We start from the raw sequence: 69,215 nt of genomic DNA on the forward strand, positions 1-69,215 counted from the left end.
ACTGGACTTCAGGAAGAATTTCTTCATGGAAGGGATGGTTAAGCCCAGGGAGGTGTTGGAGTCACCATCCCTGGAGGTGTTGGCTGAATGGCTGGATGTGGCACTCAGTGCTCTGGTTTAGTTGACAAGGTGGTAATTGGTCAAAGGTTGGACTTGATGATCTTGGAGGCCTCCTCCAACCTTAATGATTCTGTGATTCTACATGCCAGCATCAATCTAAATGGAATTGAGAGCTGCAAGGCTCAGCTCAACTCCTAACTTTGCTGTTGCTCCAGTGGCAGAAAATGTCAGCCCCATAGTTTGGTTAAAAATTGTAGTTTCAAAACTAAAATGTGAAAAGCAATAACATGAATGCTTTGTGTTTAGCAGAGACAACCAGATGATAATGAGTTCTTTGGACTTATCACAGCATTTGGACTCAGTTCACACAAACACTCCTAACGAGGACTGTGCATCAGTGGAACCTCATCAAACACTCAAGTTCATACATGTTTGTATGTGTGTGCTTAAAGGCCTTCCCCAGCAACGACCCCGACTGCTCCCTAAATCTGCTGCCAGACATAGTCCCTGCTTTGTGTGTAAACTGATTACGTGCTCCTTACATTCCCAGGCAATCATCTGGCCAGGGAAAAGCTGAGAGATCTCTGCCTTCACTGATGCCAACAGCCTGTTGAAGATGCTGGGCAAACATTTCAGGGTAAAACTGGAACTTGGAGCTTATTTCTGCAATCCAGAGAACTGCTTTCTTGTAACTCAACAGAGAGATATCTGTGCCCTGAGGGGGAGGAAAAGTTAGAAGAAAAATGTGGTTAGTGCTTTGATGATTTTGTTAAACCGTATCTCCAAAGGAAGACTCAAATCTTGTTAAGTGCTCTAATTAGCATTTTGGATGTCCGGAGGCTGGAAATGAAGGGAGTTGTCGGCTGTGTCTGCAGAGGGAGGGTGAGGGCACATTTCAGTGCTGTTTAAACCGCTGGTTTGTGTTGCTCACCCAGTCGTGCCCAGCTGGGTGACCCAGGCCTGGTACTGGGTTGTACTGAAGTACTGACTGGGGAAGCACCCAGCCCTCCCAAAACGAGCTCTTACAAACAAGGTGCTGAGCGTGCTTGTTATTCCCACCCTGGGAAAACTGAAGCCTCGATGCAGCACCTGTTCCACTCAGGCAGCCTCGACAGAGAAACTGGGCTCAGGAGCAGGTTTTGATTTACTCTGCAAGAGTTTTAGCAGCCCTTGAATTTGCTGAGCATTGGGACCACAGAGCCAGGTTTGTGACTCCCTCAAGGCACCTGGAAAAATATACTGGGTTTTTTCTTTCTTATATCTTATTTGAAGCTGCTTTGAGGTGAGAAGGCAGCCTCTGGCTGCCATGACAATGCACACAGGACCCAGCCTAAGCCAATATTTACAGGAAATAAACATCTCTGAATCATATCAGGTAAGAACCAAGCAATGAGAACATCTCAGCCTGAAACTATTTCAAGTGTTTATTCAAGACACTATTTTGGTGTCTCTTTAACATCAGAAAAAGTATGGTACTTGGTATAAAATTTCTGCTTTTCTTTCCAAAGAGTGGTGGATGTGGGCTTCCTCATCAGGGTATCCTGGGAACTCACACCATTGTCTCTGCAGCTCCATTAAAAACCCCAAGTTCCATGAACCCTCTGGGGACCACTGTAAGCTGGAACTCTGTACTGTTCCCCTGAAAGCAGGTACCACACATGACTTTGGCTTCGGCTGCATCCAAACCTGGCTGCCCAGGGAGAACTGGAAATGATTTATCTGAGCGGTTCGACGCACAGAGAACTTTAATCCTCTGCAGTTGGGAGGGGGAAACAAGAATTAGTCTCACCCTCTGGCTAATTTCAACTTCCCTGAGAAGGACAGCGAGCAGCTCCTGCAGTGCCTGGACAGCCCATCCGCCCCATGGGCCATCTCTCTGCAGGCACTGCTGGAAGCCTCGGCTGGGAGCTTCGATGCCCATCCTGGGAAAACGCAGCCCTGCATCACCAACCTCCGCTCTCCGGGTCCACACCGCGCTTCCCAGCCCAGGCAGGTCCGTCTCACCCGCACAGGGTCTCCCTGTTCTCTCCCCAGCCCCTTGGGTGTGAAACGACTCTCTCAGTCCGTGAGTCTCAGCGTTCAACACAGCTCTGGGCAGCACCGGGGCAGTGAATAAACTGCAAAGTGACTGTTTGAACACCTGGTCCTCGTACCTCCTGACTCACCTGGTGACACTCCCTGGGGTGAGGAAATGGCCCTGTCAGTCATTCCGGCCCTGTGACACACCGGTCAGTGTGGTGGAGGAGTTCTGGAAGCCCCAGATCAATCCTGTCCACATTCCTGCTCCCGCCTACGTCCCTCTGGCAAAAACACAGCACAGCTGACACACAGCCCTTGGTTTGTGCCTGTGCTTGGTGCTCCGTGCTGGGCATTCCTGGCCTTGCCCCAGGGTCCCAGGCCCTGGTTGTCCATAGCCAAGGCAGCGAGGGCAGGAGTGGGACTGGAACAAGGCCCTGTGACCTGCCAGCAGGATTTGGGTGTGCAGAAACACCTGGGGGGAGCAAGACAGGTAGGATTGAGGAGCCAGGGAAACTATTCATGGACCTTTCCTGTTGCACAAAATTTTGTCTTTGACTCTTAGTGACATATTATGAAAGGAAAAAGCCAGGTTGTCAGAATAACTTAGTCTCGTTCCTGTAAATGTATGGCACGTGCACAGTGGGATGTGGACATGCAGCGGGGTGAGTAGAACAGCAGGTGTGGAGGATCCCAGCACCATCCCGTGAGAATTTACACTAAATGGCAGATAACCTGGACACGGCCTCTTCTATGCACGGGGCTAATTGATTTCTGTGCCACTTAGTCTGTATTGTTTATATTTAAGGCACTCTGCATTCCTTCTATCTCAGGAGTAATTCAGAACGTTCCCGTCAGGAAAAGGAGGAGATGGATTTTCTGTGTGGAGAACAGGCTGGAGCTGCAGCCCCGTCAGAGCCCCAGAAACCCGTCAGAGCCCAGTCAGAGCCAGTGAACCCCAACCAGAGTGCTCAGAGCCCGGTCAGCCCCCCCGGACCCCGATCATCCCCCTCAGAGCCCGGTCAGCTCCCCCGGACCCCGATCATCCCCCTCAGAGCCCAGTCAGCCCCCCCGGACCCCGATCATCCCCCTCAGAGCCCGGTCAGCCCCCCCGGACCCCGATCATCCCCCTCAGAGCCCCTTCAGAGCCCGGGCGGTGTCCGGGCCCGCCCCCCCACCCCGCCGTTCCCATGGCGACAGGACGCTCCGCCCGCCCCCGCCGCTCCGGCCCCGTCATTGGCTGGGCCCGCTCCGGCCCCGCCTCCTCTGGCCGGCCATTGGCGGCGGGGCCCCCGCAGCGCGCGCGGATTGGGCGCGGGGCGGGGCGGCGCAGGCGCGGTGCCGTTATTGTTCCGCGGTGCCGCCGCCCGGGCGGTGCTGCCGCCGCCACCATCGCCATCATGCCGGTGAGCCGGGGGGGTGCGGGACACGGGAGATGGGATACGGGACACACACACGGCGGCCCCGCGGCTGCTGCGCACCTCGGCCCGCCGCGGGCAGGAGCCGCCGCGCCCGGCGTGGGCTGGCAGGGGCTCGCAGGCCCCGCCGCTCCCGTGCGGGCGCCTGTCAGGCCGAGCGGGCCGGGGGCGGTGGGGGGCTGCGGGCGGGCGAGGTCCCGTGGCAGCGGGGGCTGGAGGGTTCTGCCTCTCCGGAGGGTCTCGCCCCCATCCCCGCGGGCTCGTGGCGGCTCCCGAATCCCGCCCCTGGGTTTTGGCCGCACGTCGTGTGCGGTCCCTGCCCCGCCCGGGTGGGGCTGAGCCGCTCCCCGCGTTCGGCAGCAGCCTCTGCTGAGGCCTGAGGGGGAGCCGGGCAGGGGGGAGAGGCTTTTGTTTTCTGTTGACATCCAGCAGCGCTGCTCTAGCAGGAGGTGTCTGCTCAGCCGCAGCACCTCGCGCCGAGAGGAGTGTCTGAGGCTTAACTAGAGCAAATGGGCTTTAGGTTTATTTAATCAGGAGAGCATGTGACAGCAGATTCATCAGCCGCGCTTCAAGATTTGTTTTGGTAACTGCATTAAAAAAAAGGTTTGTGAGGTTTTATAATACAACATTCGGATTTTCTAAACGATTACATTTCAGCAAGTACACTGAGGGTTGTAAGTGAAATGAATTCCCTTCAGCAGTGCTCCCTGCTCAAACCTTTGTGAGGTTTGAGAGTGTGGTCAGTATTAATGTGAAAGAATGACATGGCTGCACACAGTTCCAGCAAACTGCTTGCAGGTTGCTTGCAAGCATGAAAGCATTTCCTGAAAAGACTCTTAGACCGAGTTGAATATGAAATGCTCAAGGATTACTCATTGAGTTTCCCTGTTGGCAAACGAGCAGGTTGCAGTGAGTGATTAAATGTGTGTTATTCTCTCAGCTTTAATTATAAACCAGTTCAGGTTTTAACTCCCTAAGTTCACAATCCTGTAGAGATGTGTGCAGCTGCTTGAGCTGATTTGACAGCATTTGTGCTTAAACACACAGTGATTTCATCCTGACAGGGGGCAGGGTTAGATGAGATACTGAGAAGAAATTGTTCCCTGTGAGAGTAGTGAGGCCCTGGCACAGGTTGCCCAGAGAAGCTGTGGCTGCCCCATCCCTGGAAGTGTCCAAGCCCAGGGAGCAACCTGGGCTAGTGGAAGGTGTCCCTGCCCATGGCAGGGGGTGCAATGGGTTATCTTTAAGGTCCCTTTCAACCCAAACTGTTCTATGATTCTGTGTTCACACTAGCATTACCCCCTGTGTGTTTTTTGGTTTTCAAACACTTGCAGATCAACAAGCCTGAGAAGCTGGACAGGCCTGAGAGCTGTGACAATGTCAAGGTGGTGGTTCGGTGCCGGCCCCTCAACGACCGCGAGAAAGCCACAGGCTACAAAATGGCTGTGAACGTGGATGAGATGAGAGGGACCATAACTGTGCATAAAACAGACTCCTCCAACGAGCCTCCCAAGACATTTACATTTGACACAGTGTTTGGACCAGAGAGTAAACAGCTGGATGTCTATAATTTAACTGCAAGACCTATCATTGACTCTGTCCTAGAGGGATACAATGGTAAGTCCTGTGTTTTAAGTGAAGGATCCCAACCCATCTCCTATTCTTTGCCTTGTTGGAGTTCCAGCTGATCTTGTTTAAGGGAGTTTCACCTTCTGAGGGCTGTGGCCCTGTGTTGTCTCTGTTGTGGCTGTGAACTTAAAATAGCCTGGAGGTACTTGCTGTTCTGAGTGCTCAGTGGTTGTACCCACTGTGATCATTAACACTGGGAGACTGGTGATGAACAAGATTCAGCTGAGGTCAGTTAGCTCTGTTTTTATCCCATATCTTCTCTTTGCAAAAGTCTGCGCTTTATCTTATTGTCAGAGTTCTCAGTGGCTCTTCCCTGTCCAGTGCCAGCACCCAGGCAGCTGCCACGGCTCTGCAGCGCTAGGTATGCACACAGACCTCTGCAGAGAACTGCTGCACTCTTAACTCTGAACTTGGCTGTTTTGAACTAAGATGACTACTTAAACACATCTAGCCTACCTCACAGACAGTCCATTGCTTCCTGCAGCTGGGAAGAGTATGGCCATGATTTGTGTGTGTGTCTGTTATGCATGGAAATGTATTATACAAAGGAAAGCAGATCACTGCCTTCTGTAACAGTGTGCTACAAACAACAGCAGTTTACAAAATTTTTCAGCGTTTGTAAAATGCCTCATAAGCTCTTGTGCTAACACACATGGGTTTCAGCTGATTAAAATTTGGGGTTCAAAAATGGATGGTTCAGAGCTGTGCTGGAGGAGGTTTAGACTGGACATTGGGAAGCATTTCTTTACTGAGACACTGGAACAGGCTTCCTAGAGAGGTGGTCAATGCCCCAAGCCTGTCAGTGTTTGAGACATTTCGACAGTGCCCTTAACAACAAGCTTAATTTTTGGTCAACCCTGAATTGGTTGGGCAGTTGGACTAGAGGATCATTGTAGGTCCCTTTCACCCAAAATATTCTTTTCAGTTTTCCAGTCTGTAATGGCTTGACAATGAAAGCTTGAGTTTTCAGCAGTGCTAGGCTAAAACTAAGAACTGTTATATTTCTGGAGTTCCAGAGTCAGGGGTCTCAGTGACATTTCTGGATGTCTTTCTGTGAAGGCTGATTCTCTAGTCCAAACTGTAGCTGCACCTGCAGGTTCAGAGCTGGGCTTGTGCTGTGGCTGTGCTGGAGAACCCTCACACCCTTTCTGCTGTGGCTTAGAGCAGTAGTTGGGTTTGCAGTTGGTGCATAATCGTCTTCTGCTAATTGACCACATTATTAATTGGGCTTGCCTGCATTCTTTGTATGTGGAACCTAAGTGTACTAGTACTCCAGACTTTAATCACTCTGCACAATTAAAAACAGCTGACTTTTTATTAGGCATCTTGCAGGCTGGATTGAACAGTGTCTCAGCCCCGTTTGCTGTGTTTGCCCAGCATTTCTGTTGCCCCAACCTTGTACAGTAGCTACTGGAGTGGGTGGAAGATTTCAGCTCCATAACAATAGAGGTGTTTAGTGCTATCAGGCTAAGAAGGGTTGAGATAAAACTTCAGTTACCAATTTCTTAGAGTTTGCTCATTTATCTTGTCCCCCAGGTACTATTTTTGCATATGGGCAGACTGGAACAGGCAAAACTTTCACCATGGAAGGGGTCCGAGCAGTTCCTGAGCTCAGAGGCATCATTCCCAATTCCTTTGCTCATATATTTGGTCACATTGCCAAGGCAGAGGGGGACACAAGGTAAACAGCTTCTCTTCGCTGCTTCTGTCTTTTCTGTGTGTGTCCATGTGTAGCAGGAGCCTGACCTTGACAATGGTAACTGAAATGGTACCTCTGGCCCGAGCTGAAAGGCTCCTACTGAGGTAGTTCTTGAGGGGGCAGCAAGATTGTGTTGATATTTCACTGCATTTTCACTCTGTGATTGTGTTTGTGGGACATGAGCAAATTCTCCCTAAACAAACTGTTCATGTTCAGGTTCTTGGTTCGTGTCTCTTACCTGGAGATTTACAATGAGGAAGTGCGGGACCTGCTGGGAAAGGACCAGACACAGAGGTTAGAGGTGAGCCTGCTCTTCTCAAAGTGGTGTTTGCTTGGACTCAGAGAGCAGTATTCTGCTTTTGAGGCCAGAGCAGCACTTGAAGGGAAGTGGGAGGTTGGGCTCCTCAGCAGTCCTCTTTCCTTGCAGACAGAGGTAGCTGGCTATCACTCCTGGCTTCTCTGAATCCCTTCCACCTGGCTGTTCCATCCAGTCACTTTTGTACCTGCAGTGCTACCCCACAGGCCCCTCAGCAGTTCTAGGAATTGGAGAGTGAGACTTGAAGTCATGTCTTGCCCCCAGGGGAAAACTGTGGAATGTTGTTATGCATGAGTGTTTATTCCTTATCTGCTCTGAGTGTTTTATGTGCAAACCAGAACCTGGAGGGGTGAATCACTGCACTGTTACAGTACCACTGAGAACTGCTGCTGGGGGTCTCTTAGGGATGCTCAGTCTGAACTGTTTCTCTCTTAGGTTAAAGAGAGACCTGATGTGGGAGTTTATATCAAAGACCTCTCAGCTTATGTCGTAAACAATGCAGATGATATGGACAGAATCATGACTCTGGGCCACAAGAACCGTACGTAGCCTTGCTGGGGGCAGGTTAAAGCTCAGACAGAGCAAAGGGCTGCTTACAGAGCACAGGGAGAGACCCTGGTCCTGTTGCTGGGAAGGTTGTTCAGCTGAGCAGAATAGAAAGGTTATCTTGTCCCAAACCCCTTTTGCGTAGGGGCAGGTGAAGAAGGCTGTGCCTCCCACATTGGGCAGTGCCAGCAGGGGATCAGCAAAGGCAGGATGCAGTGAGGGCAGTCAGTGTTGTCAGAACTGCTACTGTGTCTCTTGGTCCTTTTCCCTCTTCAGTTCTGATCAGGATAAGCATTAGCCCTGTGCTGTGAGTGGGAGGTGGTTTATGTGTTCTGCAAGACTTCTTTGTTAAGATCAGATTATTTAATGACTTAAAGTTCTGACTACTGTTGCTCTTGGCGTGGATTCCTGTGCTCTTATTTTTGAAAATACAGCTGTTTTCAGGGATCAGCTGTGGACACCTTAGGCTACTGGTATTTGTAACCTTAAAGAAACAGATGAGGATAACTGCTGCTCTTGGGAGCCTGTGGTTGGCTTAGAGCTGCAGCAGGCTGTAACACTTCTGCTAGTCCAGATTGGATGTGTACTGCAACTTCAGTGCCCAGGAATACACTTTGCTGCTGAGTCTGAGCATCCCTCTGCCCTCTTTGAAATACAGGGTGGGGTAAAGAGGTGGGGATGAGTTTCCTCTGAGAGCAGGAAGAGTTAGAGAAGCACATGATTAATTCCAAAGGCATCACTGCTCTTTCTCTGCGTGCACAGGCTCTGTTGGTGCCACAAACATGAACGAGCACAGCTCTCGCTCCCACGCCATCTTCACCATCACCATCGAGTGCAGCGAGAAGGGCGTGGATGGCAACATGCACGTGCGCATGGGCAAGCTGCACCTCGTGGATCTGGCTGTGAGTGTGCCCAGCAGGGGCTGGGGCAAGACAGCTGGGTTGGGTTGGTGAGGTTTTTCCAGGGGACTGTGACCATGCAGTTCATCACTTGCAGGTTCCCTCCCTGTCTCACTTTGAACCAATGTAATTGTGCTGGTAAAACAAGCCTTTAGCCCAAAATTTACACTGAGGTACTTTTTCTTGGAGAAGATGCAGGAAAAGCAAGACTAAAGGCGTTCAATGCCTGCATCTTAACTTATTTACATGGTGTGTGTAGAGGATGCTCTATGAAACTCTTCAAAATAATTGCAGTGTTGCTGCTCTCCCTTGATCTGCTGATAGGAAGAACTGTAGATGGTGGTTAGCAGCTCCAGCTAAGGTACCTTTTAACTGCGGACTGACTGCCCGTAACATTTTTGTTCATGGGGACAAAATCTCCATTTTCTCCAGCTGCATTACTTTGAGCAATCCAGAATTTGCTGTCACTGAACGCTTGACTTGTCTCTCTGACAATGTCTGAGGTACTCACCCAGGTTCTCTAATGATAGATGAGGTGGTTACTGACATGGCTCCTAGCGAGACTTCAGGTGTAGCTGATTCTGTTTGGAGGTAGGAGATGTATTAGGGGATTTGTTTTAACTCCTGCTTCTGGTTCCCTTTGCAGGGCTCTGAAAGACAGACAAAAACTGGAGCCACAGGGCAGCGACTGAAGGAAGCCACCAAGATCAACCTGTCCCTTTCCACCCTGGGGAATGTCATCTCTGCGCTGGTGGATGGCAAGAGCACCCACGTGCCGTACCGGAACTCCAAACTGACACGGCTCCTCCAGGACTCCCTGGGGGGCAACTCCAAAACCATGATGGTGAGCTGAGACAGCTTGGCATTTACCTCTATTTCTGAGCTGTTTGCAGCCTAGAGAGTCTTCTCTGTGCATCTCTTCCTTTTCCCTTGGCCTCTGTGCAGAGGTGTGTGCATGCACGTGTAAGATTGAACAGAAGCTGTGCTTGGGTAGCCAAGAGCAGCTTCAGTGTAGAAGCAGCAGGAAAGCTTGGGAGAGAGCAGCAGTGTGAGACTCAGGGCTGGGGGGTCCCTGCAGTGTTCTGGGCTCTGACATTTCCCCCAGTAACCCTGTCTCTGTCACAGTGTGCAAACATCGGCCCGGCAGACTACAACTACGACGAGACCATCAGCACTCTCAGGTATGCAAACAGAGCCAAGAACATCAAGAACAAAGCCAGGATTAATGAGGATCCCAAGGATGCTATGCTCCGCCAGTTCCAAAAAGAAATCGAAGAGCTTAAGAAAAAACTGGAGGAAGGTGAGCCTGTCCTTCCCCCTGGGGTCCCTCTGTGCACCAGTGCTTGTTCTGTGCTGCTCCAACGTGTGTCACAGGAGGGTGGCCACTGGGCAGCTCGGTGTCCTGGTTGGTTTGTTGTGCTGGGTGCCTGGAGGGGTGTCTGAGGGTGCTGGGGGGGGCTGGCTCTGCCCACTAGGTGGCACTTGGCACTAGGGTGAGTGGTGGCCTCGGGGCTGGGCTCGGTGTGCCCGGGGCTCCCTGGCACGGTGTAGGGAGTTGAAAGGGACTGTAACAGCAGGTCAGACGTTTTCCCTGATTGAGGAGGAAGGATGCACTTAGTGAGAGGAAAACTGAATTAAATTTGTGGAGCTAGAACTGGGACTGACTTTCAAACACTGTGTAGAGAAACAAGAAACTTCTTTAAGCCCTGTAAGTTCATAGTCTTGTGTCACTCTAAGTCTGTCAACATGGAGTGACCCTGCCAAAGGGATGCTTGCTAAACAGTGACCTTGGCACATCTCTCTGCAGAGCTACAGCACAGAACAGCTGTAGCAGTAACTCCAACATGACTTGCTGTTTGGCATCTGCCCTGTTCAGGAGAAGCAGGAAAGAGTAATGCTTCTTTCTCTTTCATCTGAGAGAGAAGTCTGAGATGGAAGAGAAGGTGTGGTGGGATGCTGCTAGGGAAACTTTGTAGCTTCAGCTGTGGAAAGTTGCTTTATTTTCCATGAAAAGCAGCCTCTTGAGCTCTAACACGTACACACTGACATCACAGCCTTCAATTGCTTATCTTGATTGTCCTTAAGTTTCCTGAGCCACTGCAAACTGTCTGTCTGCTCAGCAGTTGAGGACTTCTGCAGGAGCTCCTAAGCTGACGTCAGGCACTGCTGGGTTTGGACAAATGCTGCTGTCACAGTAACAAGCTGATAGGAGATGAAGGAAAGCACATCTCAAAGCATACTCTTCTGTTCCAGGGGAAGAGATATCTGGTTCTGAGACCAGTGATTCTGAAGAGGAGGATGAAGATGACGATGGGGAGATTGGAGAGGACGGGGAGAAGCGGAAGAAACGGCGGGGTAAGGCTGCAGAGATTCCTGCCAGTGCCCCCAGTCTGCTCTCCTGCAGGAGCTGGGGGAGGAACTGTAGGCAGAGGCAGGCAGGGACCAGTGCAGTTGTAGAGCTACCCTATGCCGCTGCAATTATCATGCCTGTCCTAGAAACCAAGCCCTTTGGTGCCCTCTCTGGAGATGGACAGCTCCAAACCTGTGTAGTACCTGCTTCCACTCGGGTCGCTGTGCTTGTGGTGACATCCTCCTTTGTGGTGGCTCCCTGGTGGCCGCAAGGTGGCTGTGGATGGCTTCTGACTGGTGGTGTGGAACTTCCCCTGCTCACAGACGTGGGAGGAAGGAGACACCAAAGATCATTTGTAGGCAGATGTGGTTTTTATAACCATGGGTATGGTTGGAGGGGAATTTTGGCTGTGGTTTAGGCAAAGGATTCATCTGTCTTATGGACAGTAACTTCAGTTAACTGACTCTTCTAGTGTCCTATTTTATGTTGGTAGAGGGAAAACTTAACCTTTGGGTATCTTCATGCTAGCTGAAAAGGGAGCTGCACATCCCTTGTTTGGGAGCACTCTGGAAATCCCGTGATGAAGTCTTCTTGGCCCTAGATCAGTGTTAAACTACTGTATAACATCTGAACCCCCAGGGGAGTAGCTGAACCTGGAACTGCAGGTCACTGTGTACCATGGCATGCTGTGGCTTCCTGGGAGCTTGCCATGCTCCTGGAACCTCTCCTCACAGGCAGAGAATTCAAGCCCAGTGCTATACCTCAAATTCCAGCTTCTCTAGTACACTCATTTTGGCAAACTGCCTTCCTGTCCGGAGGCACCCACATCTGTTGAAAAAATTCTTCTTAAAGCATTCCTGCTTTTAGATGCACTCTCTTCGTTTTGGTGCCTGTCCAAGCAATCGTAAATGACCTTTGTCATGCCTTTGGTGATAATTGTAACAAATTCTACTTCATTTTTCACCTTTTGGTTATTTCTAGAAGTGAACAGATTGACCGTTGTGTCCAAGAACCAAGTCACGCCCAAATCCCCTCCCAAGAGGAGACCACCTTCAAAAAGGAGTACAGGGCAAATAACTGACTGACTCAACTCCCAAACAAGCTGCTCTAGTTAAGTTTTCTAAGGGAGCTGCTTAGCAGGAGTGTGCAGTGACTGCCCCTGTGTGAGCTGAGTCTGCCTTCCAGAGGGAGAAGTGCACATTGCCGTGTACATAAGACTGGCAAGGATTCCTTGTCACAGAATCCTCAGCTATGGCAGATATCCACAGCCTTCTCCACTATGATCTGGTGTTCTGTGCTGTTGTTGCTTGAAATGGAAGCTGCCTTGGCATGTGGTTTTAAGCTGTAGTCTGGTTAAGATGGGTTTTAACTGAAGTGTCTTTCTGAGCATGCAGTTTTGTGCTGGGAAATGGTGGCTTTGCAAGCTGAGTCTGGGAGGGATCCTAGCAAATGCTTCCTAATGGGAACTTGTGCTTTTTTTGAACTAGGTTGCTGGCTCTTCTGGGTTTCTTTCCTTTAGAACTAACTTCCCATCTGCATGTTTCTTCCTCTCTGGGTGTTTCTGTGGGACGCATTTCTGTTTTCCAGGCAGTAGCAGCAGCAGTAGTTCAGACTCCACATGCTCTGTCATAGAGAAACCTCTGGATAAGTCCTTCACTAGTGAGTGGGAGCTCTTAAGTCCTTTAAGCTTTGACCTTTCCATAATCTGCACACTCCATTCTGCAATGTTGCACTCTTCCCTGCTTTGTCTGTTGGAAAGATAAACGTGAGGCTGTAACTCTGTTAAAGCATGCTTTTCCTTTGCTGCTTCCATGCTCGAAACAGTTGTTCAATGTGCACATTGTTAGCCAGTTATGTGAGAGAATGAGAAGCTGCTTGAGCAAGATTTAAAGACAATTGAGAAATAATAAGTAACCCAGTTTGCAACTTGTGTTAAATGTGCCTTCTAAAACATGGGGAAAAAATCTAAGCTAGTTTTTTAATGGGAATTGCTACAGTATGAGTTCATCAAAAGGACAGCTAGACATGTGAAATGGGCTATGTTATATTGGACTCTGCCTTCTCCAAATTAGTTTTGGAGAAAATGAATGGAGCAGTTAACAGTCAAACAGCACAAAGTTTATACTTGCAAAGAAAATGTGCCAACACTTGGTTGATTTGCAATATTTTTGCAGATACTCAAAAAAATATCCTTGGTGGTTGGGGGTTTAACTGCCCCACAATATCAAGTTCTTGATGTCTGTTCAGAGAGTTCAGAGGAACAAGAGATCCAAATTTTGATCTAGCGAGGAGGAAAACCTGGGCTGCTCCTGGTCAGAGAGGCCTCTGTGCCTGTAAAAACCCTACAGTCAGTGAAGACTGAAGAAACAAATCACATCTCAGGACTCGGCTCGTGGGGACTTCCCCCACTGTTGTGGTTATCCTGGATGGATCAGTCCCCTCTCTTCCTGTGTGGAGAGAGTGTGGAAGGTGTTGCTGTACGGTTCACTCACATTTGTCCTAGTGATGGTAGTGGAAAGCATCAGCTCAGAGAAGGGTGGCAGCAGGTTTAGAAGGAGCACAACTGCAGGGACAAGTGGGTCACATGATGGTAGCCTGGGAATCTGCTTGCTTCAGTCTTGCTTTCTCAAAGCTTGCTTGGAACCAGAGTGTTTTATTTGGATGAGGACAGTTAATAGCAAACTGCTGGTGTGTCAGCAGGTGGATGAGTCCATCTCCTGCAGGTTTGGAGGCTGCTCTGTCGGGGAAGCTGTGCTGGGCTTTTGGCAATTAGGATAAGTGTGGCTTTTTGTGGTTTTGGATATTAACTGTCCTCAAGTGTGACCCTTCTGCATGTGGTGTCTTTTGTTATCCCTCTCCTGCCCTGCCTTTTTTGCTGCACTTGCTTGAATAACAAGTGGCTCTATACCTCTATGGAAGCACCAGTTACTGCAAATTAACCTACTAATCCCCTGTGTAATTAAATGGAGAAATCTTGTGCTGAGACTCCCTGTGTGCAACTGTTCATGTACCTTGCAAAGAATTGGCTTGGAAACTTGGTTAAAACTTAGAACATGTGTTCTGTATGCTAACATTTTACAGGTAATATAACAGAATTGGCTCTCCTGAGTGGGGGGAAGCATTAAGTTTCTGATGGAAGGAGAATCTGCCCCCTCTGACTGTTTCTTAGGGCATGATCCTTGCGGCAGGCTCCCAGTGTTGTGTTTAGATCCAGCATTGCACTGAATGGGCAGAAGAATGCCAGAGTGAGCTGAACATTATCCTGGAGATGCAAAGCACTCTGAAGTACACAAACCTTCTCTGCTTTAGCATAAGAACATGATACATTAGTGTTTGCTCTAATGGAGGGGTTTTTAGTGATGATTATCCTGTGTTTTCTAGTGCAGAAATATGCATACAAAGTTAATGTTTGTTCTGCTGCTAATGATCTTTGTCCAAAATGATCAAAGCAATAACATATTTTCTTTCCTCCTCTTTTCATGTGTTTGCTGCCTCTCTGCGATTTGCTTTCTACTTCCTCTTAATGCAAGATCAAGCAGGTTGGTCTAATTGATTTTCACCTCCTTAGAGTACAATTGCAGAGCTTGTGAAAGGATCATACAGCTCGCTTCAGTTCACCTTTTTCTCCTGAACTGAGAATATATAGACCTATGTCCTAACAGTAAGAAGCCTTTATCTGGCTTATCTCTTATGATGAGCTCTGTACAGCACTTCCAGAAAGCTTCTTACTCAAAGACTAATTAGTGAGAGTTTTGCACCACAAACTCAGAAAGAAGTGCTTATTATCTGATTCTGAAGTTTAGCAGATGGAAATGAAGATGGTTTGCTGTAGTGCTAGAGTCCTTACCTTGCCTCAACAGTAATTAATGCTCTTGTGCACATGAACAAACACGTGTACAGGTGTGTACATGTGTGTGCATGTGCACTGCATTTTGTCTGCTGGAATATATGTGTATTTAATATAATGTAATTGTAAATAAGATGCATATCATGTATATGTACAAATGAAACTGGATGCCATGAAGACTGAAGGGAGAGAAGCCTTTTACTGCACAGCTTCCTTGGGCACGTTCTGACCATGTGCCCTGTGTGACTGAGAGAACCAGTGCTGTGGCAGTCAGGGGCCCCTGGGAGTGTCAGGGCAGCTGGGTTCTACAGGGTGGGCTTTTTCATGTCTGGAGAAGAGCAAAGCAACAAAATGAAGGATTTACCTGTGAATAAAGGGAGATTTAGGACTTGTGGATTTGAGGAAATGCATGTAGGCTGAGCATTCTCACTCCACATAACCCCCAAGGATCTCTATTCACCTGCCTTGAGTGCTCCTGGGATTACAGTGAAAGTTGGCTCAGGACTTAAAGAATGACCTCAAGAGCAGCAGCCTCACACTTTGTTTCAAACTTGGTGTGTTTGGGACAGACCCTTGAGGCCAGTGGGTTCAGGGAATTGCTGTGGCCACTGACTGTGTTACACTGTAGGAACTGGCCCATGTGTGCTGCTGTAGGACCATTGTAAACACACAGCTGACAAGGCACAGCAAACCTTGGTGCTTTCCAGTCTGTGGGTAGTCGCTGTGCCATAGACAAATACCATCAAAATTTTCTTTTAATTGCCTGGTTTTCATAGGATTGTTCTGAGTTTCTCTGGTCTCTCTATTTTCATAGTAGTGTGTTCTTAAAAATATCTCTGTGCCCACTTTGGCACAGGTAAGCCTGTAAGGAGGGCAGTGACCGAGGGGGGTGGTGGAGATGCTAATCTGAAATTTGAGTATGTGACTCTTGGTAGCTGAGCTCTTGTAGGTCAAGGCAGTCTTCTGTTTTCCTTCCTCTGGCCTAATCTGCATTGTTAGAACATCTGAGTTTCCAGCTCAGGCTTCTCTTTAGGCAGTGTTCCTTCTCCAGGTGTTCTTCACATTTTCTATTTTGGGGGCATTATGTTCCAGTGTCAGTTATGTAGCACTGCTTCTCTGTAGGAACTGGTGACAGCTGGTCAATGTTAAAATGGGGTTTGAAAGACTGAGTTGTGCCCATCATAATCTAATCTAATCAAATGTAATTAAATCTTTGTTAAATGCCGGTATTGAATCTGAACTTGGAAAAAATGCTCTTACACAGAGGCTGTCTTATTTTTCAGTGAACTCATTTATTTTCTTCATCTCTTCCAAAAGGCAAAAAAAAAGTTTCCCCTGATAAGATGGTAGAGATGCAAGCAAAGATTGAAGAGGAGAGAAAAGCTCTTGAAACTAAGCTTGATATGGAAGAAGAAGAAAGAAATAAAGCCAGAGCTGAACTGGAGAAGAGAGAAAAAGACTTGCTTAAAGCTCAGTGAGTACTGTGCTCTCAGCAGTTTGTGTGGTTGTGTGGATTTTTCCTTCCTTAATCATTTGAATATCTGGAGATGCACGGTGAGATGTCTGTCAAACTGTAGAAAGGGAACATCATCCCTTGCTGCTGTCAAGGTGAAAGTGGAGCTTAGTCTGCTTTCAGAGTTTGGGGCAGATGGAAAAGACAGACTTTTATCCTTTTGCCACTTCTTTCTTTTCTTAACTTTACCAAGTTGTGCAAGGTAGCCTAGAGACATAAATGAATGAGCCAAGAGCTGTGAGGAGCAGCAGTACTGCCGTGTAGCAGGCCAGGTTTCCTGCAGCACAGCCACAAGCATGTCACCTTGGGTGCAGGGCTTCTCCCCTCTGAGGCCAAAGAGCTGCTGAGGTCCCACTGCCCCAGCAGATAGGACAGTCCTGCTGCCAAGGGGCTGCTCCAGCATTCCTGGTTTGCATCTCAGCTGCTCTGCCTTGGTCTCTGTTCACTCCCCTCCATTTCATCATCTCCCTCTGGGCACTGCTGTGCTGGCAGGGCCCTTTTGGGCAGGGGTGCCTCGAGTAGCCTGGTGGTGTCCCTGGGGCCTTGCAGCCCCCTCAGAGGTGTTACACAGCAGGACACATTTCTCTGTTGACCTGGTTTTGCTTGAGAGAAAGCCATGGGAGCTGGGACTTGGGGAACTCCCTGTGCTCCTGTGCACTGCCTCACCCCCACTTAAACCCTAAACAGCAAGACAAGTTTTTCCAGCCCTGTGAGTGCTGTCTGGGCTATAAAACCAAGCTGGACCTGCTGCCTGGTGAGCGCTGGAGTGTAGGAAGTCTCACACCTACTTCTCTGTCTAGGCAAGAGCACCAGTCCCTGTTGGAGAAACTGTCTGCATTGGAGAAGAAGGTGATTGTGGGAGGAGTGGACTTGCTGGCAAAAGCAGAGGAGCAAGAAAAGCTTCTGGAAGAATCAAACATGGAACTGGAAGAACGAAGGAAGAGAGCAGAGCAGCTTCGCAAGGAGCTCGAGGAGAAGGAGGTGGGGCTCTGTGCTGTAGCTGTCTGCACACAGCATGGCAGGACAGCCCTGCTGTGTCCCTTGGCCTGGCTCTGCAAACACAACCCCTCCAGAGGCCACTGTGACCACTGTGGGGCTGAGCCAGCCTGGCTGAGCCAGGGCTCCGCTCCTGGCAAATGCTTTGTTTGTTCAGGTAGTTTCTCCTTTTGTTCATACTGTTGCAGAGAGTTTCTTTGGTTGTGTTAATGTGTGGGTGTCTGTGCTAAATGTTGCACACAGCAAGAGCGCTTGGACATTGAGGAGAAGTACACCAACCTCCAGGAGGAAGCACAGGGGAAAACCAAAAAGCTGAAGAAAGTCTGGACCATGCTCATGGCTGCAAAATCAGAGGTTAGTGTCTGAAGTTCTCTGCCAGTGATCCTTGAAGGACTGGAGCTGGGAAGGGTGAGCCATCAGCTTTGTAATGCTGGAAAAAGTGCCATATATTTAGAAATGTCTTTCTGTGCTGTTCATTTGGGTCACATAATTCAAAAATATCTAATGAAGTCTGGTACTGGAATTTCGCAGTGGCACATTGTAGAGCTTTTCCCCAGGCCAGGGTGAGAAGGGTTGTGTGAGACCCTGAGACATCCAGAACTTCAAAGAAAACGTTTGGTTATTTCTGAAATAAAATGCAGTTTTATTGTTTGAAATTTTTTGCTGGAGCCCCGTCTCCTGCTCTGCTGCAGCCTAAAGCCTCCTCTTCTCTGAGCTGTCTGTCCTTTCTGAGTGGTGCCCTCGTTACCCCTTCCTCAGTCACTGGATGAACGTGTCCTTTGGCTGGTGGCTGGAGTTCCTGTTCCATGAAAAATGCATTTGGTCTTGGAGATGAGAGATTTTCCTTGAAACCTTGCCAGGGATATAACTTGTCTGCATGCTTTTCATCTGCTCGTAGCTGGAGCTTGGATTGGCAGGAGGCCAGTTTTGGGTTTATGAAACTGAGAACTTAATGCTATTTTCAGCCCTCTCCGAGCTGGAATATTTCAGAGGGTTTATCCTTCAGAGATAAATATTCTAGTACTTATAACCAGAGTTTGCTTTTGTTTCCCCAGAACCTTGTACAGAGGACTGTTCTCTTTTAGGCTGTTACCATGTCTTAAGCTAAGTCTGATGCCTCTCAAACGCCTGGTTTGTTTTCAGATGGCAGATCTGCAACAAGAGCATCAGAGAGAGATTGAAGGGTTGCTGGAGAACATTCGGCAGCTGAGCAGGGAGCTCCGTCTGCAGATGCTCATCATAGACAACTTCATTCCTCAGGACTACCAGGTAAAGGCAAAGCACCTGAGCCTGGCACAAGGGCTGTGCTGATCTCTGTTCTCTTGCAGCCTATTTTCCTTGTCATTTAAAAAATAATAACATCATGTTCCCCATGTATTTAACTGGTGTATTCACTGTGTGCCCATGTCCTGGATCTGTTCAAAATCTTTTTTCACTGTGCTTGAAGTTTTGCTTGCTAATGTTTGGTACTATCACAAAGTAGTAAAACTGAATTTGGAACTCTTCACGTCTTGTTTTCTTAGACTCCAATATACAGAAAAATCATGAGCTTAAATATGATGCACAACTAATAGAAAATATAAAAACAATTCCTCTTAATTTTTTTCTCATGTTACAATGCGTGTTTATTGCTGTCCTGATGGTGTTGGCATAGTGGAGCCCACCAGGCTTTAGTGGGCTCTCCAATATATACAGTTTGGGAGTGGTATTTTATCTTCTGTAGTCTTCAGAGTCTAAATAGTGTTTTCTGCACATGGCGTAGCTGTCCTGATTAAAAACAACTCGGAATGGTTAAGACTGTTCCTAAGCAGCCTGTGCAGGCCTTAGAGATGCATGTTCTGGAAAGTGCACCTAGGGGGGTAAATTGTGCAAGTCTAACAACTACTGTCTGGATTTCTTTCTAGGAAATGATTGAAAACTACGTTCACTGGAACGAAGACATAGGAGAGTGGCAGCTGGTAAGAGTGGCTGTGTACCAGCTAATGTTACCATGAGCTTCTGAGGAGTTTAACTGAGCCCAGCAAGAAGCTGATAAAGCTGTAGACAGTTTACTGTGTACAGTAGACTTTACTAACAGACCTTTCTTTCATCTTACAGAAATGTGTGGCATATACAGGAAACAATATGAGGAAACAGACACCTGTCCTGGATAAAAAAGAGAAAGATGTGAGTTGCTCTTGCATTGATTGATGTATTGAACTGCACAGGTCCAAGTCCTGCTGCCTGTGCCTACCACTCACTATTTACAGCCAAACTGTTCAGTTTGCTTTGCTTTTGAAGAGATGAGTCTTTCTAGTGTTACAGAAGCACCACTGATCAGTATATGAAATGATTCTGATGGTTTTGTCTTGTGGGTTTCTTTGGTGTTTTTTTAGCCCTTTGAAGTGGACCTTTCCCATGTTTACTTAGCTTACACTGAAGAAAGCTTGAGGCAATCCCTGATGAAGCTGGAGAGGCCGAGGACTTCAAAAGGAAGATCCAGGCCCAAGACGGGTAGAAGGTGAAGAACTCTGGGGTATCTGAATGTAATGAGGGATTTACCCAGGGGAAGGCTGAAGTTTGTTTATGCAAACTTACCACAAGTCTTCAAACATTTGCTTAATGAGAAGGCAAAGTACTAAAATTTTGCATGATGTAATTTACTGGTGTGACAGAACCATGCTGAGATCTCTTTTACTGCAGTAAATCTTGTCCAGAAAGACTTGTCTGGGGATTTTTCTGATGCTCTGTTGTTGCATTCCCCTCTTGCAGCTTCTTGCTTTATGTGACTGTTCCAGTTTAGCACAGTCTGACAGTGCAGATGGGTGTTGCTGGAGAGGAGAGCACTGCCAGGGGAGATCTCAGCCTGGGCTTTCCTGGTGACTCGTGGTTGCTTTTGCTTGTGGAAGAGTAACACTGTAGTTCTTGACTTGAAATGTGGCTGGTCCCTGTCTTTCCTAGACAGCATAATGATGTGTGTGTGGTGTTGTTTTTCCCTTTCCTTTCTGCTCTCCAAACAGAAAACGTTCGGCCAAGCCAGGAGCTGTCATTGACTCCCTGCTGCAGTAGTGTGACCTGGTCAGAATTCCTGTAAAAATCAGTGAGTGTATATGATTTGGCCAGGACATGAAATTCAAGAGATGGCACAGTTTAACATGGCTATAATTTTTTATTTAAAAAAAAAAAAGTATTTTTCCTTAGTTGCCTGTATATTGTATGTTATATTAACATAATATTAAACTGGTATATATGATGGTTGTGAAATTCCATGTGTTAAACGTGTTGTGCAGGGAAACTTGTTGGCAATCCTTGTTGAAATGTATAGAAATAAGGGTTCTAGATGTGTGTTTAAGTGCTAGATATGTTAGTTCTAAACAGTTAATGAAATCCTAAAATTAAGGCTGGTAGATCTGATTTATGCCCTGCTTTGCACATAACTGGCAGCTTTCACTATTGTCCCCTGTTGCACTGATCTGTGTTTGAATGTGGTTGCTGCAAACCTTTAAGAGCATCAAATCTTTTTATTTAATATTCCTCACTGTGGCTGTTAACCTGATAGTATTGTGTATCAAATACACAGTCCTTTTTTGCTGTCTTGCTGTACAGAGGAAGTAACTGGATAGGAAAAACATGAACTACAAAAGTCTGAGACATCTGAGAAGGGACCATGCTCTGTTGAAGTGCAGCAGAAATCAAGTGTGTCTAGTAATGCTTGTATTTTTATCAGTTTGTGTGGGATCTGCTGGCACTGTGGAGAATGAGACCTTGGATATGAAGGCAAAAGAGAGCTTTTTTCCTTCTTTTAAGGCTGTGTTGCAGCATTGCTTTGACTGCTTTTTGTGCTTGGGGGCTGGAATTTTAAAATGTATGTGAGCAGTTTTGTAATCTGAGCAGCAGAACTGATTTCAGGGGTGCTGTAACCCCAGGACTGGGTGCCAGTTGTGGGACTGTGAGCACTGTGACTGCATTCTTTCATCCCTGGCTCTAGGCAGGATGAATTTGGCTCTTCTGCAGTCAAACAGGATGAATTGCCCAGTTTTCCCAGAGCAGTAACATCCCCTGAAATAGCTGCTGCTGTCTGTGCTCCTGTGTAGGCTGTGCTGGGTCTCTGGCTATGCTCTGATGAGAGGAGAAAAATTCTGGTCTCTGATAATAACCATTTATTTGTGATGGCTGCTCTTTTTCTTTGATATTTATGCTGCTAATAGACACATATCACTTTGATACATTGCTTTTGTGTCACAGAGAAAATGTATCTCCTTTTGACTGTGTGTGCTTTATAACTCATCACATCAGCTCGTGGGCACCTCAGCAGCTCCTGTGCCATGGAGGGGGGATGAGCTGTGACCTCCCTGGCATCTTGGGGTTACCTGGAGGATGAAAAGCTGTGATTGCTGACAGGAGAAGTGGAATCCTTCAGTGTGACAGAGCACAAGACAGCTCCTCAGGTGTCCTGAGTCCTTGCTCTGCAGTTACCAGTGTGTTCTTGTGAAGTACTGAGAGTAGTTAAAAGCCCTGATGCCTTGGGGCTCTGTAACAGTTCTGTGACAGGATCTGGAATAGTTAAAACTGGTCTTGAAAGGGCATATTTTACTCTGAATGGTATCTTCAGTGCTATTCTAAACGAGTTGTAAGTTTTTCCCTGTTTTTTAATGTGTTTCTTCGGGATCATGACCTAGAAGAACGTACTGCTCTCTTTTGGGGGAGGAGGTGTCACCTAAGTTCATAAAACATACAGACACTGGCATTTGTTTTCTCTAGCCTAGCCCTTAGAGGTAAATGCTCAGTCTTTCTTAATCTGAGCTGCAGTTGGTCTTGTTTGTGAAGAGCTGGCTGTATTTTGAACATCCTTGAGTAGAGTTGGGTTATCTTGTGTTTCATCCTTCTCATCAAACAAAACAGACTGAAATTGCTTCAGTGCTCTTTGAAGTCTCCTGTCAGTTCTGAGTCCAAGCAGATAAATGCACATCTGTGACCTGTACCAGTTCTCAGGACCAGGGACAACTTGTATTTCCTTTTTGTGTTGCCTCTTGTGCTAACATTTATTGAATGATCTGGTCTTAAGGGGAGTTTCTCCTGAACTGTACTTTCAAAAAGACCATTGAAATTCTTTTACCTGGCAGACATCAGTGGCTTCAAGATACCACTGTGGACCATGGCATTGCATTTAAAATATTTAAAACTTAACTATAAGGGCATATGCTTTACAATTAATGTTACAGTCCTGCTGCTAAAAACAATAGTATTCTGCATATTTAAGTGAGCCTTGAGACAGAAAAAACAATAAGTAATTGCTTGCATGCCTTTAATTGGCAGATTGGAGAAACTGGTTGTTATCTCCTGTTACAGAGTCTTGGAGAACAAATTAGCTGCTCTTTAAGAGGACTTTAAATAAAGTGGAACACTGTCATGGTCGCGTGCTCTATCAGCTTGGCTTCCCTTTTAACTGGTGTGTTTTGCTGAAGTTTTCTGTAAAACCAAGGGGTCTGGCTTGCAAGGTTTACCACTTGGGCCTCTACTGTAGCCCTGGGCCATCTGTGAATTTCTAATGGGCCCATAATATGTTTTAATGAGGAAGGGATTTGGTTTGTATGGGGTTTTTTTAAGAGCTTAATACCACCATTGCCATCCCAGGTCAGTACATGCTCTATAGTATTTATCAAAACTCACGTAATAAATACTGTGTGCTCATCTTTGCATCTTGCTACCAGAAGGTTTTCCTCATTCCAGAACATTGACTTTAACATTGAGGTTTCTGCTTTATGTTGTTTAATGTCATGTAAATGAATTATTTCATATTTAACTTGTTCCTGATCCTTTAAGAGGAGGGGAAATGGTCCTTAGTGCCTTTCACTGACTATACTGTCTGCACATGTCCAGCTTTCACCTTTCTCCGCAGTTCTGCTTAGCCAGGCCTGTATAGAGGGAAAACCTGCTAGTCTGTATAACTTGTCTTCCTATTTATTGGTTTTCTAACTGTTTATTTTTGAATATTCGTTTTATGTTTAAAGTTAATTCATTATACTGTAAATATCAGTATTGTGTCCCTGGAGCATGTTCATACCATGAAATAAAATTCTTGATTCCTAATTCCACCTCTCTGCATGTTTTTTATCCTAATAGCATTATACACACGACATCTTTCTAACTCGGTGGTGTCAGAAGCTGGGTGAGGAAGGGTCTGTGTAGCTCTGAGACACAGCACTCTGGGGAGGCCGGAGCTGTGAGTTTGGTGAGGCAGGAAAGGTGAGGCCAGAGAAGCTGGAGCCGTGAGTGTGGTGAGGCTGGAGAGGCTGGAGCAGTGAGGTGGGTGTGTGTCCTGGGGTGCAGCTGGGGGGAGAAGGCCTTGCAGGCTGTCCTGGCTGTGTCCTGTGCTGCACAACCCCCCCCAGCCCGTGCTGTGCCCAGGGTTAATTCACCTGTGGGAACGGGCCCTGTCCCACTGTGCTCCCCTTGCTGCGGGAGCTGTGCTGGGCTCAGTGCCTGGAGCAGCCGTGCTGTGCCTGCAAACACTGCAGCTCCTCAGCACAGACCAAACCCTGCACTTTGCCGAGTGCTCTCCCATGCTGTGCCAAAACTGGTTGCCAAGTGGTGGACACCTAAGTACCTGCATGGCTCCAGTCCCTGGTGCTGGAGGGACTTTAACCACCCCCAGGTCTGCCCCAGGCTGGAATCCTCCCCAAGCCAGAGGTTTGGTTCCCTACTGCGATTTCACTGCTGTTGCTACTGGAGCCTCTGTACTCCTGGGCCACAAAGGGCTGTGCCATCTATAAATATCATATATATATATAAATGTAGGGTTATAATACAGGCTACGAGTAAAGTGAAAGGAGAACTAAGGGCTTGCTTAGCTCCAGACCTGGCATCTTTCTGGGTTCACAGCTTTCAGAGCAGGTCCCACTTGTGCCCTGGCTTCTCCTGTCTGCCTTCTCTTGGTCTCCCTCTGCTTAGACCTGTGTTCCTCATGTTAGCATGAACCTTAATCCCATAGCAGGACAAATTCTTTGGCAACTCCTTACAGCATCACCCCAGTGCCTGTGAACTTGTGTAGCATCCTATGCATGTTGTCTTGTGTAGCATCCTATGCAGTGCCAGAAAATTTAGTCCAAAAATACATTTATTTAAAGAATTATTATAAATAATCTTTGAAGAATAGACTCATAGTTTAAAAACAAACAAATTGTGCTTTTTCACTTCTGATTCTTGTATTGTTTTTGAAGGACTTGGTGTAATTCCTTGAGGAAATTTTTCAGTGAGGTGGTGCTGCCTGCTGCCACAGGACACGGTGCCTGGAATGGGAAGAAGGGGCTGTTAGGAAGCTTGCTGGGGAGGGATTGGGTTCTGCAGCCTGAGCTGAGCCCTTAGTGGTGGTGGGAGAGTAAAACAAAAGCAGTGACCGAGGGAGAAGCTGGAGGGTGGGGGCAGTGCAGGGGAGCTGTGCCTCACCTTGTGCTCCATCCTGTTCCCCCGGAGCAGGCCCAGCAGGTTGTCATAAATGCCCTCGAGGGACCTGTGGCAGCTCCGGCCTTGCCGAGCCACTGTGGCAGCTTTGCACAAGATCTCCATGGTGTCACCTGGCTGGGGAGAAAGAAACTTTAGTACAGTCACAGCTTCACTAGTGGAAAAAAAACCCAACAAACCGCCACCCTGCAAATAATATATTTCTGTTCTACAGGTGCAAAGTGCAGTTTGAGATGCCAAAGCCTCCCTGAAGCTTCCCGGCCCCATCTGTGCACAGCAGGCTCTGCTCCCATCCCTGTCCTGCTGAGGGTGCCATCAGCCCCTGGCAGAAGCCGTGACAGAGGGTGGCACAGCAGTGACCCCCATGTGCTGGAGCATCCTGCTCCTGCTGCAGGTGTGGGATCCTGAGCTCGGGGAAGCTGCTCCCTGGGAATTCCCTGGAAGTGAAGCTGGTTTGAGCAGGCAGAGGTGCTACAGGAATAACAAAAGTGCCTGGGGAGAGGTTTCCTTCATTAGGGGCTTTGAGAAGTCCTGTAGCAGAGACACGCGGAAGATGAGGAGCTAAAAAGTGAGGTGCTGGTGGCAATAAGAAAAATACTTGACTTTCTTCCCTGGGGGATGATCCCCGTGCCCCCACATGGGCATGTCCCTGAGAGCTCTGCCTGCTCCATCTCCTCAGCTTTCACCCCCACAGCAGCTTCAGACCAGCGACAGGTCTGGGAACGTGGTGCTGTGCAGCATTTTGGGCACCTCTCCTTGCTCCCAGGGCCAGTCCCTGTGGCAGGAGGGGTGTGGGGACCCCCCGAGGGGTGCTCAGCCCCAGCCCCCAGGGAAGGAAGGCTGCTGCACCCCTCGGATCCCACCCGCCGGCGCAGCACGAGGTGAGGCTGTGGGCTTGCTGTGAAAACAGGAACTCTGGGGCTGGGAGCTGGGCTTAGGCAGCAGTTCTCAGAGCACAAAGAGGCTCTACTATCTGCTATTATATCTCATGCTGACTGAAGAGCTGTCCCCAGATAAAGGACTCAGGAGGGACAGTGTGTGTGACCAGCGCTCAGGGGTGCCTGGGCAGGGACAGCACTCCAAGGGGTGGGGGTGTCTGGGCAGGGACAGCACTCCAAGGCACAGGGACACTGCCCTCTCTTCCTTTTGCAAAAGCTGAAGCCCCCAAGCCTGCTCAAGCACAGGCCCATGCCTCCCCCTGGCCCAGACCAGAAGCCGCCGATGCTGCTTTGGGGAGGCAGAGGTGGGTTGGGAAGGTGAGGGCACCTGTGCAGGGCACCAGGAGCTGTGAGGACCAACTGGTCAGCCCAGCACTGATCCTGGGGGCCCACAGTGGGCTCCTTGCTCCTCTGCAGCACCACACGAGAACAGGGGCAATCCTGGGCTTCCCACCTGCCTCTGACTGCCCTGTGCTGTCCTCTGCCCCCAGCATCCTCTCCCAGTACCCAGCAGGGTTGTATGATTATTTTTGAACAAGGACAAGTTAGCTTTTCTTTCTTACCTTATAGTCTGCAAAAATATTTGTCACGTTCATCTCGTTACAGGAAACCTTTACCAAGACACAAAGGAGAGGAGCAGTCAGGCTGGAGGCAGCGCTGCCCCGGGCCCATCCTGACACGTGCACGCACAGACACGCTCCCAGCGCCGCCAGCCCCGTGCTCAGCACCTCCCTCGGAGTCCTCATCGCTCTCCCCGAGCCTGCTGAACCTCTCTGTCCTCCCCTCAGCAGGTAAAGCCCCAACCAGCCCTACCTCTGTCTGCTGGAGCTGGTGCAGCAGCCTGATGCTCTCCTTCAGCATGTTGGTCCGCAGTGTGTGTGTCCACGAAGTCACCACGTCACCCTGACAGGCCAACAGCGCCAGGAGGGGGAGCAGGACCCGGCCCAGGATGCTCATGGCCTGCACCGTCTCAGCTCACAGCCTCTGGATATTTTGGTGATCTGTACCTGTGTGTGTATTTTTGGAGGGAGCACCTCAATTTATGGCTGTAAAGATTGCTGAATCGGAGGGAAAAACTTATTTTCCCTTATCTGCACTTTCCAAAGTTGCTCCCAATTAGGACAACAGGTCTTTTTTGTGCAAGTCAAAATTTTCTTCTGATCTTGCATGATGTTTCAATGTAGGAAATTTCCACGGTGAGATAAGGGTGGTGGGAGTCAGGTCACACACAAGAGTGTGTAAAGCTGCCTGCTCTGGGGATTCTCCATTTCTCCATATCCCAAGGCTTTCTCTATATCACGAGTTGGAAGTGGCTGAACTGGGGAGCCCACTACACTCTAGTAATGGAGCTTTGCTTTTTGTTTTCCTCTAAGTATCCTGTATATATTCCATCACATTTCATTTGAATATCTCCAGAGCGTGCAAAGCATCCTTCATCTGCAGGATGATATCTGTCCCTGGGTTTCTTAATCTAGGGAGGAACAGAAAGTGTGGCAGAGCCATGGGGGGACAAAACCCACCTGGGCAGGAGCAGGGCATCACCCAGGGGGGTTGTGGGGAGCTGGGGACCCTCCTGAGCAGACAGGGCCCCTAAAACAGCGTGGCCCCCTGCGAGGACCTGGGCAAGGGACAGGGAGCTGATGAGGGTAGTCCTGGGGTGTCAGTGCTGGGGAAACGTTGTGTGGCTCTGCTCCAACATCTCGGGGAGCTGGAGGCTGCCCCATCCATCCTGTCCTGCTCAGGGAACAGCCTGAGCCTTTGGCTGATGGGCTCCACCAGCCCCCCAGTGCTACCCCAGAAATCACACTGAGAGACTCAGCTGGGAAACTCTGGAGTTTTGTAATAACTAATAGGGCTTTTTCTAACTCAAACAGCAACTCGCCATCAGATGCTTGATAAGCATCTTGTGAGCACTCGATGAATCCAGGAGCAGCCACACTGAGAGTGATGTTTGTTTAATTCTGACAGGCCCCAGATGAAGTGAGATGAAGCCACTGACTCAGAAAGACCTTTGTGAGGGATTTGCCCATGGAGCTGGGCCATTTCCTACCTGCCCTACTTGTGTTGGAGAGCAGATGAGGGAGCTCTGGCTGCAGCACTGCATCCCTGGCCTCCACGGATGGTGAGTCCTCACCAGGGTGCCCAGAGAGATCCCACTGCTCTGGGATGAGTGGTGGTGGGAGAATCCCTGCCTGACAGTGATGCTGGAGAAGGGGATGGAGGCAGTAACCCTATTCTGCAGACACAGTGATTTCCCCAGTGATCATGGTGGGGTGCTCTAAAGCTGGAGTAAGTGAACAGAAAATGCTCAAATCACAGAAAAATTTAACCTTTGAGCTACTCAGGCTGAATCATGGTGGAAAACTGCATCACTGTGTGATGAGAAAGTCACCAGCCCTGCAGGGTTTGTGTGGCAGGGTTTTGGAAGTGGGAGGCTACAGAGCTGGGTTCTGTGAGAAGCTGCTGGAAGCTTCCCTGTGCCTGATGGAGCCAATGCCAGTGGCTCCAAGAGGGACCCACTGCTGGACAAGGCTGAGCCCATGGGCAACACTGGCAGTGCTTCAGGGATAATGTTTTTTAGAATGGAAAAAACCTTGTAAAACACAGCTAGAGAAGCTGTGAGAGGAGGAGGGAGAGAAAATCAGGGGTGAAGTTAAGCCTGGGAAGAAGGAAGAAGTGTAATGAGGGTGTTTTAAGATTCAGTTTTTATTGCTCATTGTCCTACTCTGATTTGATTGGCAATAAATTTAATTAATTATTTTTTCCCCAGGTTGAATCTGTTTTGCCTGTGAGAGTAAGTGCTGAGTGTTCTCTCTGTGTCCTTATCTCAACCCACAAGCCTTTCATTGTATTCTCCCCACTGCCCAGCTGAGGGTGACACGGTGGCTTTGGTGGGACCCTGATGTCCATCCAGGGTCAATCCAACATAGGAGTGAAGGAAAAAATTCTCATGCCCTTTCCCTGGGGTGGGATGCAGCTGATGGCAGTGATGGCCCCATCACTCACTGCAGGGACAGCTCCAGCCCCAGGGGGGTCCCCACTGTTTCTGGAGCCCTGGCTGTGCCTCTGTCCCAGCCACCATCCAGGGATGAACGTGCCCATTTTCCCACCAAAGGAAGGTGCTTGATTCAGAAATGTGTCCTCAGCTTTCCTCCTTTGCCTTTCTCTCCCTTGGGCTCTGATTTGGAGCATCTCCCATCCCGTGAGGATCCTGCCCAGACCCCCAGCACCAGACCCCTGTGCTGGAGCCCAGGCCCAGCAAAAGCCACAGCCATGGGCTCAGCTTTGCCCTCGCTGGCCTGCACTGGAGTGAGTGTGGGGCAGCCCTGACACAGGGCTGGGGGGGTTTGCCAGGCTGTCAGGGGGGACTGGTGGCACCAGGGATGTTCTGCTCTGCCCATGCATTCCTGCTGCCCTGCCTGCTGCCCATAGTGCTGGGATTTACCCACAGCAAATCCCAAGGATGCTGTTGAGCCCCCATCACACACATTTAGAGCCGTTTCCTACATTTATAACGATTTCCAGCAGTTATTTTGCAGATTTATTTCTCACATGTGTTCCTGTGCTGCTAGCCCCAGGCAGGCTCTGGTCCCTGAGCCAGCCCCATCCCTTGCCTGACCCATCAGACAAACCTTTCCCTGCCTGCAGCTCCACTTTGCACCCCCTGGCTCCTCTTCCAGCCTCCAGTGCCCCCAGACCACAGCCTGCCCTCCAACACACCCCTCACCCCTTCCACCGTGGCCCTCTTCCCAAACAGGGGCTCCCATCCTTCCTCCTCCAGCCCTTCCCTTCCCTCTGGATTTCCTGTACCACAAGTCAGGTGTGTTCTTTGGTGCCTTTTGCTTTCTTGAAGCCTTTCTCTCCGTGGCAGACTGGGGAAATTTGCTGTACATTGCCCCAAGCAGGCCAGCATTCCCCACCCCATCCCCCTGTGCCGACTGACCGAGGAGGCAGCACCTCAGTGCTCATTATCTGCTGAAGGTAAGAGAGAACCAGCACATAAACCACGGACCCCAAGAGCTCCTTTTTCAGTCATTTATTGCTTAAGCCCTGAGACACTTTAAGAACATCAGTGCACAGTCGATACGAAAAAAATAATAAAATGAAGACATTCTAATACATGATAATTTGTATATATTAACTCTCATAATACAAATGTTTTAAATAGAGAGAACAATAAATTATGAATCAACACATGTTCATTTGTTGCTGTTCCCTAAAATGAGGTAGCAGTATTTTAAATATGACTATTCTCCAGAACTATAAATTACCTGAAAGCCTGAATATTGGCTTTTCCTTTTTATTTTGGGTTCCAAGCAAAGAAAAGCTTTAAACAGACAGGACTTTTTGGTCTTGAATCTTTAGATTACACATTATAAAAATAAGTTATTTAAATAACATATAATAATAAATAAAATCCCAAAGTATGATGCTGATGAGCACCCATTAGATCCAAAGTTCTGCTACAGACTCTCCTGTCTTCACTATTAATAACTTAAAAGCCACTGACAATAGAAGAGACACACTGAAGTTGCAGTAACAGTTCCAACCCCCCCCCCCGTTTCCCCTCCCAGCTTTTGCTCTCGAAAGCTGCACTTCCCCAGCTCTGCTCCCAGGAGTCATCCCCCCCTCAGCTGTTGTAGCAACACGTTGGCAAAAAATGCATCACTTCAGATTAGATTTTGATCTTTTTAGGAAGAGAAAGATGATTGTGAAGAAACCTCTCTTCACTGAGGGGAACAGGAAGCAGATAATCTGGTTTTGGTTTTGGTAGGTGCTGCAGGAGAAGATGAATGAGTTAAGAGCTCGGGCTCCCGGCAGCCGGTCCAGGATGCTCTCCAGGATGCTCTGCTCCTCCGCGCTGGGCAACGCTCCCACATCCCTCCCAGGTGATCACACCCCTCCCGGGGACCGAGGGTCCATCCCAGCGGGACGAGCCACAGGGCTGCAAGGGAGGGCAAAGGGCAGCCTCGTCCAAACGAGACCTCTCCTGCTGAGGCTGAGCAACATCGAACACGGGCACCGGGGTGGAAAGTTTGGGACGTGTCAGGTGCCTGCTGGGCAGGGCACATTTCCCGCGGCAGCCGGGTGCCCGGCGGACACTCCTGGAGGTGCTGTGCGGGTTGGGTTGGGTTTAGGAGGGCTGGGGCAGGGCTGAGGAAGTGCATGCAACGAGGAGCAAAATAACAAACCGCTCTGCAAACCCTATTTTGGAGCTCCCAGCAGTGGCAGCCCCGGGGTGACAGCACCGCCGTGTCACTGCGCAGCCGATGCTCTGGGACGCCGGTACATCCCCTGCGTGAAGTTCCCCAGCGCTGGCAAGAAGTGGCGCAGGTAGATCTCGGTGTCATTGCTCAGGCGGCAGTTCTGGGGAAGGAGAAGTGTAAATACATTAGAGCTGGCAGCGGGATTCGGCAGCAGGGACGGTGGGTAGCCAGGCTTCCAGCCCAGACAGGCGGTTTGCTTGCCTCCGTCGCCACATAAATCATACAGAGCGGTGAGGATGCTGCCCCGGGAGACTGGGGGGTTGTCCTTTGCTCAGAACACGTGCCCCGCAGTGTGACCCCCTTGACCACTGGTGTGACCCCCTTGGCCACCGGTGTGACCCCCACGGCCACTGCTCGGGGTGGCGGGGCTGGCGGGGACTGTCGCCCTCCTCCCGTGGAGACAGGTTATCCTGCAGTGCCCGCTCTGGCCCCACCCAGGAGAGGCAGTGCCGGTGTGATCAGCCCCCGGTACCCCCGGGAGCGGGCCCTGGGCCGGGGGCAGCCCCTCCTTACCGTCCTGCCCTGCAGCCTCCGCAGGTTGGTGACCAGCGGCTCGTAGTCCTTGCAGCGGGTGACCCTGGCGAGCGCCTCGGCAGCCTGGCACAGCAGCTCCCTCTCCGACAGCTGCGGGACACGGAGGGGAACGGGTCAAGCCACGAAACTGGTTTAAGTTGAAGCTACTTATCCAGGACTGGCAGGAGGTTTCAAAGTGATTTCCCAACCTGCTCCCATGTCACAGCTGCAGTGGCAGCCCCTGCAGTGCCCCGGGCCCTGGGCTGTGCCCCGGGGCGAGGGGACAGAGATGTGGGATGGAGGCACAGCCTCGCCCCAGTGCTGGCACCTGAGCAGCTCTTGGGTGACCAACAAAGCTGCCCCAGCTTCATGGGCTGTGCCCCGTGGGGGGGAGGGCACTGCCTGGTCTGGGTTTGTTATAACTGCCTTTTCTGCCTGTCTCTCCATGGGTGTTTTACCTCTGGGCTGGTGAAGGAGACCTGTGCCACTCGGGTGTCATTGCAGGGGACCTGGAGAGGTGACACAAGAGAGAATCATCATTACCAGACCATCATGATGAGACCATCCCCGAGGAGTCACCAGCTGTGCCCTCCACCAGGAAGGGCACCGTGTCTCCATCCCTCTCCAGCACCCTTGGTGGTGCCACCACTGAGATCCATCTTTCAGCAAATAGTTCCAAACAGGCTCCTGCACACAGGACCTGGGCTGGCACAGCACTTGCAAGCAGCTGTTTGGGAAGGAGCAGGAGGGTCCCTGGGTGCTCAGTGGGAGCAGAGCAGGGACTTCCTGGCAGCTCACACTGCCCCAGGCCACCGTGCCCACATCCCAGGCTGCCTCGATCACCCTGCCACAGCAGCTTTCTTGTTCCTCAACATTTTTTCCTGCAATGTGCCAAATGTCAGGTGGAAAACTTCAGCTGACCTGACCCCAGCAGCTGCTTGTGCCACCAAGTGCTGATCACACCAAGTCTTGGCTGAGATGGGCCAGGGTGCCCCAGGCTGGAGGTGGGATGGAGTGGACTGAGGGAATGGGAAGGGCTCCTGCAGGCCCAGGCAAGAGTGCCTGCCCTTGGACACCATGGGACATCGAGGACCATCATCATCATCGCTGGGGAAGCTCCCATGGTGGGTGAGCAGAGCAAGGGCAGCAGGGGCAGCACATTTACCTTCACTGCTGAGTTGAGCTGTCGCACTTGGAGGATGATCTCCAGCAGCATCTGCTTGTGCAGGTGAGTCACGGACGTGGAAGAGATGAGCTGGAGCAGGGACAGGAGAGCAACAGCTGCCTTCAGCGAGGGGAGCATCCTGTCACCGCTGTCCGAGCGCTGCCTGGGCTGGCTGGCCACGGCCTCTGCCTCCTGCTCGGCACAGACCCATTTTTATAGTGTGGAGAAGGACCCGTGTCTCCATTGACTGCCAAATATAGGTGTCTTCCTGTGCTGCTGGCAGTGGAAAGTGACACCCCAAAGAAGGACATTACGTAATGATGGGACACTTCTCTATCCGTTGAATAATGTTATCTGTTATTCAGCTACATGCAGATTTTAATCACCTCACTGATGGATGAGGAGATACTGGGATGAGAAGTTGAGAATTTCTCTTTGATGTCAGAGGATCTATTTACTATTGAGTGTGTTTGTAACGTGCTGCTTGTGGGAAACCATGAACATGGGCAGGACTGAACCAGGCACATTGCAAGCTGTGGGTAAAGTCAAGGCATGATCTTATGTGCAGAGAAATACCCAGGGGTGCTTTCCTGGTCTCCATGATGATCAAGACAAACAGTTATGCTGAGGGCTGGCTCTGGGATGTGCATGGTTGGATGCCTGCCAGGCTCCTGCCCTGGGTGTTGGTGTCTCAAGGGAGTTGATGTGAACCCAGCAAGTACCTGGATCTCTCCTCCTGCAAGGCCCCTTCTTCCCTGAGCTGGCACATGGCTGCTCTTGGAGAGGAAGAGCTGAACTGTTTGTCAGAAGAATTTGTGTCCTTTGGCCACCAGGGCAGGAGCCCCAGCAAGCTCACACAGCCAAAGATTGGAAAGAAAAGAAAACCTCAAAATTTTTATCAAGATGTTAAACATCTGCAAAGATAAAAAAAAAAAGCGCTCTTGCATGTAAAGGAAGAAGTAGCTGGGGGGGTTTTCTGGCATGTGGGTGTTTGGTTTCAACCAGGACTTCCTTGGCTCTGTCGCACAAATCCCAGTGTGCAAGGACGGCTCCTGCAGTGCCCAGCTTGGGGTCCCACACCACCCCATGCCATCCCACACCACCCCATGCCATCCCACACCACCCCATGCCATCCCAGGGGACATCAGAAAACCAACAGTAGCTCAGGAATTCAAACCACCGCGTTCTTGGGCAGAAGAACAGACACAAACCTGTAATTATTTCCCACCATGGCTGAACTGTGTGGTCAGTGGGAACTTGACAAATGACAATTGTCAGATTGTCCTTTTGCCATGTGCTCCTGCACACACAGGTGAAGCAGCCCCTGGTCCTGCAAACCCCTTGCAGGGGAGCCTGACTTCACCTGGTACCTGCTTAGGGGCTTATAAATAGTGTAAATTGTTGAATTTAAATGTTTCTACATTTTATAAATTAATATTTTTTTTCCAAATTTTCAGTGAAGTCAACGTGTCACAGAGCCTGAGGAAGCCTGAACTTCATATTTCAAACAACCCCCTTCCTACTTCCCTGCATTCTTTCCATATGGGATGACCATTGACCTAAGGTACAGTGACAGGACTGCAGCACTCGTCGTTCATGGCTTGTATTAGCCTGAAAAAATTGGTTTTCCTGGAAAAAAAAGATGGTGATTGTTCCCAGTCACTGAATTCCAAAGGCTGGGTCAGAGCCAGGCAGGAGCCTGGAGGATTCCCATGGCATCAGGAGGGAGGTGGAGGGGCTGGTGTGTGCCTGGGGCAGCTCAGCACAGTGTGTGTGTGTCTGCCTGTCCCAAAGCCCGTGTCCCCTGAGCCAAACTGCTGGAGCAGGAGGCACCATGACCCCAAGAAAGATTCCACTGCTGTGCTTTGGGGTCTGGCAATGGCACCGTGGTCCCAGGGGGGTCACGGGGCTGTGGGGAGTGGGGACCCCATGGCTGGGAACACCCCACCTGCAAACTGTGCGTGGAGAGCCTGTGTCACCTCCCCCAGGGAGATCCCATCATTCCCCAAACTGTTGATGGGGGGTCAGGAGCCTGCTGGGGGGAAAAGCTGACCTGTGTCACTGGGGTTGTGGGGTGGGAAATGGTGGCTGGAAAATGGAGACCAGTTCTGAGAAACAGTGCTGAGAGGGGGCTGGGGAGAGGGGACAGAGCCATCAGTGTCATCCCTGCAGGAACCAGAGGAACTCCTGCTGAGGCTCCTGGTCGGCCAAGCTGTCCTTCCCAAAGGGAATGGGGCACACAGAGCTGGGACACCACATCCCTGAGCCCAGTGCTGCTGGCCAGGGTGGGCACAGAGCCCTGGTGTGTGAGCCCAGCCTGAACTGGGTCTCCTTGTCGTGGAAGGGCTGGTTTTGCTTCCAGCTGCAGCCAGAGGTGTGTGCCTACAGTGCTTTGTTACCCCATGCTCTTCATGACTGATTTAAGCCACCCCACGTTGGTCCCAACCAATTCAGAAAAATGATCCAAGTGGTTAATTCAGGTGTCTCACACTCCTCTTGCCTCCACGAGTGGGAGAGCCTGGAGGGTGATGGTGCACACCGGGCTGGTGTTGGCTGGGACTTTCCATTCCTCCATCTGTGGATGATGACACCAGAAAATGGAGAAGCCAGCTGAAAAGACCCTCAGTGCAATCAAACCAAGAAATTGTGCTTTGTTCTGTGTCCACAGTCATGGCTTTCTTCCTTCTTTTTTTTTCCTTTTTTTTTTTTTTTTTTCTTTTTTCTTTTTTTTTTCCCCAGCAGCAGAGCCAAGGTTGGATGCCACAATCATCACACATGAATGGAGAGCAGTGGGGTTGACTGGAGCCCTGACCACCACCAGCATGGGATGGCCTTGGTGGACATGGATGGAATTGATGAAATCAGTGGAAAGAAACAGGTATGACCAATTGCTATCAGATTTGAGGGGTACAGCTCCCTGTGGCAGCCTCCCCTTCTCTTCCCTGGCTCTGTAGGAAATAGGGAAATGCCAGTCCATAACTTTAGCTGGGCTGAATCTGTGACTCCCCAGTCAAACAGGCAGTAGCTTTGTCTTGGTGCTGGGCCATCACTGTGGCACTTCCCCCCTGGCTGCTTTGGCCACCCCAGCTCAGGGTGGGGACAGGACCTGGCACCGCTGGCAGGAAGGGCATCTGCTCCTCCCGGGTGCCTTTCCTTCCCCCACAACCTCCTCGTGCTCAGCTGCCCCTCCCTGCCAGTCTGAGCAAAGGGAGGCAACTGAGTCACCTCCCCACCTTTGCTTTGGCAGCCAAATTCATCCCTGTGGCAGGTGGAGGGTTTGTGGAGGGATAGGATAGGATCATGGCATTAGAAACAATGTCAGAACTCAGGAGGTCCAGTGGATGCTTTAATTGAGGTGATATAAATAACTTCAGGTTCTTCGTGAGGGCCTGATTTTAGATGACCCTTCTAACCATTTTCTCATTTCCAGCACTATTTCAGCTGCTTCTTTTACCAAATGCTCATGGAGAAGCCACCACATGTTTTCCAGGCCATTTGTGCTGTTCCTTACTTTCAGAAGGTGGCAGAGAAATTAAATAAGACATCTTATAGCATGAAAAAAAGCCCAAATGTGGGTCACAGTGCAATGTGTAGCATCAGCACATGCAGTATCTCTTGAATCAGTGGTTGGGTTTACAAATAGTGGATGCTGCCCTGTGCTGGAGCCATCCCCCTTCCTTCAGCCACTGCAGCTGGAGGGAAAGGCACACTCCAGCAATTCACTTTTCCTGCAAAAATCAGACTACACAGGTAGGATGGAGCCAGGGGAAGGAGAATTCACAAGTTGCATCACATTTCCCAAAGGTGGGATGGTGCAGTGAGTGCAGTGAGTGCTGGCTCCTGGCAGCTCGCCCGGGGGGCAGCCAACCCTGTCATACTGAGATAGATGAGATGATACTTGGTGTGACATTTAAATGCAAAGTTGCAGGGAGACAGCAAATGATTAAGCTTTTGGAAGCATCATCTATATACTTATTGCTTTGGTTTGTGGTGTTTATTTGTAGATCATCATATCTGTTTGGGCTCCTTAATGTAATTTTTAGGGCATGCAAAAGCTTTTGGCTTAAAACATGCCATGTAGGAGGAAACTGTGGGGAGAAGTGAGTTACATGTTCTGTAAGTCAGTTTTTTACTTCGGGGAGATCAGAGAGCAGTTTTGGTTTAAAGACATTTAAAAATTAAAAAAAAAACCACCTTAAAAATTCTCTGTTGATTGAGAAGTCTTCTCGGAAGTTTTTAAACTCAAAGTGCTCTGGGGCAGGTGTTGCAGCAGCCTGCAAGAAGAGCTGTACTGTAGAATTAACACTGAAGGAAGCATCAGAAAATCAAAGTATTGGGTTTCTACTGCTAGTCTAAATTCCACTTAGAAACAAGGTGTTCAGACAGAAATGTCTTGGAGGCCTCTGGGTTTTTTTCCTAGTGAAAGTTGTTGGCAGATAAACTGAAAATAAGCCGTGACACTGAAGCAGTGGGTGCTGGGGCACAGGGGGGGAGGAAGGTCTCTTGCACGAGCAGTTCATGCCAGAGCCCTCCATCTCCTGCAGATCCCAACTCCAAAAGCATTTGCCAGGGCTGAGGCTGCAGCCAGACCCATTGGATTTACACCCAATCTGCCCTTCCAGGGCAAGATGTAGGGGCATGGGAAGCATTTGGTGCTCTCAGGGAGGTGCTGGGTGCCTGCCTGCTTTGCAAACACCATCCCAGGCAACGGCCTGATTCTCAACTCCTGATCCTGTGGCAATTCCACTCGGTACTGTTGTTAGTTTTGTAGTTGTTACTTTTGGCTCTTAGTCACGGTGTAGCTGGGTGGGTGCTGTTCCTGTGGAGTTGTGTGCACGGGTTGCTGTGCAGAGCATCCTATGCTGGGATCTCTCTGCTGGAAACCCACCCTCACTCCAACCACCATGGCAAGTGGACACTCAGGTTCTTCACCACTTAATCACCTGCCCTCTGAGTCACCACAGTAAATCTGTGCCTTGTTTGCCCTAAGATATCTCTGCTTGGCTCTGTACTTTGTGTAGCATCTTGTAGAGGCAACAACCCCTCTCCTGGGACATCCTCCTCCTCTTGCTGCCCTCACCTCCACCTGTGTGCCAGGGCAGGGGTCCCCGAGGTGGCACTGGGGTCCCCGAGGTGGCACTGGGGTCCCTGAGGTGGCACAGGGGTGGCTGAGGCCCCTCAGCACAGCCCAGCTCCCCATGGCCCCGGGGAGGTGTGGCACAGCCAGACCTCTCTGTCCCCACGAGCAGATCACGAGAAGTGTTTAAAGTTTCTCCTACACTTCATTCACATAAGCACTTTTTTTTTCTTGTTTTCCAGTCCACATGAAAACCATGGGGCTGGTGGTCTCTTTTCCATGCTCTTAGCTACCTACACTATTCTAATCATTAAGGGGATTATTTTTTGTCATTTTAATGGACAGGTTGGTTTCCCACCACGTTTTCTGTATTTTTTTCCAAGTTCTGGCAAAATGTTTAATACATGTGTGAGGATAAACTTTGCAGCTGGGGAGCAGAGAAAGGCTGGTTTAGGCAAAAATGTGCCTGAAGGACTTCATAGAGAAACTGCAAGTCATGGTTTTAGCTTGGGGGAAAGAGCAGTTCAGAATACACAAAGGTTGGGGAGTTCCTTCTGAAGACAGTGCAGAGCTGGGGTGTACATGTCATGCTAAAATAAACGAGCTGCACAGGAAAACTTGAAATTTCAAAGGTTTTTTTTTTTCTGTTGATTGTATCTTTAAGAAAATTTCCCTTCAGGAAGTAATACTAGAGTCAGTGATGCTTCTTGTTTAAAACTGCAAACATGATGCCCGTTAGTAGCATTTCCTTTGCCTACTCTCCCCACCTCCCTCCCCAGTTGTGTGTTCATTGCTTTTTTGGGGAATTGGTGAAAACGTAATTGCTAGGAAGTCCCATTCATTCACCTATCTTTGAGTGGTTTCCCATGACTGGTGGCTTTCAGAAAACTGAGGTGGAAATAATCCATAGTTGAAGGGCTTGGGTTCTGCCATTACCCCTTAAGGGGTGCCCCTCACCCCTGCCCACAGGTGCCAGGTCTGCCCACACCCCCAACCCTGTCAGCTGCTCCTCACCCTGCAAAATAAAGGCATTCCTGCACCCTGGAGGAGGAGGAAGACAGCAGGCAATGTTCTCAGCCAGAGAGAACCATCCCCATGTTACAGCTTTGGTCACAGTTTGCTGAGGAGCTTCAGCTGGTCACTGCTGACTGCAAGGATTCAAAGTGCAGCTTCTGCTTGTGGACTCTTACCAAGAGCTCAAGGCAGAAGAGGTGCCTCCTACTTGCCTACAAATAAAGAGAGACAGGTAAGTCCCTTCCCTCGGGGCTTTGGAGGCAGAAAGGCACATTGTGAGAACTCCAGTCTGCAGCCTCGGGACTCGAGGCCATCAGGCCCTTTGCATTTTGGGACAGGCCAGCCCTTGGCTTTCCATTGTCACCCCAAGTGAGCAGCAGGCTCAGGCTGCCACGCCAAGGAAACCCACAGCTGGGCAGGTGAAGCTCAGCATCCACACACATCAACTCTCTGAGGCACTTCTGTACCATTTTCACATTCACAATCACTGCCATGAACTCACTGAGCAAAGAGAATTCACTCATTCCTCTGGTTACAGACAGGGCTTTGCTTTATTCTCAAACAAGCTGTTAGACCTGGGGAAGACTGTGTCTTCGAGCAGCCAGAGTTAGGTTATCTTGTACAGAAAGCAGTAAAAGTTCCCTTGGAAGCTTGTGAATTTTGGGTAGACCAGGTGGGTGGCTATGAACACGAGACAGCCACCCATGCTGACCTTGCCAGAGAGGGAGGGCAGGCCCTATTCCATTGACAGAGCTGCAGCTGTTCCAGAGACTCTGCAGTGGATCTCCCCAACAGGACATACACAAAGAACTCACAACTTTATTTTCCCTTTTAAAGCACAGAATACACCTAAATTAAACTGCCTGGTATTCATTTAAATTCTTTCAAATCATGGCGATTCCTAAGAAATTCCAGAAATATGTAGAAAGAGATGAAGTTTAAAAGTCTTACAGTTTTAGACTCTGGCTAAAATTGTGACAAATCTTCAACAGATTACAATGCAAAGGAACCATATTTTCAGACACCTTCACGTGAGCTCTGCCAAGCCAGGCAGTGTATAATGTATCAGTCAGGCTGTCTGCAATGTGTCCTCACTGGAGGTTCTAATGAACATACGAGCCCAGGGAGCTGACACTGCATTTCATGATCTCAGAGCACTGGTCAGTGTTCTTCCTGATCCTGTAGAACGTTTCCACGTACTCAGAACGGCCCAGAAGTTCAACAAAATCTTCATCGTGAGTTATCACCAGGAGCTGAAAGTTCCGCTGCTGGGAGCGGCTTTTTATGATCCTGCAAGGAGATATTACTGTGTATTTATCTAAAGCAGGTGCTGCTTTTAGAGAACTTGTAAACACACAGCACAAAAATTCAGCTGTCCATAACCAGTGACATGAACCATCGACCAACCTAATGCTGATTAGCCACTATTTTTACCCACATTAAAAAAAACCCCTCAAATTATTTAAGAAATACTTTTTCTTTTCCAGATAGAGGGAATTTAAGGCTACTGCTTTGCATGAGTATTTGCAGATGCCAAGATGTGCCATCATAAAATGTAATTCACTACTGCCAACTACTCTGACCACTTGAGAAATACCCATCTTTCAGTGTCACAAGGAGAGCTCACTCACTCCACGAGGGCATGTGCCAGAGACTCAATGTTTTCTCGGTCGAGGTTGGTTGTGGGCTCATCCAGGGCCAGGATGCCACAGTTGAGACAGAATGTTTCTGCCAGAGCAAGGCGAATAATAAGAGAAGCAAGCACCTAATGGAAAGAAATAAAAAAACAACAAAAAAACCTCACTCTCCAAAGTGTTTAAAGAGGTTCTACATGTGACGAACTATTTTTAATTCCATTGCAATCTGTGACTGAAGCTTACAGAACAATGTGCTGATAGTTCACAAAATGACAATAACTAATTAATTACTGAAAAACTACATCACAACTTCCAAGTTTGAATTGAAAGATGGACTCTACAAAGAAGTCAAGTACTCAAAATTCAGGAGATATTGAAAGTAAGGATTCTAATCTGAGGTAAGGAAGCTACAAACTGCCACCTGCATTACCTCCCCTCTCTCTGCAAGCCCATCCTACTGCACAGGGAGGGTGGAAATTTGCCTGCATCACTAAGTTTGAGTTACTGAACTCCTGACTACTTACTAAAACTGAAGACAGCAGGGTTTGCCACTGTACATGTTAGTTTTGCATCAACATGCCTAATCATACCTGTAAGATCTCCTGAACTAGTGCAAATTACAGGTCACTCGATGGAAACTGTGCTGCCAAAAATATTTTCCAATTATCACGACTGCTGGCACCTCAGTTCATGATCAAAGAATTCTCAGAATATCGGCTCAGAAACTTGTTCAGGTTTCGCTCTCATTTACATAGGACTGCAACGCAACATCTAAACTGCTCTAGGAGACAACACACCAGGCAGGTGGAAACAACTCTGCAGCCCCAACGTGTGGGGCTGTGGCTGTGAGGAACTTCTGACCACAGGTCTGTCATGGCTGGTGACATCAGGCCCCTTGGCCAGTGTGTTATTAAAGCACTGGGACAGAAGAATGGGCAGAGCACAGAGCTGTGAGCTGACAGCACAGAAGGAAAGGCAATACCTGGAAGGATGGCTTGGTGACATGAACTGAAAGGTTACAGTCAGCAGCAGGAGAGAAACAAAATGTGGAGGGAAAGAGGTCCTGTCAACTTAAGAGGTAGATGCAAAAAGAAGACCAAAGGCTCAGGAAGATAAAAAACATGGGAACAAATCGATTGACCTAAAGCTGTGGTAACCTCAGACTGGGAGGAGCTGAACTTGAGGAGAGAGGGAAGTCAAAGCCTTCACCCCTGAAAGGAACCAGTCTGGTGCCCACCTGAAACAATGCAGGGTTCAGATGTTCAGAATCACATATTTCAGAATAATATATTGACAGCAACACCCAGACAGTGGAGGGAAGTTGTACACAACTATAAATCAGAGCTGCAGCCGCCTGTGCTTCGGTCCCTTCTGAACACGAGACTCCTCTGCATCCACCTGGGTCTGCTCTCAGAACCCCTGGGGACTAAACACAAAAAGCCACCACCTTCTGCCCAGCACTGCATCTCCCTCGCATGTCCAGGGCCGTGTCTCCCTTCACCATCACCACCCTGTAATTGTAGTTTCTTCTCTTATCAGCGGCTGAGACGTTCTCGTCGGCATCAGAACGAATTTCTATATATTCAATATCTGAAAATGGGAAGGAGACGGTTTTTACATTATCAAAAATCTTTAAAAATAACACAGGATTAAAGGGAGATGAGGTGTAATATCCAGTAACAATAAAAATTCAGTTCAGAACTCCCACTAACAGATACATCTTTGACATTAATTTTTCCGAAATGGAAAGAATGAACTCCTGCATTTCCTCTGCCTCAAGGAAACCTTACCTCTGGAAAACACAGAAAAGGGAAAAGTAATTCTATTTATCCTGCAATTTACTGTGTATTCGATTTATCCTGCAATTTTAATGTGTAATAAAAAGATTACAGTGGTGAAGAACAGATGTAGCCTTTACAATGAAACCAACTATTTTCAGATGCCAGATTTTCCATCTTGAGAACAAACACTGTTCCATATGCAGTGCTCGATATCAAATGGATACACATGGGATAAACTAATAAAAAACATTACAAACCTTGCCCTCTGTAAATGCTTCGCCAAAGGTCACGAATTATTTTGTTGATTTCTTCCATCTTCATGCTATGAAATGTCATTATTGCTCTAAAGAACAGCAACAAAACCCACAAAATGTTAGAGATGCAACCACGGACTGCTATGGACTACAGGGGCTTTAGGGCAGGCAGTGGCTCCCTTTCCATTCCCTAAACACTTTTACTAAAAATAGAGGAAGTACCAGTTGATTTTGAATGCAGAAGCATTTAAAGACTAACGACACACTATTGTGTAAATAATTTTATTGCCAGAAACAGCTCAGTCTCAAGAAGTAGGAAAGTAATGTGGATAAAGTTATTTCCACTTGTTCCACTTTACTTGACTTTTCAAGAGAATTATAATTTATGTGTGAGGTGTATTTTCAAACTGACACCAAGATGAATCTCATGGTAAGCCTTCCAGAACGAGTGTTACTCTTCAGCACAGTCCCCCAACAGTGCCATCACCAATAGGAAAGGAGAACCTGAAGTCTCTCCAGAGCAGAGAATTTTTATCAAGAATGTAATTTTATAATTACCCAAACAGGCATTATGACTAGAACTGCCTTTCTCTTCAGCAGCAAGACTAACACAGAATGTCATTAATAATTTGGAATTTAATTTCCCTGGTGAATATATCAGCATGATTTTAGTTCATTAACAGATAAAGTCCTAGATAGTGTTCAGGAAAGGACAGGATGCTGCATTTCTGACTTGTTTTTTAAAGAAAAACTACTCTAGAATAAAAAAAAAGCTTGCTCAATTTATGGCAAGCGAACATAGCACAAAAAGCATAGCAGAAATAAAATAATCCTTCTGAAATGCACTTTTGCATATACTTTTCCCACCTCTGCTCTTCCACCTGCTCTGGGGAATAATGAGGTATCAAGTCTAATAGGAATTTGTTAAGTTAAAACCGAAGTGTTTTCAACAATTTACTAAATTAACCCCAAGAATGCATTCCTCATCAATATTTATCACAACCTCTAAATATTAAGTCAATAAAGATCAGCTGATAGCACAGAACACCCACAGTGTTGGCTTTCCCAGCCCCATCCCCAGCTCTGGCCACTGGAGGTAGAATTTCGTCTCACCGATTTTTCAGACGATTACCCATAAGTGATGCTTATCTATTTTTCTTGAAATTACAAGCCTGTTTTCCTGTTTAGCCTTAAATAGAAACAATAGATGATTTGATAGCATACAAAAAGAGCCTAATTCTAAAAAGGAAATTCTTGGAGTGCATTTGCACTACAGCAGAAAGGGAAGAATTACACACAGCTCGGTGCTATTCCACCACTACAGCTGAGCAAACGGGGGAGTTCAGGGAGCCACATGTTTTACTTTGTACATGGGCACAAATTTGGAGATGCCCTTTTTGGCCAGTCAGCCCAAGACTAGCAAATAAGCTTCCAGAGGAAACAGAAACAATCACAAAGTTTGCTACACTTTCCATCAAATGCCAGACGTGTTTCTTATGATCTTGCCTTCTTTGATATAAGCACAAAACCACCCACGCTGGAAAAGGGCAAAAAGCACCTCTATATTGTAATAATCAAAAACACAATACTTTACCTCAGCAGATGATCATGGGAAACAAAAAAATCTACCTGGCATATCTTATTCATGTTAAGATATGACCAGAAGGTGCTAAAAGACACTGCTATAGAAATGAAAGTAGAGAGACCCAGGTTAATAATGGATTTAAACATGGATTTCACCTTTCCTTATCTCTCTCCAACTGTTGCACTCCAAATACGAGTCTTAACATGTACAACCACACAAACAAGTCCTACAGAGAACTGGGAATGAAATTATAATGATCATCAGACTTATCTATGACTGTATTAAAATCCAGTTATTACCATCAACGTATTTACTATTTGTACATTATAGACATTAACTTACAGATATCCTACATCATACCAATCCTGTGCAGTTTCTAGTGTGGTTGCATTAATTTACTTTAAAAGTTGTACCTTGTTATGTTATCCTAATATTTAAATGCCAGAATTTATAAAGACAAATTGTTACATCTCTCAAAGAATTGTATCCATTTACCATTTCTAGGTTATCCTGGAAGCCCGAAATTGAAAGCTACTTTTGCATCAAGGTTATTGATAAAGATGAAAACATTTCAGAATGACCCTCACACGACAATACTTACTTATCAAGAGCCTTGTAATAAAGGTCCAGATCTTTGTTCACCAGCTCTGTTGTTCTCATGACAATCATCATGTCCCTGTATTTGTCCTCTGCATCTTTGAACTGTGGCTCTCGAAGCTCCTTCCTAAACCGAACAATCTCTTCCTCAAAGCCACGCTGGCGGCCAAGGGCGACGTGATGGTTCCTTTTCAGAGATTCTATTCTCTCCTCCAAATGCTTCTGTTCACTGTGAAACCATAATTGATACACAAGTCTTTTGTATTCAGGGTTACACGATTTTTTAATCAGGGTTCTCATTCATGCTAGACAGTAGCTCATTATATTGTATCTTTAAAGTTGCAACAGTTAAAATTATAGCACTAATGCCACTGAAACAAAGACATTATTGAAATAAAAACATTTTAAAGTTTGTTAAGAACATATTCAAACCACTATTCTGAGTGGGAGAAGCAGGGTGTCAAGTTCAAATGCTAAAGTGCTATTAACAGAATTATAAAAAATAATTAATTTCATAGGTGGAATTTAACTAGGATACACCGAGCAAAATAAGAAAAATTACTGGGTAAGCTCTAGCAAGCTAAATAAATCTTTCACATGCAAGAACCAGCAGAGGGATAATTACTTTTCAAAAGTGTTTATTATCTGAGCAATTATTATTAAACTGCTGAGGTAAACATAGAATTTGCTGCTGGGACCTAAGTGAGCAGACTGAAAATGAAAACTAAATATTCTTATCCAGAAGTATGAATTATTTAAATGTGGATTTAGCAGTGAACATCATGAAAAAGGATTAGGTTGGAACAGGTAGGAGTACATATTTCTATTTCTAGCCAGAAGCACTATTTAATTTCACTGAGTCATTTATGTTGTTGTCATGGGGATGTGAAGCAAATACAGGCGTGAAGGAAGTGGTCTACATGTCTGGGGAGAAAAGAGGACCAGGACACATGAAAACACAGTGAGTACAACATTCAGATATTGCCTGAATTCTTCTGCAGAGCCATTCTGTTTTGAAGGTGCTTACTTTTTCATTTGGGGTACTTTCATTTCTCCCATCTCCTTCATAAGTTGTTTTATCTTGTCTTCAACTTTTTTTAGCTCCTCATTCCGGCTCCTCAAAGTCAGATTATCCTCCAGCCACCTTTCCTGTACCTGCCTCCCCAGAAAGTAAGGAGGTGTACAGTGTTTCAGTATATTGGTTCTCAACTACAATGTATGAGTTCTGTACAACTCTAAGCATTCTGCAAACATAAAATAATTGACAACAACCAAAATTATCACAGTGAGCACTTATCTTGTGCTAGAAATGGAGCACCATGGAAATCAGCAGTATTATTTCAGCTTTCAAACTGGAGTAACACTTACAGTATTTACTTTCACAGGTGAACACAAGTGATTCTGTGTGTGAATATTAATCAATGTTTCAAATGGGGTAAGTAGTTTAGGATGAGATTTAACCAAGCCCCCTATCTCACTTCTACAAGTTAGACAGTAAGTGGAGGGGTAGAATGGGTAAGACATATTTCCTATGAAGAACATAAGCAGTATTTGAAATATATACACAGGAATTTAAAGTACATGATAAAATCTGGAGTAACTGCAACTTTTGGTATTTTACTTAAAAAGGCACGTTTTCTCCACACAAAGATACTCCTGAAAATGCTGGCTACTATCCCAACAGACTTAACCCTTTTGGAAATACCCTAAGATGACAGTTAAATGTTTTTTGAATTTGCATACACATATCTCAAGATTTTTTTCAGCCTAATGCATGGATAGAAGCTATTTTGCCTAACAGCTTGTTAAATAAATTAGAAGGAATTAAAATTTTGCACCAATACAGACCTAGGCAGATTTAAACCAAAACTAGGAATTATTTCAACCACAAAAGCAATACATCCACCTTTTGAGTGTCAATATCTTGTCGAGTCACTTCCATCTCTTTACTTATCTTTTCCTTCTGTTTCTCACAGGCAGCCAAATGAGAATTTACTTCATCAAGTTCAGACTCCTTTTGCTAAAGAAATAAAATGGTATATGATTTAAGCACAGAAGTACTTTCCATGCAAACTTTTTATTGTCTGGTTTTTAGATTACCTTTTTATAGTCTTCTTTTCCTTGTTGAATATAGTTTTCAATTTCTTTCATGTACTTGTTTATATCTTTAACTTTCTCATTTATGCCATTTATCTGCAGAGAAAAGATTTCAAATGAAATGTGGTCTTAAGTCCACGAGCAGATGTGCCCTGCATCAAAGATGAGACACTGGATAACTCTACTGCCAAAGTACATAACTTATCATAACTCTCTTTAATTATCTAATAAAGCCTTCAGCTTTTGAGATCCAAATGCTCCTTATAACCATGAAAATGGCTCTCAAAACAAATGGTGCTTACACAAGAGAGCTCCTTCACCTGGGAAAAGCAAGTGTGACCCTTGGCAAGGACAGGTGACGGCCACCTTTGCCATTCCTCTTAGGTCTATCAGGAAGGGCTTTTCAACCCATTGGCCAATAAATATTGCCAAATGTCCCAAGAAACTGTTTGTCAAGACTGCCAAAGGTTAATTACAATTGAGTTCATGTCCTGTCTGACTTATGTTCCTTTTCTTCCCTAAAAGCTCCACCAACCTCAAGCATCTGCTGAAGTTACTGCCCTTTCCTGAAAATAAACTCATTACCACAGTTTCCATACATGCTCAAAAAACAGTATCTAATCCTATCTCCCAGCTATGCCAAGAGCAAACAAACCTTCTCTTGTGTTTCTTTATTACTTGTAGTCCTTTTATTCACTAGATCCTCCTTCTCCTGCTGCAGTTTTTCTAAAGTTGCATTCAAAGGAAATACTTGTTCTTTTGCTTCCTGAAAAGCAGTTGGAAAAAGTCCTTTTTATTTTCACATTCTGTTAAAAATCAGTAATTTTTCAACTGGTAAAAACAGCAATGTGGTTACTTTTCTTTTTTGGGTGTATTAAAAAAAAACAAACAAACATATTAATAAAGTTCTGGATATTGCCCAAGATACACAAAAGCAGCACAGGACAAACACTTAAAAACACATCTCACTGGCCAGGATTAGAGACAATGTTAACACACCAAGATTATTATTTTTTATTTCAAGGACGACACGGCCAAGGGTTAAATAACAAAGGGTATTTCTCACCTTGATCTCCCTGCCCAAGGACTGCACCTCAGTGCTGAGCTCCACGCTCTGCTCCTCCAGCTGCCGCCGGCGCTGCATGCTGCTCACAATCTGCAGCCTCTCTGCCCTCAGCTCGTTCACTGTGCTCTTCAGCTGCTGAATCTGACTCTGCTGGTCCTGCTTCAGCTTCTGATTCAACTCAATTTTACCAGTAACTGCAGATGAAAACAGTGAAATGGTCAATCTGTTCTTAAAACCATTACTGTCTTCCTTTTACTCTAAATCAGGCTGGTACGACTGGACTCAGTGCTGGTGAGGCCACCCCTGGAGTGCTGTGTCCAGTTCTGGCCCCTCAGCTCAGGAAGGACATTGAGGTCCTGGAGCAGGTCCAGAGGAGAGCAACGAGGCTGGGGAAGGGACTGGAGCACAAGTGCTGTGAGGAGAGGCTGAGGGAGCTGGGGCTGTTCAGCCTGGAGAAGAGGAGGCTCAGGGGAGACCTCCTCACTCTCTGCAACTCCCTGACAGGAGGGGGGAGCCAGGGGGGGGTTGGTCTCTTTTCCCAGGCAACCATCAGCAAGACAAGAGGGCTCAGTCTAAAGCTGTGGTTGGATATTAGAAAGAATTTCTTTCCAGAGAGGGTACTCAGCCATTGGAATGGGCTGCCCAGGGAAGTGGTGGATTCTCCATCCCTGGAGGTTTTTAAGATGGGACTGGATGTGGCATCAGTGCCATGGGCTGGGAACCACAGCGGGGTTGGATCAAGGGTTGGACTGGATGATCTCGGAGGTCCCTTCCAACCCAGCTGATTCTGGGATTCTGTGATGATTCTGTGACTCCAAAAACCCGTAACAACAAACTAGGGGAATACAGTTACTTCAGAATGTAAAATAAGTTAACTCAAATGTTAATGGCAGGAAGTTTGGAACATTATTTCCAGTATAAAAATTAAATACCAGTTTTGTAAGGCCTACCTGTATCCCACAAGTGTTTTTTCTCCTGTTTTTCTTGGCTTACTTGCAGAACAGTTCTACTTAAATCTACCCCCAGCAGTTTAGCCTCCTGTTGAGCAATTTTTCGTTCCATATCCCTAATATCAGTCTGAAAGTATAAGGGAAAATACTATTACTATTGTACTAGAGTTCAACAATGTATTTTTTAATCTTTGGCACTAAGAATAAGCTCAGGCACCTTCAAATTTCCCCCCTCTTCTGGAGCAATGTCACATCATTAGCAGTTGGGTTGTGTCAGCCACAGGCTGCTAGAAACTGGAATTCCTAACTGTGGAGGAAATCAGTCAGTGTGGATGGATGGGCTTTTGGCATTCTCAGCCCCTCTCAGGACAGGTAAATGTACAGCTTGTCCCTGGGACAATGGAACTGCTGGAGCCTCGGGAGCTGCTGCCATCTCCCACCTGGGAAATGCTCTCTGTCCTTTGCCTGGCCCCACATCCTCTGTCTCATTGTTCCAAGATGATTCTCAGGCAAGCAAAGATTTTGTGTTGGTATTAAGGCGTGAAGACTGTTCAAAACAGTCCTCTGTGCCAGAATAACAAAAAGTGTAGGATTCCTCTTTCCCTTTACCATATATTCAGAGGGCACAGAACCATGGGAATGGAAGCACATGTGAGGTGCTGAGAATACACTGAACTATAACGACTATGAGGACTGAGAAACACTTTGGTGTACTTGTGGTCCTGCTCATGTTCTGCATTATATCTTTTTTTCCAGTTACTAGCACAGAATTGGATCAGAATTCAAGGTACTCTGTGGTCCTTGAAAGAAAAAATCATTACATAAAACATGAATTTTATTAGTACCAAGATCATCTATGTTATACTGTCTTTAAAGTATTTTAAAATAAAGACCTTAAAGTTATGTCATATTACTGAATAACTACATATTTAAATCCGAGCAAGTGAATATAATTTTATATATTAAAAAAAATAACCAAAGCATACCTGGTACCTTTCCATCAGTGTTATATCCTGTAAACACACTTTGGCACCTTCCTCCTCAGACAAAGCTGTCTGCAGGAATGATTCTTGTTCTTCTATCTCACCCTTCAGGCCTGTTAAATCTCTGTTTGCATTCAGGATCTTGTTCCTCAGGTCTGGAATTTCCTTTTCTTCGAGTTCAACTACAGTTTGCCTTAAATAAGATATAAATCCCTAAAATTTCTTCTGTCAAAAACAGCAGCATAAATTGAAGACATTCAAGATCATAAAATCTGTGATATGATTTAATAGTGGAAGATTAAATTTAACCAAAATAGTAACCCCTTAACCTTGCCCACATTCAACTAAGCTTTTGTTACATATCCAGCTAAGGTAATAATCCCTCATTTTAGACAGGTGAGACGAAACAAAACAAGCAAAATCTCTTTTGGTTTTTAACTTAATTACAGCAAGTGCCCATGAGAAGGTATAATCCACTGTACAAGAGTGCCCTCTTGTGAAGGAAAGCTCTACCCTCATATATTCTCAAATGCTCTCAAAATATCTCAACAAAATAAATTAACTAGATAAATTAACAATGAGATGAATTAACTAGTCCTAAAATTAAACCTCCTTGATAGTTTTAATAATCAGAAAACAAGTATTTGCAAGAAAACAGCTTGCAACAATCTGGTTTGCTTAGTACCTCACCTCAGTGGTTTAAGGCTCATCATTTCATCCCGTTTTTTCTCCTTCCTTTTAAGCTCAGTCTCTGTTGACTTCAGCTTGTCTGGGGCCAGGCGCAGCTTGGACTGCAGGTCACTGATGACATCCTGCAGTTCAGCTTCAGTCTGAAAAACTCGCTGGCACACTGGGCAGCAAGACTGGCTCTCCTCTGTCAGTTGTGTAATGAACTGGGAATAGACTGCAGTGGCTCCAGCAAGCACAGCTGGCAGAAAAGCAAACAGAAGACTTATGTTGAATAAACAGTTCATAAGCAGAGCTAAATCAGTGCTTTAGGGAGAAAAAGCAGAGCTATGCATGAATTTACCTCGCTGTTTGGAACTTTTTTCAATTTCATCTTGAAGTTTGTTCAGATCACTGTCAAAATCTTGACTTCCACAAACATCAAAAAGTTTTGCTTCATGCTGGGACAACTGTGCTTCCTTTTTTTTTAGCTCATTACTGGCGTAAGTTTTGTCATTTTCTACCAATGCCAGTCGCTTGCTGAAACATCAGTGAAGAAACTCTTTTATTTCCCAAAACCAAAGATTTAAACTGTTTAAGCAAAACCAAAACCATGGGAAGTTAATCTAAAATTGGTATTCCAGCTGTTCACCACTTCTTCTTCAATGATTTTTCAGCCAATCTATAGCATTGACTATGCTATAGAACAAAGTGTTTCATTTTAAACCCCTTTAGTTTTCTATATGATGAGAAACTCATTTCTAACAAATAAAACCCTACAAAACTTTACAGAATAGGATTATCTACTGCTGCTTGTGAGATATTACTGAACCTCTCAAGGTTGTTATCACTCTTTGACACACTACAAACATTGTGATTTTAACAACTAGCACAAACTATCAGCTCTACATTACAGGAACACTGTAGGATGCTTTCTCTGATTTTGCAGACACCTAAATAAACAATAACAAATTTAGGTTAAAACTATGTTGAGCACATTAAACTTTCCAACATTTAAAAACATAAATACTTATGGAGACATAAACAATTAAATTAATACCTACTTAAGGTTAGCAAGTGTATCCCTTGTCTGATTAATCTTTTTATTTTTACCATGAAGCCAGTCTTCAAGTTGTTTTTTATTTGGGAAGTATCCCAACAGGGACGTTAGTTCCTCAGAATGTCTTGATTTTACTTTTCTAATCTGCTCTTCTTTCTCTGCCTGGGGAAATGAAGCATTTTAAATTAAAGTTTTCATATCTTCAAGTTTATAACAGTCAATGCATTAATTAAGGTAATGGCTTCTATGAGGGCTTTACATCTGATTGGTGATAGACATCTGAAAAATACACAAATCTTAGAGTGACTGTATCAATTTTATGTCCCTCTCTTATGAGATAATGATTGAAAAATTACTTTGTCTTTCTTCAGCATCTCCATTTGGGTAATTGTGGTGGTGTGTAGATTCAACTGCTCCATCTCTTGATCCAACCTCCTGAGAGCTTTGTCCAGGCTTATTTTCTCACTTTGCAGAGTCTGTACCTCCCGTTCCAGCGTTTCTACATTGCTGTTCCTCTCAGCCTTCTCCAGGTCATGTTCCTACACAAAAAATAAACGGCCAGAAAACACAAATAATGACACAAATCAATGAAGTTCTAACTAAAGGAGAGAGAAGAAAGCTCTTCAGCTCATCAGCTGCTACAGGACAGGCACAAGATTTGTAAAGAATCCATGTAAAAGGCCCAAGGCTGTGATGCTGGCATGGGGCAAGGCAAGCCCCAGGCAGAGGCTGGATGCACTGTCCTGGAATGCAGTGCTGCCCCAAGTCACTCATGCTTTTGCCAGAAGCCATAACCACATGACATAGCTCCAGGAAGCTCCCTCATATTTAGTTTGATTTTCTCTCTTTTAGCATTTACTGTATATTAAATTTGGAGTTACCCTAGTGAGGAGGCTAGAAAAAACACTGTCAAGCACTGAATTCATATACTGCTAACACACATAAAATATTTGGCTACAAAGGCATAACCAGCTGTTCAGCTGGAACATAAAATGCTTGTAACTTTGCAATATTTCATCAGCTAAAACACTTATAACCAAATAGTCCATCTCACAGACAAGTTATCTTGACAACTGTAGGTAGTGTGGCACTTCAATTCAACGTTTCTGGCCCACTGATTTAAGGGTGACTAATCTCCTATCACCAGCTGTGGCTATTACTCTATTTACAACTCACCAAGCAGCAGCAGCATATTCTGTGTGTGCACTGACCAAAAACAAAGTAGTGAACAGGCCCTGCCCCAAAGAATGCACTATCTAAAAAGACAAAGCACAGTGGGTATTAAAAGGCAAAACTGCAGCTGACAGAGTAAAGATCAAGGGGAGTTTAAGTTTTTTAGTTTTTATCAATTTTTTTAATGATACAGCCCAAAGTTTTTACTTCAAACTTCTATAATTTTTTCAGTTACACATTAACTTACCGTCTTGCCAATCTCCTCATCCAGCTCACTAATTCTGTCTGAAAACCCCTCCAACTGCTGCAATTCACATTTGACTTTCTTCAGCTCATCATGTTTCTTATTTTGAATGTCTGATTTCAGGTCAATGGTTCTTTCTAATCCAGTTTTCCTGTCTCTTATGTCGTCTATCTGTTTTTGTTTCATTGCTTCTTTTCGTGCAAAGTCTCTCTGAAAGAAGTCAGTGACAATATACTTATTATTTTTTTCACAGGAAAATATTTAAAATACTTTTCCCCACTAGTTTGCAAATAGTCACCACTGTAACACAAGACACTGAAATATTGAGAAAACTAGAACTTGCCCAAAGTTTTCTGCTGCAATGTTTTTGACAGGAAAATGCAGATGCATCATACCACTAGTGTTCCATAAGAGGAATTCCACCTTTAACACGACTTCAATGAAAAGCTGCTTATTTTTAAACCAGCTGCCCACTGTAATTCTTCCTCAGGCTTTTGAGCTTGTCAGTGATCCACCTGCATGAGGGCTGCTAGAAAAACCTATGTGACAAACTGTCTGTCCAACAGCCTTGATGACCACTTCTAGTTCCAAAACTAATGTCCATGGAAAGATTCAGGAAACCCACAAGCAAGGATTCCAGAAGAAAAATGGCTTCAGTTCCCCCCCCAACACTTCCTCCCAGCACCTTAAAGACACTTCTGGACCAATAACACACTAATGGGCAATGCTAACTGCACTACTAAAATAACCAAGGTCTTACCATCAAATGATTTGCAGCTTCTGTGTCTCTCTCCTGTCTCTCCTTCACCAACCTGTGAAAACCAGTGATGTGCCTTTCACTGAAAGGGGCTCGCTCAAAACCATCCAGCTCCAGCTGTGCTGCCAAGGACTGAATTAAGGAATCCCTGGTCCTGATGTGCTCCTGGTGACGATCTGCCTGCAGCTGCAGACGACCTCCACAGAGAGAGAGAGTGACAGGAATGTTCAAAACCTCAAGATACATTCAGGATTCAAAGTCAGTTGCAACTATTAAAGCTTTTGAAATGGAAGTATTTTTAAACAAAACAAAAAGCTACAGAGTAAAAACAAGCTGCAGCTAGACACTGTTGTTTCAGGTAACTAAATTTTTATTAATGTAATAAATCAATAACTTAAAAGCAAGCCTCTTAAAACACTAAAAATATTACTCTGATAAAAAACCAAACCCCAAACTTATTTTATATAAGTATATATTCTGTGCCTCAACTACTGCAGCTCTGCTGAAGTTCCCATAATCCATCAAAAGAGAATACACAATGTATGAAAGAACACTACCTGACTGACCCCCATTCCCCACGTGAACAGAGAATGCTGGGCTTTCAGCTTTCATGTTTTTCTCAGTTCTAAGACAAGATGTACCACATGTTGCAATTAGAGCTCAGAACAAGCGCACATCAGAAACTCTGGGAGCAGAACACCCAGACCTGGCCCCCTGCAAGGTGCCCACACCCCACTGTGCAGCTGAGCCCAAACTGATGCACACTGTAGGAGTTCTGTCCAGTTCAGATCCTTAGTATCAGTAGTTCCACTTCAGATCTGAGTTACATTAAAAAATAAAGACAAGGTTATAGATGAAGTCTAAAATACCTCGTTCAACAAGCAGCTCTGATTTCTCACTGTTGAACCTCTGGCATTCTTTAGTGGCTCTGTCCAAGTCACGTTTATAGTCCAACAATCTCTTCTCCTTCTCCTTCACTATTCTCTGGTGGTTCTGGTACCTATCCCTTAGTTGTTCATCTGTTCCTTGGAAAACCTGTACGCCAAATACAAAAAGCTAACTTTATTCCGTATTAATTAAATTTATAAGTCAATTATTGATGTTTTTAAAATGTACAGTTTTTATAACAGAATTCAAGAAATAAAAGACAAACACCTCCCGTGCAGAATTTCTATACTAACACATGTAAGGGGAAAATTTGCTACAAGCAAAAACTGAAAAACATATTTTTCTTAGGCTGATAAAACAAATTAATCTCAATTTTTGTCACACAGGAAACCTTTTCCATCTTCTGTTGCAAATCTTGATTATCTTTCTCCATTTGTTGCCTCCTGCTCTCGAGGGCCTTCACATCATTGTCCAGCCTCATTACTTTTGTGAGATTCTGTTCAACTGCTGCCAGAGAACTCTGCAAAAGAAAGAATGCTGGAAGCAAAATATCTCACCAGCTTATGAATCCCATAATCAATTATTTTAAGTGTAAAACCTTCAGCATTATAAAATACTTGTAAAAAATAGGGAGGGCTAAGTTTTAGTTTAGTGTTCATTTTAGTTTCAGATACCAGCTAAATTTCAGAGGTTTAAAATCAAGCAACAAAAAAACCAATGCTGCTACAAGAATTCTATGTTCTTAAATCTCCAGTGACTGTTTACAGGTTAGAGCAGCATCTGTCAGGCGAGCTGAGGTGTGCTTAATTCTGCTTCAGGGCAAAGGATTAGACATAAAAGTGTAAGATTTTTGACTGTTTTGTATTAAAGTATTAACACAATCATCATGCAAGTTACCTTCAGAGGTTCAAGTTGGCTCTCAATTGTTTTTACATTCTCCTTAGAAGCAGCCAGTTGAGCCTCTCTGTTGCTAAGATGATCCTGGATTTCCTGGGCTTTCTCTTTATTTTGTTTTAGATATTTCAGTTCTGTCTGACACTCTTTTACCTTCAAGCTTTGTTTCAGCCGTACCTGACGCAGAGCTTCGAGCGCTTTAATATACCTTTAAAAAAAAAAGACAAAAAATTTCAGATCTTTTGGCAATATAGCAATGCTGCTGTGTGAAACAACGCCTTAGACATTTTCATCAACACCCACGTTATTAGAGAAGACATTTTCTTACTTAGTTTTTATTTAATTACAGTAAAGAGGAAAACCTTGTTGCGGCAAAGATCTCATCAAATTTTTGTTTGAGGGCCTTTCCTTCACTTAACGGCCAGTTGGACTCTTCTTGGTGGCAGAAAATGACGTTGTTGAGCACGGATTTGGAAACCCCGAGGGCACTGATCATCTCCCGATCTATCTCTGCACACTTGGAACTCAGGCTGCCGATCTTCTCGCCGTTCCTGCCCGAGCACAGGGAAAGAAAATCCCAAACGAAGTTACCAGCAAGTTCTTTGAAAAGTAAACTGCATTTTTAACGGTATAATCTCGTTGTAATGCAATGATTTGAAAACTTAACAAGTAACAATTTTTAAGCCCATAATTACCATGTTCGACAGGTGCTTTTAACACTGTCAATATTTGTAGTCTGACTGTTACACGTTTTAAAACTCAGTGGAACCACCAGAGGGAGCAAAAACGCTCTGGAGTAAAGGAAATACAATTAAACAGTGGAGATGGGAGTTAAACACAGGCCAAAAATGATCTGAAACTGAAAACGTTCTTATGGAAGTAAAGCCTACATACTCCACATAATGTTAATTTTAAACTGTATCATACAATCAGAGAACCATGGAATAGTTTGGGTTGGAAGCAACCTCAAAGCTCATCTTGCTCCAAACCTCTGCCGTGGTCAGGGATGCCACTATCCCAGGTTGCTCCAAGCCCATCTAACCTGGCATTGGACACTTCCAGGGATGGGGCAGCCACAGCTTCTCTGGGCAACCTGTGCCAGGGCCTCCCCACTATCATTACTAAGACAATTTTCACATAAATTCAAGCTGACAGATTCCTTAACGTAGAGGTTGTCAAATGTAGGATTTTTCAATCACCTACCAGATAAATTGGTGAAACTCCACACCTTTAATCTAAAAGCTCTGGTAGCTTTTAGGAATAGGTTATGGAGTTTTCTCTAATCTTATGCATAAAGATATCCCAAAACCAAACAGATCTTCATGCCAAAGCAAGAAAAAAACACTTGACAACTTACTTTGTTCTAGTAATGACAGATTCCAGCGTTCTAAATTCCGGAGTCTTGCCCTTCTGGGTGCAGATCATGGAGCGCTGGACGGCCACGAGCTCTCCGTTCACATCCCGGAACTGCAGCCGGATCTGAGCTCTCACATCTGTCTCATTGGCAACCTCAGGAGAAGCAAAAAGAAAACCCAATTACGGAAAATTCTCCTCATGGTCCAAATGAATATGTGCCTCCTCAGCTGTGGGGAATGTTCTCTTCTCCCCCAGCTCTCCGCTTTTCCTGAAACAATACAGTCAGCCCAAGTCTGCCAACACCCTGAGCATCCCTGTTTCACTCACAACCCCGAGTGCAGGGAAGTATTTTATTTAGGAGTAAATACACGTCAAATTCAGTCACTACAACTCTTACCTTTGGATCGTGAACAAATGTTTTTCCTTTGGTTCCAGGAGGAAAATCTCCAGTGCATATATATTTAAGACATTCAATGATAGTCTAAGAAAACAGAAATGAATACATACTTATAATGGGCAATTTAGAGTAACCAAGATGGACTACAGATAAAAGCACACTAACAGCCCAAATATTTACAAATTAGTAAAATATGCGAGGAGAGAGAAATAAGAAACAACATCTTATTTTTTTGAGTATCATGAAAACATGTTACTTTGAAATCTGTTTTAATCAGGATATGGATCAATTTTCTGGAAAAAATCTGTAAAATCCAGGCAAGAAAGCAGATCTCTAATAACACTAAACAACAGTGCAGGGGACAGCACAACTTCTGCAATATTATTAATATCTTTCAGTAGAGATCATTATTCAAATGTTGAGGCCTTTCAGACCTTTTACAGCTCAAGCCCAAATATAGAGCAAGTCTTACCGTTTTTCCTGCACCATTTGGTCCCACCAAAATAGTTAATGGATTAAAGAAAGTGATAATTTGTTTGTCTTTATCCTCCACCCCAAAACTCCTCACTCCGAGGATACTCATTTTCTCAATCTTGGACATTTTTGCTGAACTTCTTCTCTTCCAAAGTCAGAGGCGTAAATGTCATAAATCCTGTAAAACAGAGCTTTGTGAAAAATCCAGTGGGCAGAAATCACAGTAGATCACTGAAAGCTGACTAAATACCTATACAAGCATAACATATGATGAATATACTTAAAAACACAGTTAAGGCTCCTCAGTTACTGTTCAAGGTAAAAAACATATGAAGGCAAAACCCTTATTTGTTTTAAACTCAAAAATTAATCAACTCCAAGTTAAGTGGAGTATAAATCAATGCAGTTAAGAGAGTATATATCATTAAATCAAATACAATGGCCCAAAATAACCCTTTATCCACATCCATGCATGTGCTTTTAGAATACCCCAAACACAACAGAGGCCCCAATATTTTTCTCTATGATAACCCACTGTTGTACTGCAACACCCAACACCGTTCACCACTGCCTGTTTCCCACAGGTACATCCAGCATCACTTTGTCATAACTCCTGCTGGGAAGGGGAAGACACTGGAGCCTTCCCAGGCCATGGAGTGGGAGCTGCCCCTGTCGGGAGGAGGCAACTCCGACCCTAAGGCCCAGCAAACACAACGGTGCCATGTGCGTATGGCTGTGTATTCCAGGGGTGTTCCAGGGGTGTATGGCTGTGTATTCCAGGGGTGTTCCAGGGGTGTATGGCTGTGTACTCCAGGGGTGTTCCAGGGGTGTATGGCTGTGTACTCCAGGGGTGTTCCAGGGGTGTATGGCTGTGTACTCCAGGGGTGTTCCAGGGGTGTATGGCTGTGTATTCCAGGGGTGTTCCAGGGGTGTATGGCTGTGTACTCCAGGGGTGTTCCAGGGGTGTATGGCTGTGTATTCCTGGCATGTACAGCTGTGTATTGCACCCCTGTTCCAGGGGGGTGTGTGGCTGAGTATTCCAGGGGTGTATGGCTGTGTATTCCACCCCTGTTCCAGGGGGGTGTATGGCTGAGTATTCCAGGGGTGTATGGCTGTGTATTCCACCCCTGTTCCAGGGGTCCATGCTCAGCGCGCTGCCCTCAGGGTTCTCCCCGTCCCCCTCCCTGGGGCTCGGCCCTCCCGGGTCGGCTCGGGGGGTGCCCGGCGGGGTTCGGCCCCAGAACGGGCATTTCCTGCCGGGGCAGAGGTGGCAGCGGGGCTTTCCCGCCCGGAGCTCCGCGCTGCGCCGGAGGCGGGCGTTTTCCAGGGGGAGGCCATGAGGCGGCTCTTCCCCTGCCCCTTCCCCTGCCCGTGCCCCTGTCCCTGCCCGCCCGAGCCCGGCCCCCCCGCGCCCGGTCCCCCCGGCCGTGCCCCCGGTCCCCTCCGGTCCCTCCGGTCCCCCCGGTCCCCCCGGTCCCCCCGGTACCTCCCGCCGCCGCCGCCGCGCTCCCGGCCCGGCAGCCCCCGCGCCCGCCCCGCCCCGCCCCGCCATGGCGGCCCCGCCCCCGCCGCCTGAGGGCCCGCGGCCACCGGCGGCGCGCGGGGGCTGCGGAGCGGCTGGAAGCGCGTGGGTTGAGATAAGAACGGTTTAATAATTGAGAACAAAGTCAAATACACTAACAATGGTAAATAACAATAATAATGGTAATAAAAAGGGAAAGAAAGAGCCCAAAGAACCGATGCGCAATACAATTGCTCACCACCAATGCCAAACCCCCTTCCCAAACCCCGCTGGCCCCCCTTTCCAGGTAATTCCCCGGTTTATGTGCCGGGCATGGAGTTCCAGGGGGGGGAATGTCCCTTTGGCCGGCTCGGGGCACCGGTCCCGGCTCTGCTCCCTCCCGGTTTCCCTTCGGTCCCTCCTCGCTGCCAGAGCGTGACACACACACAAAACGTCCTTGACTTGGGATAAACACGGCTTACTAAACACCCAAAACATCAGTCTGTAATGCACATTATTCTCATTATGAATCCAAAACACGGCACTGTGCCAGGTACTGAGCAGCGATGACCTCTGCCAGCCAGGGCGGGCGGGTTTGGGGTGCAGGAGGGTCCCAGGTGAGGGGGAGGACAGGAGATTGTTCCCTTTACCTGCTCAGGTTCTCCCCTGGGGCCAACAGACCTCCTCACCCCCTCGTACCAGGCTTTTTCCTCTTCCTCTTCGCTCCATAGCTACTATTAATCTTCCAGTTAGAAAAAAGCCCGAGCCAGAGGACTGCCCCTTCCTCCCCCTTCTCTGGAGCTTTCTCATCCTGCTCCTGAGGACCACAATTTCCCGACAGGACCAAATGTAGGGCCAAAATGCAGATGCCATGAACACTCTTACCTCGACCCGGCAGCCCCCGGCCAGGTGGGAGCCGTCTCAGGTTCACTGTACGAGCCGACAGTCTTGGCAATCTAATTTGTTTAGATTTTCAGCCTACTCTAAAACTGAATAATAACTATACCAGCATATTTTAGTGCTTGCTGTATTTCCTCTGTGAAGGGAAACAACACCGCTAGTCTTGTGTCAGATCAAGTTCATGGTTAGGTAACAGAGGCAAACTTTGGAAAACAGCCCTTTGTGCTCAATCTCAGCATCATCTGTAATTAAACTGAGTAACAGAGATGATAGGTGAAGTAAGTCTGGACCTTATCAAAAGCTGGCAGCCAGCAGGTGGTTTTGCAGCCAACAGTTCAGGCTTTCACTCTGTAATTGTGCTCTGGTGATAATCCGGCTTTTTATGAGTGCCGAAAAGGTTCACAAGGCATAAGCTCTGGCCACTTCAGATTTTGAGACAAGAAATTAGGGTCCATATTGACACAACAGACTGTAAAGATATTGCCAGAGATATTGCCATCTTTCAGAAGCAAATACAGCTCCTCTGAAGAGATGACACCAGATTATACTCCATTTTTTTGTTGCCTCCTGCCCTGTAGCTGCCTCAGTATGACTCAGTCGTTCAGCAGCACGATGCCAAAAGGCTCTGTTGTCACTGCTTTCTCCAGTGCAACACTTTTCCGCATTGCTTTTAGATGATGCTCAGCCCAAGTCCTGACTCTGCAGCCAGTCTGACCTCCGGAATATTCTCCAAAAGTTGTTGATTAGGAGACAGCTGTTGGCAGTGTTTCTGTTAAGTTTCCTGTTTCACCATTTCCCCGCCAATATGAAGTCTATTCTCTAAAGAGTGTGTGTGTTTATGCTACTGTGGGATGGTTTAATGGGAATGATTCCTTCACTTGTGATCGGTCTCCTCTGACCAGCACAGTTATCAGCCTTTCAGAGTCTATAAATCCATGAGTGCAAGCGTGTGAACATGAAGGGCTGAGGAGCAGAAGGGACTACCTCAGTCACTGTTTCCTGCAATGCATATTATCATGTCATCCCCTCTAGAAATCTGTCAATCTGGTTGGAACATTCAGTAGAAGAACAAACAGTGGTTACAAACTTTTATATTTCCATTCTAAACTAAGAGCAGTCAAATGCTGACTTCTATGAAGGAATGTAAGTATATGTTGTATTATTTCCCACATGCCCTTCTGGGAGCCAAACATTTTCACCTGGGGACCTCTTATGTTTCTTTGGATGTGCCCTGACAACAGGATGCTCCATAAGCCTAGTGTTAAAAGCTTTATCAGGAGCTTTTTCAGTAAGGATCAAAAGATCCTTTCAAGAGGGCTTTTTAAACCTGTAGTTACACTTTTCTTGAGGAGTTTTAGGACAAGAATTAAAAAAAAAATTTAAAAATTTAGTTAAACAGTGTTTTCAACAAAAACAGATCTGCTCATAAAATGATGTATTGAGAAATTAATAATTTGATGTGCAAAATCTTCTTTGTTTCTATGACTCTCAAGCAGGTAGCTGTGGAAAACCAGATGACTCTTCTCACACCATTGAATAATTAGTCCAATTCTGCTGGAAAATTGTAACCTTTTAATGACTGACTGTTACCCTCTCACAAGCCCTTGCCTGGCATCTGAAAGTAGATTTCAGCCACTTATAAGCACTTCAGTGTTTTCCAGTGGACAGAGATTTTCCACTTACGTTGAAGGACAAGGTTTTCCCTTGGTGCCAGGACAGCTAATTTCTGCCATTAATACCTGCCATGCTCTCACTGTTGGGCTGCTGCTCATGACACCCATGCCTTTCCCAGCCATGTGTTCTGTACTGGATTTCACAGAACAGTGAGGGTGAGGAAGGAAGGCTAAAGAATTCAAATTGTTTAAGTGGTGTTATGGTCTGTGTATGTCTAAGAAATTGCTATTATTTTTTACTCTGCCTAGAACTACAGTTCATGTTAGAAAATCCCACTAAAGAAAGGATGGCATATTACTGAGTGGGATGGAAAAACTACTTAGCTTTTCAGATCTCCATCTCTCTGATTATGTGATGCAAAAGAATAGAACCACATAAAGATCTGTGTTATACAAGGAATGCTCCTCTTTCCTGCGATGAGTTTTTGATATTGTGTAAGAAAATGACATCTCTTATCCACAAAGGTATTTTCCCCTTACTTGATGTCAGAAGGAAGGAAACCCCCAACCTGTCCCCACTGAGGCATCCCACAATGCCTATGATAATTCACACTATGGTCTTGTGCCTTTTCCTATATGAGAAAACTTTCCCTTTCATTTAATATTCAAGGTGTACATGAGTATATATAGGCAGTGCATAGTGCATAAACCAAACACAGCCTTCCTCGAAGCCGAAATGCTGTTGCTCTATATCCTCTTAGTGAGCTGCTGCTTACCTGGCTCAATGGGAGATGCAGTAAGAGAATTTCAAGACAACCTCAAGAATCTAACGAACGAGGAGGTGGGTCACTATCTCTTTTTCTTCATTTTCTGCAGTTCTTTTAAGGAAATATAAAGTGAAGCCCACGCTGGTTTCAGCTCTAGTTTGCGCGTCCTGTGTCTTGTTTGTTAAAGTTGAGATGCTCAAGGCACTGCGTGTCAAACTCTCCTCAGAAGCTGGTGCTGTAATTGTTTCCCCAAAGGAAGTTCAGAAATAGAAAACTTGATGAAGATGATATGTACTTAGAGATGTTTAACAATGTGGCAGTCACTTAGAGGAGAAATGCCTTCTAACAGTATATTCTTTTTTAAAATTTTAGACCTGGATTCAAGTACCCAAGGGGAAATTTCAGGTAAGACTTTTAAACTTCTTTATTACTGCTGTTGTTAATTATTTGAAGAATGATGATGCTTTGTAGCAGATCTTGAGGGAAAGTGTGAGAAGCTAAAAAAGACCGAATCTCACTAAAAGGGAATATATTTACTAACTGCATGTATATAGGCAGTGAACTTCCTTGTATGCAAAACTATGGAAATAAATAACCAATTCTGTGACCATGGTCTCTGAGACTTGGTTATACCCCCGCTGAAGGCAATCTCAGGAGCTCTTGCAGAGAGTTTACTACTGAGGATGTTCTCAATGTTGCTGCTTGAGGTGCAGACCCTGAGCATCACCTTAAGAATTCTAAGGCATCACTGTCTTTTAGAACCAAAGGTGGAGAATATGGTTATTATTTGAAGCACTAAAATGTTCTTATCTCTTGGCAAGATTATTATCTCAAGGTGACCTGAGTGCTATAAAGCATCATGGAGTTTGTGCCTGAAGGAAGCAATACACTGGCAGAGTTATTGCCCACAGCCCTGTTGATCCGTGGTTTCAGTCTGTGGGCTGCAGGTTTCTCAGGCTCTGTGAACTGAAAAGAGGTTCACGAAAAATAAATAACAACAGGCAGTCTGTTATTGGGAGGTCTTGTCTGTAGAGAAAAAATGTTTAGAGTTTGAGACTTTAAAGAAGGTGGAGAGCAGCACTTTATGGACAGAAGAGTACAGTGGTTCTGTCCTTCTGTGTGGAGATGGAACTGGGAGAGGCAACTGGCAGAACTAACCTCCTCAGGCTACCCAGTGTGGTTTTGATAAAACTGCAACCCCAATGGATTTTGATCTGCTTTTACAAGTCTTTTCCTTATTTTTCCTTTATAACAAATTTTTTAATGTTATATGCTTTTTTCCTTTCCTGCTCTAGATTTTTTATCAAACCCCAGAAAACACAGAAAAGTAACTCTTTCTCTGATTGTACAAAAGTAGAGTAGACAATAGGTAATTTCTGTTTCTGCTGTACATGCAGATAGTTACTGAATTTATTGAAAGATAAAAGTTAACTCGTTTGGTAGAATATAATTTTGCTGTTTTGTTTTTTTTTTAGTGCAACCGTGTTCCCTGTCAACTTAAAAGAACCATAAAAGGGCTGAAAGTTAAGAATGAGCAAATGAGAAAATCCATTTCTGTGTTGGAGAAAAACATGAATCACATAATATCAGCTGTAAATAAAGGACATACAGTAAGTTTCTCATCAATTATTTATAGTCAGAGCATCATGGAATGGTTTGGGTTGGAAGGGACCTTAAATCTCATCAAGTTCTAACCCCCCTGCCCAGGGACACTCCAGGTAAAAAAGTGAAATTACTGCAAATGGACCACTCATTTGTTTTCAAAACATGAAATTAAGCAACTCAGCATTCTGGTCAACTAAAGTCAACATTTTGATGCCATCTCTGTACACTCCTAATTTTGCACTGCTGAACATTGCAGCTGCTGCTCAGCAAAGGTTTTACAGAAAATACCTGAAATTCATAGGGTCTTGATGGAAGTTAGAGTTTTCTAAAAAGTGCATCACCTGCAGACAAATCCTGGAACTTGTCATTAGCCAGGAGATTAATAAGGAAAGGCCCTAAGCCACATCTCAGAAAGTGAAGTCAGCCAGGAGGAAGTATTCCCAATACTCAAGTGTCTTCTCTCTGTACATTCATGCAAATCTATCTTTCCTTCTGATGACACCCCTCTTGAACCACCAAAGACAGCATCTCAGCAACATGCTCTTCTTGTTTTCTCCCTTATTTTCACTGTTACCTGTTGTTATCATCATTATTCCAGGAACCTGAGGAGAAACATTCCTGTCTTACGAGAGAGATGCCCCAGCAGAGAGCCCTGGAGCACTTTAAGAAGTACTTCCAAAAGCTGCATGAGGACTGCACATAGTCCTCCTGAGAGCTGCTGGCACTGCAGGTGCTCAGACACCTCTTACCCAACACTAGAGCTGGTTCTGGTGGAACAGAGCACCATGAAGAGACAGCACAACATTAACATGAATGTCTCATATGTGTGTTATCAGATATTTATGTCTTTTTGCAGGTATTACCATATTTAATTAATTTATAGAGAGTTTTTATATTTGTACAGAGTCCTAATGTGCAAGATGATCATGAATAAAAGAACTTAAAATCATTAATTCTATTGTGGTGTTTGTGCACTATAATATTTAGAGGATAAGTCAAGGTTATGTGAGTGAAATTTAAAAAATAGAGATTAAGAGGCAGATCCGTTGATGTGCTCTCCTACAAGCACTTACGAAATTGTCAAATATTTATTTTCTGAAGGCAGGAGAAAAAAAGGAGAGAAGGCTATCTTTCAGATATGTGCATAATTAAGTTTGGAAACAATGTGTTTACCTGAAATTCCACAACTTAATTGCAGTGCAGCGTACATGCATGATACACATTCTTTATTTATTTAATATATTTACTGTGAGAGCAGTGGTATTTATTTTAATGCCCATGGTATCTTCCAATTATGTGGCAAAGAGTGAGAAATTAGTGTTTGTTGACCCAATGACAGGCCAAAACAAAACCTTAGGCAGGTCTCTGGGTTATTGCCATAGAAATATAGTTGTGATAATTATCAAAGAGAAACAATGGTGGTAGCAAAGGATGTCTAATTTAGGGTGGATTTGGGTTTTTTCTGCACAGGATTGCCTAAACTGTATTTTTCATGAAGTGAAGAATATATCTACAAGTTACTTTTCCTAAATAAAAATACCACTTTTTTTAAAATCTGAAGTGTCAGAGGAAAACGACAGTTTTGCTAATGTATGGAAGCATACATTGAATTCCAAATGAAATGCAGTGGATTCACTGAGCTGGCTTTGGGGGCATGAAGTAGTTTGAGGACCTGCCCAGCTAGACATTGTGTAAGTTTTAAAGCAAAGTACTTGGCACAGATATATTTTTGGGAAGTCATAGCCCCTCACTAATGAAATAAACAACAGGATTAAGTAATTGAGCTAATTATGGCCAAGGAACCATCAGATTGTAACAGATGGACAAAATCTTACAAGAAATGGAAGGGTGCACAGCAAAGAGATTCCCGTCTGGGTGACTGAGAAAAGCCAGGGTTAATCCAGGCACTGGTATCAGCAGTGTGACAGTGGCTAATCCAGCCAGCCTTCAAACCAATACATCTCAAACAACTCCAGTGGTAAAGAGGAAACGGGGAAGACACTGGCCCACAAGCCAAGCCCAGGCCATTAGTCACAGCTGGAGGTTTAGCAAGACGAGACAAGAGTGAAACAATGGATTTTGAAAGAGCAAACAAGAGAAGGGACCTCTCTAAACAGATGTGCCCTTCTGACACAGCTCCCAGGGAACCAACAATGCATCCTGGGACATGCAGGAAGCCGGAATCCTGCCCCACGCAGAAGGCATTAAGGACTTGAATGTTGGCTTTCAAAAGTAACTGTAAACGATGCACAGCTGCTAAAATTGAGACAAGGCTGGGAAGCATCACTTTTTTCTATTATTTTATGTTGCACTTCAGCTTTCTGCATAAAATGGAAAAGTAGCAGCAAAGTCAGCATTTTACCACAGTTTGCAGAAACTCTATAATCTTAAGACAAACCCCTTTCAACCAACCATTGCTGAGTGACTGTAATATTATCACAGGTCGTGCGAAGAACTCACCTTTCCTTCCAAACCGTGCTCAAACCTGTTAGAAGTGTGAGTTATAGTGTGCTGTACCTACAGTGGGGACAATACTGCTCACCCACACCAAGCTAAACCTCATCAGAAGAGCACATAATGCTACTGGCTGCTTAAAGAACCACCCTTGGAGCTTAATTAACTAATTAGGCAGAGGATATCTCTAATTAAAGCATATTTGAATGCAACTTTGCATAAGCTCAGCTCATACTTACAAGTGTATTCTTCCACTATTCTTTCTCATCGCCTTGCCGTGGGTCTGTCCACACAGAGGCACAAGGATTTTAGAAAGCAGAAGAGATGTTAAAGCTGCCAGGAGTTGCTGAGATCCAAAGCTGTGAGCACTCTGTCACTGTCCTCTGCCTCAGCACTTCGGGGAGCTACAGAATGGGCTCAGTGGTTTTTTTTTAAACTATTCTGGCTACCATTCCCACTGACATTTCCCATGATGCTAAAAAGCTTCCCAATACAGCCTGGGCCAGCCAGCAGTCGTGCCTCTGCTCAGCCCTGGGCAGCGAGTGAGCAGCAAATGATGTCCACATTTCCATCAGTTTTGGCTGAGTCTGGAGCAACAGCTCTCTCCTCTGGATCACCTTCCTTTCCCTGTATTTCCTCTTCTCATCTGCCTTTATTTTTCTCTATAGGAAGTGTCTCCTTTTGTGCAGCAGCTCGGCCGAGCTGCTCTGAGATGGGATCTGACAGAGTCCCACTGGTGGCAGTGACAGCACTACATGGGAGCCGTGAAAGAACTGGTCAGGTATGGCCACATATTTTTTCCAGAAAGCAGTGACTCTTATGGAATGTCATGAAACTGTAAACAAAACTTCTCCTAACAACCTGCTTCCTAGGAAAGGAGTTTATTTCATGTAATTCAGGTCAAGACCAGTGTTTATTAAATTTCACAATTTCCCTGGCTTGGGACTGGCCTTTGAACGAGCACCGGGGCTGTTCCGTGGCAGAGGGGCTCCAGGAGCAGCACTATGGAGCAGCACTACTTTTGGATGTAAGAACAAAGTCCAGGTGTTTATCTTTGCTCTCCATTGCTGGGAGCAGGAATTCTGCTCGCTGCTGGAGCATCCAGCCTGGATTTGCACATGCACATGTGCCTTGCTGCAGCAGCCACCTCTGCAAGGGCCACATGCTGCTGGAAGGCAGCAAAAAGCCAAGGATTCATTCCTTAAATATGGTGAATACGACTTCCTGCTAGTGACCTGCTTTTTGCACTCACTTGGCTTCTCTCCCTTGCTGTCTATTAGAAGTGAAAGTATCACCAAAGGTTAAAACACTTCCTACAACTCCAGGAGATGGGTGAGTTTGGGCATCAGAAAATTTGCCAGGATAGGAGAAAACTCTGTTTCAACTGGATTGCTTTAAACTAAGCTCCCAGCACAAAATATTGGAACATAACCACTGTGAGAAAGTATTCCAGAGCATCTCTGCAGGAGATGTTCCCTGGTTTTCAGAAATTCCATTTTCTTGGCCTCAGGAGGTTAGAGAGGCACGAGATACTGCACCATAGCCATGCTGCCTTTTGTACTTGCCCTAGTAAGGAAACCTTATCTGAGCATCATAACTTCACACTTATCTAGATGAAAGAGCAAAACCAGCTCCTATAAACAGTTGCAGCTCAGTTCTTACAAGGCACTTGCTAAGTTTATCAAGCTAATGCAGGCACATACCTGCAGGAGTCATCACCATCTTGTGATGCAAAGAAGCCCTTGCCCAGGATGATCCCTGCTGGCATTAGCAGCACCTTGCACAGCTTTTGGGATAACTTTCTTTTCGCACTTGTAGCATCATCTGATTCCTTTTTTCAATAATATTCCTAAATCAGCTGCAACGTGAACACTTATCACACCCAACTCCCACTGAAATACTTTTCATTAGTATCAAAAGCCATGAATTCACTGATTAATTAGATTATTTGTTCGCTTCCATCCTCCTGATCATTCCAAATTCAAACAAAAATACTTTGGATAAATCCAACACTTTGGAATTCCACTCACTGTCTTTTACTACAGTCTCCAGAGTTTCTTCTGAAATACTCTCTTTGCTTACTCTTATTTCTGTTCCTAACAATTCTACCCATGTTTGTGGTGCCTTCACTCTGCCTATACTCACAGATCAGACAAATTCCAGAATTACAGGTATCAAAGGTCAGGACCAGTTGCTTATGTTGCCCTTTATTTTTTTTACATCATCCTTCAGCTTCTTAACCCTGCATTCAAGTGAAAAACAAAACCCCAAAGCATCTGAACGTGGGACTATGGTTTGTGTAGGGGCACTGAGCCAGCTTAGAGAGAAAAACAGGCACTAGAGCAGTCCTGTTATCTGAGGCAGAAGAGGGGGAAAAAGTGAAGGGGAAAAGCAAAAATCCCTAGATTTAAAAGTGCAGTGATTTTGGAATATGTCACAAGAGGAGAGAGTGGTAAAACGGTGGAGAAGGACCAGTCTTGTCCCTTTGGAGCTGGGCAAAACCCTGCTGAAAGACCAGCTCACGCTGCTGCTACACATCACAAAAATTCCTGTGAACTCTTGGGAATCGGGAATTACCTCCTGCAAAGTTTAACAAGGGAAAAGAAATACAGTTCATATGAAGTTCTGGGACAGTGATAAGATTCTGCAGAAGTGGTCACGAATGCCAAGTGCATTTTTCAAAAAGGCCTGAGACAAAATCTGTTGGCAGTTGTGCTGGCCAGGAATGGAATTGGAGACAGATGTGCTCTCTGTGCTGAGGGGCCCCAGGACAGGGAGACCTGAGGTGGGGGGACATGGCAGTGGCCTTGGCC

The 69,215-nt window shown here is 46.0% G+C and overlaps 3 protein-coding genes and 1 long non-coding RNA gene across 7 annotated transcripts; 1 reads left to right on the plus strand and 3 right to left on the minus strand.

Moving 5' to 3' along the window:
- Nucleotides 1-1,460: 1,460 nt before the first annotated feature.
- LOC120325240 lies at nucleotides 1,461-3,053 on the minus strand. 2 transcript variants are annotated; one of them, XR_005567135.1, is made up of 2 exons: nucleotides 1,850-3,053; nucleotides 1,461-1,746 (listed from the first exon to the last, which is right to left on the minus strand). It is a non-coding gene; the product is annotated as an uncharacterized LOC120325240 (long non-coding RNA). The 2 variants fall into 2 exon arrangements; XR_005567134.1 differs by having other exon boundaries at nucleotides 1,461-1,750.
- A 357-nt stretch (nucleotides 3,054-3,410) lies between these two features.
- KIF3A (kinesin family member 3A) lies at nucleotides 3,411-23,358 on the plus strand. Of its 3 annotated transcripts, XM_027747588.2 has the most exons (19): nucleotides 3,411-3,482; nucleotides 4,829-5,111; nucleotides 6,660-6,804; nucleotides 7,039-7,123; nucleotides 7,574-7,679; nucleotides 8,447-8,586; nucleotides 9,230-9,427; nucleotides 9,709-9,883; nucleotides 10,837-10,938; nucleotides 12,521-12,592; nucleotides 14,464-14,472; nucleotides 16,098-16,254; nucleotides 17,094-17,274; nucleotides 17,533-17,643; nucleotides 18,433-18,558; nucleotides 19,194-19,247; nucleotides 19,387-19,455; nucleotides 19,665-19,789; nucleotides 20,289-23,358. In XM_027747588.2, the coding sequence occupies exons 1-19, from the start codon at nucleotides 3,477-3,479 to the stop codon at nucleotides 20,335-20,337; spliced, it is 2,193 nt and encodes a 730-aa protein (XP_027603389.1). In that variant the 5' UTR covers nucleotides 3,411-3,476; the 3' UTR covers nucleotides 20,338-23,358. The 3 variants fall into 3 exon arrangements, with proteins under 3 accessions (XP_027603389.1, XP_027603390.1, XP_027603391.1); XM_027747589.2 differs by lacking the exon at nucleotides 12,521-12,592; XM_027747590.2 differs by lacking the exons at nucleotides 12,521-12,592; nucleotides 14,464-14,472.
- Nucleotides 23,359-24,458: 1,100 nt separating this feature from the next.
- On the minus strand, nucleotides 24,459-26,624 carry IL4 (interleukin 4). The gene is made up of 4 exons (XM_027747626.1): nucleotides 26,481-26,624; nucleotides 26,231-26,278; nucleotides 24,715-24,846; nucleotides 24,459-24,557 (listed from the first exon to the last, which is right to left on the minus strand). Exons 1-4 carry the CDS (start codon nucleotides 26,622-26,624, stop codon nucleotides 24,459-24,461), a joined length of 423 nt encoding a protein of 140 aa, XP_027603427.1.
- A 12,606-nt stretch (nucleotides 26,625-39,230) lies between these two features.
- On the minus strand, nucleotides 39,231-57,922 carry RAD50 (RAD50 double strand break repair protein). The gene is made up of 25 exons (XM_027747586.2): nucleotides 57,561-57,922; nucleotides 57,089-57,172; nucleotides 56,693-56,844; nucleotides 55,698-55,886; nucleotides 55,339-55,543; nucleotides 54,833-54,961; nucleotides 54,423-54,588; nucleotides 53,557-53,750; nucleotides 52,800-53,006; nucleotides 51,736-51,918; nucleotides 51,384-51,541; nucleotides 50,684-50,859; nucleotides 50,344-50,581; nucleotides 49,657-49,846; nucleotides 48,671-48,797; nucleotides 47,721-47,914; nucleotides 47,310-47,420; nucleotides 46,658-46,750; nucleotides 46,464-46,577; nucleotides 45,585-45,712; nucleotides 44,562-44,786; nucleotides 42,379-42,464; nucleotides 41,788-41,930; nucleotides 40,335-40,468; nucleotides 39,231-39,993 (listed from the first exon to the last, which is right to left on the minus strand). Exons 1-25 carry the CDS (start codon nucleotides 57,687-57,689, stop codon nucleotides 39,807-39,809), a joined length of 3,942 nt encoding a protein of 1,313 aa, XP_027603387.1. The 5' UTR covers nucleotides 57,690-57,922; the 3' UTR covers nucleotides 39,231-39,806.
- Between the last annotated feature and the right edge of the window lie 11,293 nt (nucleotides 57,923-69,215).

The sequence above is a fragment of the Pipra filicauda genome, unplaced genomic scaffold, assembly GCF_003945595.2.
Source record: "Pipra filicauda isolate LSUMZ 115617 unplaced genomic scaffold, ASM394559v2 scaffold89_size2521313_pilon, whole genome shotgun sequence".
Taxonomy (NCBI): domain Eukaryota; kingdom Metazoa; phylum Chordata; class Aves; order Passeriformes; family Pipridae; genus Pipra; species Pipra filicauda.

Coding starts and splice junctions, on each gene's coding strand:
- IL4 (XM_027747626.1), bottom strand. CDS start 26,624: ATGAGCATCCTGGGCCGGGTCCTGCTCCCCCTCCTGGCGCTGTTGGCC. Junction 26,279..26,480: donor ACCAGCTCCAGCAGACAGAG/GTAGGGCTGGTT, acceptor GTCTTGGTAAAG/GTTTCCTGTAACGAGATGAA. Junction 24,847..26,230: donor ATATTTTTGCAGACTATAAG/GTAAGAAAGAAA, acceptor CTTTCTCCCCAG/CCAGGTGACACCATGGAGAT.
- KIF3A (XM_027747588.2), top strand. Junction 7,680..8,446: donor GACTCTGGGCCACAAGAACC/GTACGTAGCCTT, acceptor CTGCGTGCACAG/GCTCTGTTGGTGCCACAAAC. Junction 10,939..12,520: donor GAAGCGGAAGAAACGGCGGG/GTAAGGCTGCAG, acceptor TCTGTTTTCCAG/GCAGTAGCAGCAGCAGTAGT.
- RAD50 (XM_027747586.2), bottom strand. CDS start 57,689: ATGTCCAAGATTGAGAAAATGAGTATCCTCGGAGTGAGGAGTTTTGGG. Junction 47,915..48,670: donor AAAACACTTGTGGGATACAG/GTAGGCCTTACA, acceptor TTTCATCTGCAG/TTACTGGTAAAATTGAGTTG. Junction 45,713..46,463: donor AAGATATTGACACTCAAAAG/GTGGATGTATTG, acceptor CTGGGGAGGCAG/GTACAGGAAAGGTGGCTGGA.